Raw genomic sequence first — 71,795 nt, forward strand, 5'->3', positions numbered from 1 at the left:
GTGTTTATATTAAATTGTAAATTATGCTTCTATCAAACTGAGTAAATATGTTTATATCAAATTGATTTTATATATGTATATATATATATATATATATGTTGTGACTGATTAGCTGTTATTTAGTGACTAAAATTCAATTTTTTGGTTTAATTCCTATTGCCACTGATTGGCGATTAATTAGAGACTAAATTAAAAAAATGAATTAATTTTATCTGGGAAACCAATTAATCCCAATGGTTGAGTTAATTAAACCCAGGAAAACCAAAAACCTTTGATTTTTTTTTGGGTTTACCCGGGAACCCAAAATTAATTGTGGGAAACCAAATCATCTTTTGCCCCTTTTATCAAATTAGAGAACCCTAATTACTTATGATTGTATCTTCTTCTCCTCTTTGATTCCTCTCCTCCATCTCCGATATTTTCTTATCCATCGCTGCAGACAAATCCTTTGAATCCTCTCATCCATCTCTCATCTCTTCTTTTCTCTTTTCCGAATCCTCTCATCCATCTCTCATCTCTCTTCTTCAAATCCATTGCTCCAATATCTCATAATTGATTCTTTTTCGGTGAATCTCAGCATCTCACGATGGCTCCATCAAAGTCTGCAACTAAGGCTCCAACTAAGGTTCCAACTAAAGCTCCAAGTAAGCGAGGACGAAAGAGAAAAATGGTTTCTAAGAGCATCATTACCAATGGTTACTCATATCGTTGCTTTATTCAAAAGTTTAATGAATAAATAATAAAAAATATTAAAAAGACAAGAGAGAGGAGAGAAGCGTTCCTCAAGTTACTCCCGGAAGAAACGATTACTATACTATTCTTACACATGGCAACTTGTTATTGGTTTCTACTTGTTTCAATTAAAATATTATTAATTTTTTTTTATTTGAGTAACGTTTATGACTTTAACCAGTAATGATGGTCTAATGTATTTCAAAGAACCGAAGGGTCCACCCCCATCAAGGAAGCGAGAAGACCAAACCTTTTTCCGAGTCAATACAACTTTATGCCGGCAGCAGATTTACCTCATCCTCAATCACCGGAAAAGCAAGACCACGTTTTCTCTAGACGCTCTACGTCAGCAGCACCACACCACAGATCCGCAATGATAGAATGGTACCTCTTCAAAGCGAAAGGATGTGTTATGTCTAACACATGAACAAGTAACTAAAGAGATAAACTCTGTTTTGTCAAATTTCAAGTCTATTCCATTAACGTGACATTGAAGTCTTCAAATACACAAACAAAACAAAACAGATTGATACCCAACCCTAGAAACTATGGGAATATGGAATCGTGGATTTGATACCCTAAAACTAAGGAACCCACTTAGCATTTGTTTCTTCATTTCTCTTCTCTGGTTTGATTCAGTTATGATCTTATCACGCAACTATCCACCGCCACAGACGCTTTTCCAGACCTCGGTGAACCAACAACGTGAGCCTCGACAGCCTCTTTCGTCACAGGAGGTCCAGAAAAATCCACAACAGTTCTAGTGTATAGGTGTCCTAGTGTATTTTAATAATCTTGGTGGACGTCATGCTGAGGTATGGGTTCTAGATGACACCAACAAAGTTAAATGGTCGAAGCACATCTTGGTTTTGCCAAATATAAGTTACAGTGTAGTGAAATCAATGTGGGCAACTAATACAGGTGAAATTGTTTAGGTGTGAAGTCCTTGGACCGATCCATTATATATGTTCTACTACAATATCGAGAGAAATAATGTTAGAAGAGTTGAAATCAAAGGAATGGAAAACAAGGTATAAAAGGGACAAGATCGCAACGGATTTCAAACCTCCACGAATTATATTTTATTTTATTCTATAAAGTTGGGTTTTGAAAGTTAGCCATTAATAAAATTTTGACATGTGTCAAGTTTATATCAATCTGAGATTTTGACATGTGTAAAAGTTATTATTTAATAGGAGAGATTTGAGATTACAACAAAAAAACAAAATATTTTGTTTTAAACAATATTAATAATGTAAAAAGATAATTGTTAAAAATTACAAAAATTATTTTTAAAAAAAAATAATTATAAGAAGATTATACAGGTATATATGTAGTTCACAAAATTGAAATTATAATATTTATTATAATTTTTTAGATAAAAAATATGAGACGATTTATGTTTATATAGAAGTAAGTATTTACAAAATTTAGAATTAATAATTAAATGTATATTTTCCTTAATTCCAATTCTATTTTTTTGTAGAAATAACATATACAGATACAGCTGAAAACATTAAGATCAACTCTAGAAAAAACCCGCATAAAATAAATTCCATCCCATCGTTATCATTATTATAGACTAACAGAAGCTAAAACTCAAATACTTGGCAAAAGCTGAGAGAACAAATAAAACGAAGCTCAATGTATGTTAGTAAGTGCTGCGTCACTAATAAAGAAACAACACAGACCCTTGTGGATCGAGCTTGAACACCAATAAAGTCTATCTCAAAGCAAGGCCAAACTAATAATGTAACATCCGTGAACCAGATATGGCATTTTTGGTTGGGGTGTCGATCGACACACCCTGGTGTCGATCGACACCAACAATTCCAGTTTTGACTAGTTTGTTTTGATTGCTATTTGGTTCGGTTTGGTTCAATTAGGAATCCCTAAAAACCAACATTTATAAGGAAACATTGACTTAATGTTTTGAGGGAAAGTTTGGTCGCCGTTCCAAGAGAGAAAAAGAGAAAAAAAAGCTTGTTGAGTGTTCTTGAGCCTTGGGGAGATAATTGGTGGTTACTTGAGGAATCTGTTGTTGGGATTGCATTAGAAGCCTGCTAGGAGTGTGTGGGCGTCAGTTTTGAGTCAGAATCTCCTGCAAAAGAGGTGACTGCATGACCATGGCTTATCTAAGCTTGAGAATTCTATGTTTTGTGATTTTTGAGTTGTTTGATTGCTTGCTTGCTTGCTTGTGGTTGTTTTGGTGTGTCTACGTCCTTATGTGGCTTATGGATGAGTTTGGGATGATTGCGAAGCGTTCGGAAGCGGAGATCTGCAAGAGAGCGTTGAGGAAGGCGATGCTTGACATCAGTCTCGATCGACACCATTAGTGTGTCGGTCCACACCAGTGCAACGACGGTTTGAGAATTCTGTGGAGTGTCGATCGACACCATGTGGAGTGTCGGTCTACACAACTAGGGTTTTTGGGAGGTGTCGAGGAGGTGTCGGTCGACACCAAGGAGGTTTCGGTCGACACCAGGATGTCAGTGTCGATCGACAATGGTATGGTGTTGGTCGACACCAACCTTCGTTGGTCGATAATTGCTTGTTTCCTGGTTTGATTGTTATTGTTTGATGATTGCTTGACATTGGATTCTCAAATGCTTGTGTGTATAGCCCAGTAGATGGGATGATTGCCTCACTAAGTATTTATGATAATACTTACGCATCTCAATTGTTGTTTGTGGTGTGCAGGTAAAGGCAAAGTGTGATCGTGGAATCAAGGCAATGAGGAGGATAATGATCTAGGGTCTCGTTTGTGTGTTGTTGGTTATATTATTTATTTTGGAATCTTGGTTAGAGTTATGTTAGGTTGCTGAATAGAATGGTTAGAAATGTTATTGTATTGATGATGTTTTGGTTTTGTGTTATTGTTATGTTTCCGCTGTGCTTAATGGTTATTGCTAGTTTAATGTTGAGTTGTGGTTTGGGTTGGTTTATTTAAGTAGTATGGGATGCTTAATTATATACTGTAATTATTATTATAAAAAACGGGAAGGGTTGTTTCAAATAAACTGAAAAGCAAATAAAAGAACCAATTTAAACAACATAATATTAAGACTACAGCTACTACCGGAGAATTCAAATATTTACACATTTATAATAACATAATATTAAGACTACAGCTACTACAAGAGAATACAGTACCAAGGTTATTAGATACCTGGAACGAGATGATAGAGTCAGAATAGAGGCCAGAGTTAATTATATTAGAATGGAAAGGGGTCTATGTCAGTGTCAATATCATGAGGCACTTAAATTGGTTCTAAGGCATTCTAATATAATTAACTCTGGCCTCTATTCTGACTCTATCGTCTCGTTCCGGATATCTAATAACCTTGGTACTATGTTCTCCTGTAGTAGCTGTAGTCTTAATATTATGTTATTATAAATGTGTAAATATTTTTTAAAAATTGTAAATTTTAAAACTTGGACAATTAGAGTAAACCAAATTTATAACGAATTTAATGAATGTGCCTATTTGTTGAACTTCTCTGATATTATATATAATTTATACATGGTTATATAATTAATAAAATATAGTAGTAGAATTTGAAAGATAATAAATATGTGAATCAAATTAAATAAACAAAACTCAATATGTTTATAAGCATGATAAAAAGTAATTTGTGGAGAACATAAACAAAGTAGGGATTTAAAAATTTATTTCATAGGTGAAATTAAATAAGAAACCCTGCAAAACCAAAAAAAAATATATATGATCAAATAATTAAATCGAAGAACAAATGTATTTAACTAGATATTCACCCGCGGTACACCGCGAGACTATATTTTTTGTTTAGAAATGCAAAATAAAATTTCATTATTATATTAACTATATATGTATATAATATATTTTGTATTTTTAATCTACTATAGTTTTACATCAATACATTGTGTAGTGTATATATAATTTCTATTGTCTACATATAGTGGTTTATCTATATATACATTTTTTTTTATAACAATTTGTGTCAGCTCGAGCCCCGCAAGAGTATATTTATTAATAAAATCTCTCTTCCTAAGTTATGCTGATTTGGAGAAGGTAAACTCTCTTCCTAATTTATGCTGATTTGGAGAAGTAATTTTTTTTTAACAATTTGTGTTAGTTCGGACCCCAAATTTTTTAAAAATTAAATTTATTATCAACAGTTTACCTTCTCCAAATGTATATATAGATTATTTAGATTGTATAATTTTAGTTGGATGATAATATGTGAAATAAATAAATAGATAAATATACCAAAAGAATATATAGAGAAATATTATACAATGTATCATTTTCAAAACTTAGAGAATGACCCGTGGACAATTATTTTATATAACTAAATGGAAAAATATTCGATTGTACATGCACATATAGATAATATTGTTTATCGTGATTGATTTTGTATGATAAAAGATTTTGCCAAATATCAGTTTCAGTAAATAACTTAACTGTCTTGAAAATATTAGTGAAAAATATACAAACAATATGAATTATATGGAAAGTTTATCACCTATAAAGAGCTCTCTTCTCAAATTCACATTATTTTTCTTTAATTAATATAACTTCCCGACGGAATCAGTATATGCAAATGTTGATCACTTTTTAGGGCAGCAGAATCTGGGGGCCCATATTGCGGCTTTTTCTTGGCTCATGTGGTTTATTTGGAAAGAAAGGAATGCACGTGTCTTTGACAATATTGCCGAGCGGCCGGAGGATATTGTTAGAGTAGCAGAGGGTGAAGCTGCAGCATGGCAGCAGGCTCAGATAGAGGATGATCTAGTGACCAGTCCCACCTTTCCAGTAGTTTCGGAGTTGCCAGTTAGGGTGCCTACGGTTTCCCTTCCTTCGGTCTTTTCGGGATATTGATGCTTCATAGATGGATCTTGGAAAGCAGGAGATTTGTATGCAGGTGCTGGTTGGTGCTGTACCTCGATCTAGACAACGTTGCCCTTTTTGGGAGCCAAGAATTTCCGGTGAAGTCTATCTCCATTACATACTGAAGTTGAAGCGTTCCTGTGGGCGATGCGCTGCATGATCGGCCATGACTTCAGAGAGGTGGCTTTCTATACTGACTGTACAGACTTGGTGAAGATGGTGTCTTCTCCTTCCGACTGGCCAGCGTTCTCGGCGTACCTTGACGACATCAAGACTGATAGGGAGGAATTCTCTTCTTTTTCTTTATCTTTAATTCCTAGAAATGCTAATGTAAGGGCGGATTCTTTGGCATGCCAAGCGCGTACATCTCCGCACCAAGTATTGTTTGTAAAAGATTTTCCTACCAATTGACTCGTTTGAGCTGATCTGTTGTTGACAAAAAAAAATATATATAACTTTTCTTTTCTTTAAGTAGGACTATCTGGCTAAAAATGGCCAATCATACGTAAAAAAAAACGATTTGGTTATCCTGAGGCTACCATAATAACTAGGTTTGAACCCGCGGTACACCGCGGGACAAAAATTTTTATATTATATTATTTGTTTTTCATGTTCTTTAGTGAAGAGTTTGTTTATAAATTTTGATACTATTTATGTGATTTTAATAAGATGTTACTTTTTAATACTATTATTAGTGGATATTGTTTAAAAATTATATATGTTAGTTACTTATATTTACTCATTATTTTAGTTACATATTAATAAATTGATTATAACCCGTGGTACACCGCATGATAAATTTTAATTTATTGCGATAATAATTTTTAGTTTATTCAGTTTTTAAATTTACAATAGAATTTTGTAATTAGTTTAGCTCACATAATTATTTATATAGTTTAATATTATAGACATGTTTTTTAGTGGTTGTATTTGCTTAGTAAATGTGTTAATTTATATTAGTATAGTAAAATGATGTTAGTTTAGTAAGTTAGGGCAAAGCAATACCTGTTATCCGCATTTAACCATTTTGAAGAATAATAGTACCAATAAATAAATAGATATTATATTCAATTACTCATGGTAAAAACCTACCATCGGGTATTGATTTTTTACTATATGTCCCGTTACTCGATCCGCTACATCCAAATTATTACCTGACTCGTAACTCGTAAGTACAATTTTATTAATATAATAGAATTAATCAGTATTTTATTTTTATGTAGTGTATTCAATTTACAAACATATATCTAATATATATTATTAATTTACACATAATGTAATAAAAGAAATAATAGATAGAATTTTTATCGTATCTCAAATCTCACATAATATTTTTATTTAATTAATATTTTCTTAACTAAGAATTTTCAATGTTACGTTAGTTAGGCTCGAGAAAAACTCTCTCTCGTATCTATGGAGTTCGGATTTCAGGGTTTTTGAATTGGTTTTGATTTCGGTTTTTGATTGGGCTTTTGATGAGGGTGGATCTTGTCTCGAGATTTTATCTGGTTGATTTGGTTTTTTTGGGTTTTGATCTTGCGGATCTGCGATGGGGATCTCAGATGTTTGGATACAGTATAAGGGCTTTTCTTCGATTTTCTCTGGTTTCATGGGGAGTGATACGGGCGATTAATTCAAGCTCTCATGGGTTTCGTGTTCGCGAGGATCTCGATATCATTGGATTCATTTGGTGGGAGTGGGCGTTATTTTAGGGAATCAGGGGTTATTTTTTACGGGTTCATTTGGAGTTTTTTTCTGCTGAATGTGTCACGTCAGGGGCAATAACTCGGGGTCGTGATTTTGGGGATCTCAAAGGCGGTTCTCAAGGGATGAGGATTTTTTCCAGCTTTGCGGAACTGGATTTCTGGGTTGAGGAGATTTGGTCCTTGGACTATAAACACTACCCATGGTTTGTGTTTTTCTCTCCTCATTCATTCATTTTGCGAGCTATTTGGGTTTCTTTCAAGTATAACCATCTTTTGATTTTTCCACTCGGTTTCTCTTTTTCTGTGTGTTCTCCGAAGCTAGAGATGTCACAAAGTGGTCTGATGCTTTAGGGTTTGACAGGGAGCTCTTCGGGTTCTGGGAGCAAGCTGAAGATCAAGGTCCCACATTTTGATAACATAGCATTGATAGAGGGTTATTCCAAAACGTTGATTGGTCGGTGCATGAATCCGGTTATGCAGGACATGAAAGCTTTGCTTTTCATGCTTCCCCGGCTATGGAAGATGGAGGAGAGAGTGGTTGGGGCTGATCTCGGTTTGGGGCGCTTTCAGTTTGATTTTGATCAAGAGGAGGACATTCAGGAGGTTTTGAAGATGGAACCATACCACTTCGATCATTGGATGCTTTCATTGGTCCGATGGGAGCCGGTGGTGGATCCACGATACCCTTGTCTCATTAAATTCTGGGTTCATATAATGGGTGTCCCACTGCATTTCTGGGCTGATGAGAGTTTTCGTACTATTGGAGCTGATCTAGGAGAGGTCGAGGAAGTTGATCTGGATAATGGTCGGGTGAAGATTTTGTTGAATGGTTTCAAACCTTTGGTTTTTGAAGCCTCTGTTGAGTTTCACAGTGGTGAGGAGACAACCATCTCTATGCGATATGAGCGTCTGTATGGGTATTGCCGGCGTTGTCACAGCTTATGCCATGATTTAAGCCGTTGCCCACTATTTGGTGATAAGGGGAAGCAGCGACTTGACAATGGTTTTGATTCAACAAAAGACGATAAGCTCCAGAGTTATAAGGGTGCAACGGTGAATGGTGGGGTTCATGCTACTGGTTCGGGACTAAATGGTGCTGGTTCAGGGGCGTCTGTTCAAGGTTCTGCCCATGGGAGTGGCCGTGGTGTAGGGCAACAGGCTGGGCATCATCGGTCGAATCAGGGTTCTGGTAGTAAGTGGAGGAAGAGTAAAAAGAATTCTTCTGTGGATGGTAGGTTTGTGCAGAAGGATGCAACTGTTACTCTTGCTCCTGCTACAACCTCTCAGGTTGTTGTTTCAGAGCCAAGTATAACTCAACCTCCTTCTAGTAATGTGGGAATCAGTCTCTCTCCTTCTGAGCAGAAGCTGCTAGATGTTTTCCTGGGTCCTCAAGGTGAGGTGGCTGTAGCTGTGGGTGATCAATCGGGCGAGTCCAATATGGTTACTGTGCGGGAAACTGAAAAAAGGGTGTGCAAGAATTTGTTCCCCAGTGTTCCAGCTTCCGGTTCTATGGAATTATCACAACAGGAGATTCTCTTTTCTGAGGACCTCGGGAATCTGTTGGGACAGGGGTTTCCGACAAGGGATGCACCATACCTGGGTTTCATGGACACTATAATAGAGGAGCAAGGTGTGGTGTCTCCCCAGGAGGATATTTCATTAACGGAGGAAGGGGAGGACGATGAGGGTACTGAGGAGGTGGTCAACTCTGATCAAGTCTCTAATGAGGATGCTACTGGTAATAAGGATGATGTCTCTGAAGTTACGGCACAGAGCAAAACAGTTGAAGGTTTGGTGCCTCCTGCACAGGCCAAAGTGGGGAAACAAAAGGGTTCTCTTCCAGGTGCTAGCACAAAAAAGAGGAACATGGTTTCTTTGACTTCCCCGCGTAAGAGGATTGTCACTAAAGGGGGTGGACTGAATGGGAAAGTCGGTCCTCACCAAGGAGGAAAACCTCCACACCATCCGGGTAATTAATGTGTATCGCAAGTAGAGGGCAGCATGGTGGTGAGAGCATTGGTCTGGGCTCCTTGGTGGTTTTTGTTTTCTCTTTTTCGGTTTTGCTTGAATAAGGCACCAATGGTTGATCCATATGGTTGTAATCTCTTTATGTTTTGGTTGTTATTGCTGTTTTTGTCTTGTACTTTTCTGGGTTGTACCCGCTGTTCTTCCGGTATTCAAGTATTTAATAAAACCTGTTGGCCCTTATTTTGGTTTCATGTTTCGTTCTTATGTTTATTTTGGTATTTGGTTATGTACGTTGTTGGTCTGTGTTGTAATGTGTGTTTCAGGTGGCTATCGGTTCATGGACCCTTATTGGGCTTATGTTTTCCTTTTTCAAATATACAGATTTATTATTTTGGTGGTGTAGCCTCAAATGGTTGGGCTTTCTTAAATATATTGGGTGTTGTTCAAAGGTTGTGGCCCTTTACGTTTATATGGGGTGTATATATACCTTCCATTTTCTTTATAATTTTATGGGATTTCAGGGGTGTTTGTTTTTACCGGATAGGGTGCAATGGTTTAGTGGTGTGTCGGGTCATGGTCTCCGTTTCCTTAGGGTGGGAAGAGATCAGTGTGGGCGGCTTCCCCCCCCAAAAAGTTTAAAGTTTTTATATGAATATAGTAAGTTGGAATTGTCAAGGCCTAGGTAACAAGGCCACCATTGGTATTCCTTATGGAAACAAAACAATCGCACTTTGTTTTAGAAAAATTTGTGGGTCATTTTGGATACAAGAATCTAAAAACAATTGAACTTGTTGGTTGTAGTGGGGGTATGGCCCTCTTTTACAATCAAACTGATTTTCAGGTAACGATTTTGTTCGAGTCTAATCGGTTAATTGATATTGAAGCGGTTTTTAAAGGACGGATAATACATTTAACTTTTATATATGGTGATCCAGTTCCCAAGAATCGGGATTTGGTTTGGGAACGTCTTGTACGAATTAGTACTACTCGGTCCTCTCCTTGGTTTGTGGTTGGAGATTTTAATGAGCTGCAAGGGAACCATGAAAAGCGTGGGGGGAAGTTACGACATCCTTCCTCTTTTCTCGCTTTTAATGGAATGATTCAGGATTGTGGTTTTTTGGAGTTCCCCTCTCTTCGTGATTGTTTGTCCTGGAGAGGTTGGCGAGACAAAAAACCTATCCGTTGTCGTTTGGATAGAGCGTTAGGGAATGAAGATTGGCATGAGTTGTTCCCGGACACAGTCACTGAATATTTGCCGATGATAGCATCGGATCATAAGCCTCTCGTGGTTAATATTGGTGCCAAGCGGCCGAGGGGGAAAAGGACCTTTATTTTTGACCGTCGCTGGATTGGGAAGGCGGGATTGATGGATGCGATTAATTTGGGCTGGGACAGGGATTTGGACCCAGGTTCAGATTCCTTTGTGGATAAAATTGTGAATTGCCGCAGGGCAATCTCCCAATGGCGCAAATCACAAGTTCCTTTTGGGAGGGAAACCATTGACGATTTGAAACATCAATTAGGGCGATTTGCCTATCCCGAATGGAATCAGCTCTTCGAACCAAGTGGAGTTGGCGCTCCTGGGCCCTAATGGCCTGATCCAGGCGCGTGCTTAATTCCCCACGCCGCCCTGGATCCCCCTCGTTCTCTAGGGCCCGTTCCAGACCTTGGATTTGCTCATGACCCTCTTCCAATTGGAGCTCTGGAGGATGATTCAATATCATCTTCTGAGATCTCCGATTTACAGAATAGGTTGCGTCAAGCATACGAGGATGAAGAAACTTACTGGTATCAAAAGAGTCGGAATAAGTGGATGTGCTTGGGTGACAAAAATTCAAAATACTTTCATGCCCTAACAAAGCAGCGACGTGCACGCAATCGGATTACCGGATTGTTTTCTAAAAATAATATTTGGTCAACTGAGGACGGGGACATTTGTGACACGGCCGTAGCATATTTCGAGGAGCTATTTACTTCAACAAATCCGGCCATTTTGGAGGAAATCTTGAGGGAGGTAAACCCAGTAATTACATATGAGGAGAATGAGCGGCTTATAGGTCCAGTAACAGAGGCTGAGGTAAAGTCAGCTTTGTTTATGATGCACCCGGATAAAGCCCCAGGTCCCGACGGGATGACCGCTTTGTTTTTTCAGAAAGCCTGGGATATAGTGAAATTGGATCTGGTGGATTTGGTTAATAGGTTTTTTTTGTGGAGGGAGTTTTTGATAAAACCCTAATCGAACTCATATTTGTCTCATTCCTAAGGTGGCAAAGCCAACTAGGATGACAGAATTGCGTCCGATTAGCCTATGTAATGTGGGTTATAAAATTATTTCAAAAATATTGTGCCAGTGACTTAAGAGAGTTTTACCGGGCCTTATTTCTGAGACCCAATCGGCTTTTGTTCCTGGCCGATTGATCTCAGATAATATCCTTATTGCACAAGAGATGTTTCACGGGTTGCGTACCAACCCGTCTTGTAAAGGGAAATTTATGGCAATAAAGACAGATATGAGTAAAGCTTATGATAGGGTTGAGTGGGACTTTCTTGCGGCTTTGTTACACAAAATGGGATTTGCAGCGGTATGGGTATCGTGGATAATGTTTTGTGTCTCTTCGGTTGAGTATAGAGTTCTCCTCAATGGCCAGCCCAATGGCTTGATCATTCCTCAGAGGGGGTTGCGGCAGGAGGATCCCTTATCTCCCTATTTGTTCATTTTATGTACAGAGGTTTTAATTGCAAATATCCGGAAGGCAGAAATGAACAAGCTTATTACTGGGATAAAAGTGGCAAATAAATGCCCACCTATTACGCATTTGTTGTTTGCAGATGATAGCCTATTTTTTTGTAAGGCGGATAGGGAACAATGTCGGGTCATCTTAGATATTCTAAAACAGTATGAATCGGCTTCGGGGCAACAAATAAATTTTGTCAAATCATCGATTCAGTTTGGCCATAAGATTGATGACACAAAGAAGTCGCAATTACAAGATGTTCTTGGGATCACCACCTTGGGTGGCATGGGGTCATATCTAGGTTTACCGGAAAGCTTGGGTGGGGCAAAAACAAAAGTTTTTTCCTTTGTTTGTGAACGACTTCAGGGTCGAACAAATGACTGGACGGCAAATTTGCTTTCGAAAGGGGGAAAAGAGGTAATGATTAAATCTGTGGCTACTGCGGTCCCGACTTTTGTGATGTCTTGCTTTAGGATACCAAAGACTATCACATCTAAGCTCACAAGTGCAGTGGCGAATTTTTGGTGGAGCACTAATGGTCAATCAGGGGGTATGCATTGGCTTGCTTGGGAAAAGTTATGTGTCAGCAAACAACTCGGTGGTCTTGGTTTTCGGAATGTGGACGACTTTAATTCGGCCCTTTTGGTTAAACAGCTATGGCGTCTGATTGATGCTCCGGACTCACTGTTTGCCAGGGTTTTTAAAAGTAGGTATTACAGGAATACACATCCTTTGGATCCTATTAGGTCTTACTCCCTATCCTACGGATGGAGAAGTATATGTTCTGCTCGCTCTCTGGTTAATAAAGGACTTATTAAACGGGTTGGTTCCAAGGACACCATTTCTATATGGTCTGATCCTTGGGTGCCAGCTCAATCCCCGAGACCAGGTTTAAGTAGGGGCCCGGTAAAGGACCTCTCTCTTCAAATGAATCATTTAATTGATCATCAGACAAACACGTGGCGGCTGAACATGCTCCATGAGCATTTTGATCCACTTGATGTGGATTTGATCCAGGCTATACCATTGGGAGGAAACCAAAGGGGAGACCCTTTCGGTTGGCATTTCACAAAATCAGGGCGATATACAGTTAAATCGGGGTATCACACAGCACGACTTGATGTAAATCAGCCTTTCATGGCTCGTGGCTCTGGGCCAGACATAACACCCCTTCTCGCTAGCGTTTGGCGGGTCCGTTGTCCTCCAAAAATTCAACATTTTATGTGGCAGGTGTTATCTGGTTGTATTTCGGTCTCGGCTAATCTGGGACGTTGTGGTATTGCATGTGATTTAGGATGTGTTCGATGTGGAGCGGAGGAGGAGACAATAAATCATGCCATTTTTCTTTGTCCCCCAGCTCGTCAGGTATGGGCTTTAGCCCATGTGCCGGTAGGCCCAATATCCTTTCCGACAGAATCGGTGTATGCAAATGTGGATCACTTCTTAGGACAGCATAACCCAGGGGATCATGTTGAAGCCTTTCCTTGGCTCATGTGGTATATTTGGAAAGCCCGGAATGCACGAGTTTTTGAAGATATTGTGGAGAAACTAGAGGATATTGTTAGGGTTGCAGAAGGAGAAGCTACAGGGTGGCAGCAGGCTCAATTGGAGGATGATGCAGACATCTCTCGCCCTATCCCTGTAGTTTCATCGGGTCGAGAGAATTCAAATTCACTCCCGTCCGTATTTTCGGGCAACCGTTGTTTTATAGATGGTTCTTGGAAAGCAGGAGACCAATTTGCAGGTGATGGATGGCTTTGTACCTCGTTCCAGGCTGTGACACCGTTGATGGGCGCTAGGAGTTTCCGTCAAAGTCTATCACCACTACATGCTGAAGTTGAAGCTTTTCTCTGGGCGATGAGGTGTATGATTGGACATGATTTCCGAGACGTGGCCTTCTATACGGACTGCTCCGATTTGGTGAAGATGGTGTCTTCTCCTTCTGATTGGCCAGCCTTCGCGACTTACCTGGAGGACATCAAGATGGATAGAGAAGAATTTTTATCCTTTTCTTTATATTTAATTTCAAGAAACGCTAATGTTCGTGCGGATTCCTTGGCACGCCAAGCGCGTACCTCCCCGCATCATGTTTTGTTTGTAAACAACTTTCCTTCACATTGGCTCGTCTGAGCTGATCTTTTGTCGACAAAAAAAAAAAAAAAAGAAGATAGAATTTTTATCATTATTTATAGTTTCACTTTGTAAAAACATAATATATTGTAGGCATGTCAATTAGGGCCAAAGCCCGCGGGATGGCCCGGCCCAGCCCTGAAAAACACCGGGCTCGAGCTTAAATATATATGTCCAGAAAAAATCGGGTCTTTCGGGCTCAACCCGTTTGGGCTATAGGGTATTTCGGGCTTAGTCCGACCGGGCTCAGGCCAGCCCGAAAAGCCATTTAACAAATATATTTGTATACTTTTGTTAACATGTATGTTTGATTACAATATCTGATTAATAATTTATTGTAAATAAAGTTTTAAACACTAATCCTAGTTTTCATATTTACTCAATAACCATATTTTATACTTTAAAATTTTTATGAATGATATTTTATATGAATTATATATTGGTTTATTTGGTTAAAGTATCAAAATTTTATTTAGTTTTAAAATTTTCTATTAAATTAAGTTGGTTGTAGTGAATATAGATGAATTATTAAATTTTTGATTGATTTATTCTATAGATGAATATAGATTAAATTATTAAACTTTTCTATTAAATTGTTGATTAAATTATTAAAACGACATCTTCTTAGTTACTATCGAAGAAACAATTTCTTGTCGGCAACACACACGTTAGGGTCTTCTTCCTTGGACTCGCGCTTGATTCTGCGGGAAATAGTCGATCAAACAGAGAAAGCCATTGAATTGAACACTACATACTTCAGTTCAATTCTTAAAGACACCAGCAAAGGTAATTTAGTTTATAAAATTTATGTTTCTACGATAGAATTTTGGATAGTTTGATCGAATTTTGTGATCTTTCTTTGATATTTTAAGATAAGAAAATTGGCAAAGTACTAACTCTGCAAAAAAATGCAGTCACAATTAGTAAAAACAACCCTTCTCGAAATAAAAGAAAAACCAAATTATTCATTAGATGATCATGATCAAACATGAGTACACCAATATAACCAACATGAAACAAAAAAAAACAAATTTTATATTATAAAGTTCAGAAAGCAACAACTAAAACCAAATAAAAAAAGACTTGTATTTCTTCTCACTCATCCATCTTCTAATTCTTCATCTTGCAATTATCTAGCTTTCCCTCCATCCAATTTATCACAATTCACGCTTTCAGTCTTCAGTTTAATCGCTTCATTCATCATTTGAGCATTGCTTATCTATCAAAACTGAAAACGCAAGTAGATGTTTAGTTTAAAGCGAGTAAATCTGACCAAACAAAAAAACAACAATCTTACCAGCACCATTCTCCATTGTCCTAGAAAATAACGTTTTTCAAAATTTTTTGAGATGCTCTTTTTCACGAATGCATGGAGCTTTATATCCTGTAAACGAAAGTTAACGTGAGTATTTCTACATGATATAAAAGTTTTAAAAGGTGAGATAATATTATAAGAAGATGTATATTACCTTCACATCACTAAGCACCATGTCGAATGTTCCACCAAATCTTGTTGTGTATGTATTTCAGGTATGGAGGACCTTCATTTTCACACGCCACAACGTCTTGTACGGGTTCACGTCATTGAGGAATGCCACAGACTGAGTCGCCATTGTTAATTACTATGAAAAGAAGAATTGAAAAAGTTTTTACTCTGAGGTAAGTTGATGGCTTGATGAGTTAGGATATCTAATGATATTCTATATTTATAGAGAACTTAGATAATTAGGTTATTACTTTGAGCGTTGATTGAAAACTTGGAGAGGAAGCTCAATATCTTAGATACGATCAACTGTTTAAGGATTTTTTAAATTAAAAGTGGAATGAAGATATCATAGTTTAAGGAAGATTAGAGGATATTTGAAGACTGAAAGATCGTTATGATCTCTGGTAAGGCTTATCATCTCGGAGAAATGCAAAGGATGCAGCCATTGCCAATACTTTTTGTGTGCTTAGCGACTTTTAAAGGAGGACTGGTAAGTGTTTTGATGATTTTCAGAGTGTGTTTGATCACCATATTTATCGATGAATAGTAGTTTATGGTTTAGGTTAAAAAGTACTAATGTTTCCACAAAAAAATCTTGGATACGCTAAACAGAAAAGGATAGTTCGCTAATTTAGAATGAATGATGATTGATTTACGGGAAAGATTCAATATATGATCGTAACAATTTAGGATATTTTTGAGATTACGAAGATATTATTTAGGGCGTGATTGATTGAGTATATGATTGATTAGGAATGTTTTAAACTACTCGAATATACGATAAGAATATTCCTTTCGTGTTTTGCAGGAGGAAGATGTTTAAAATTTAATCACAAATTTTAATTGAACCAAATTGAATTTATTTTGGGTTAGATAATCTGATTTTGCTGACCCGATCCACCAACATGTCGGGCTTGGTAAAACGCGCGGACCTTTGATTAAACGGGTTTTTTTGTAGAGGACGCGGATCCTTTATTAAACGGGTGATTTTAGATTTTTGACAAAATTACCCCTTCAGATTTCAATAAACATTCTCTTTTATGCATAATTGAATGGCAATATGGGAAATTTTGAGCAATTTTTGAATTTGTACTTTTCTTTTATATATATAGAGACAAAAAAATCTGAAGTGAAAGATAGGAATAAAAAGGTTTTCCAGGGTATTGAGGGAGAATCTCTTGAGATTTTGAATCAAGCGGCTACGGATAAATTGTTGTGGGAGGAGGCCAAGTCTTACTCAGTGAATTATCTGGATCCTCCGTCTTCTTCGGAGGATAGGGGTTCCTCTCCCCGATGCCAAGTTGATGGTTCTTGGAAAGGTACAGACCCATACCAGGGTTCGGGCTGGTGGTGTTGCAGTGGAGAGCTTACAACGATCCTGTTGGGAGCACGGAGTCACCGTCGGAGTATGTCCCCTTTACATGCAGAATTACAAGCGTTGATCTGGGCTATGGAGTCTTTACTGGTGGCTGGAGTCGATTGTCAGGCTTTCAAGACGGATAGCGTAGAGCTAACGGCGATGGTGCAGACGCCGGAAGACTGGCTGGCTTTTTCTAATCTGTTGGAGGATTTCTCTCTGCTTCGAAGTTCTTATACCTCCTTCACCCTAACCAAGATCTCTCGAGATGCCAATGTCAGAGCCGATTGCCTAGCTCGATCTTCACGATCTCTACCTTCAGATTCTACCTTTGTAAACTCGTATCCTCCTGTTTGGGCAACCAATCATGGAGTTCTATCTTAATTTTTATATAGTTTGGTTGAAAAAAAAAAAATCTGAAGTGAATATTTATAGGAAGATATGACATTAAACGAAATTACATTAAATAATTTAGATTTTTGTAGAGTTTTCTTAAATTAATTAGATTCTAGTATAAAATAATTATTCATAATCACGTTTTTATTTTGCTTTAATTGCAAGATTTTAGCTATCACATTAACTATCTTTTGTTATAAATTGTCTAATTTGGAAACTAATTAATTATAACCATAAAAGATTTTAATTGTAATTACTGAATTTTTTAATTAGAGATGTTTTTTATTATCAACAAATTAAAATGTAATTTTAATATAGATAAATAACTATAGTTATTATCTAAAAAAATATAGAATAATTTGAGAATAATAAAGTAAAATAAACAATAATGACTTTAACTGTATAAGAAAACCTTATATTTGAGAACTGAAATAAACACCATGACAAAAAAAAAATAACTACATTATAAAAATTCCAAGTATATGATATTACAAAATATTGATAGTGCTTTGTAATCCAAAAAGAAAAAAAAAAGTATAATAAACACTCTATTGTTTCTCTATCATTATTTTTTTTCTTATAAAGATTTCCAAGATTTGGAGACAGATTCACGAGTCAACATATGTTGATACAGATCTAAAAATCATGAAAAAGAGGGTTTAACAATTACGTAGTTCTGGTTGTTGATATATAATCAGAGTTTAGGTGTATAGTATTTATAGGGATAACATTAGGTTGAGGAAATAAACCTTTCCAAGCAAAAAAAAATCTGATTTAATAACTAATTAGGGAGTAAATCATTGTAATTTGTTTTTGTAGGAATATGGTAGGGATATGATATCTTTTGGTATTTAAATTTATTTTTTTAATTTGATTGTTAACATATCTTATAAGGTAAAATAATCGAAATTAATGTTTGGAAATCGAAAATCTCGGCTGATTTTTTTAGCAATTAATAGATTATTTATTACAAAGATTTTTTGGAAATTTGTTTTCAAAAATCAGATTCTTAGTATTATTTAAATTAATTATCAAGTTAATATTTAATAATTAATACAATGGCAATCTTGTAAATAGGTGGCAAGTTCAGGATTTATTTGCTAAATTTACTTGCAAAATGTATATATAGATTTACAGAATGGAAACAGAGTAAAAACAGAGTCTTATGAAGTAATGCATTTTTGTGGATCAAATGTTTTGGAAAACTTCTTTGAAGACGACATTCCTTGTCTTCTTTTCAGGTTTTCCTTTTGGGTCAGTAATGAGAATTTTCAATCCTGATTTACTGCTTACACGGGACATGGCTACATATAGCTGGCCATGAGAGAAAACCGGTCTAGGAAAGTATAAACCAACATTTGACAGAGACTGACCTTGACTTTTGTTGATAGTTATTGCAAAAGCAACGTTTATCGGAAATTGTCTACGTCTCATTTTGAAAGGCAAACGGGTATTTGATGGTATTAATACCATCCTTGGTAAAAGAACAATTTTACCAACTCTCGTACCTGTGATGATTCTTGCTTGTATAACATGATCAGCCATTTGTGTAATCTGTAGTCTTGTACCATTCATTAGACCTCCATGAGCATCAATATTGCGTAACAACATTACTGGACAACCGATTTTCAAACGAAGAGCATGGTTTGGCACTCCTGAAATCCTAACTGAGTTTAGTAAATCCGAGCTATATGCAGGATTGTCTTTATTCTTTTTATCTGCAGGATCAATACTATATGAACTTAAGTAAACCCTTTCCTCACCTGTAACAAAATCAACGATTGAAACAAAACTATGAATAATTGATGATGTCAAAATCCAGAAACGCCACGTTTATAGTGTTGACATCATCATTTGTAGGACACAAAATAGCTCTGCTTTGAAAATAGCTGGAATCCTTGGGAGTATGTAACGAATTACCATACATTGCATTAACGATCGATTCAATTGGAGAGTTTACTTCTGTGATAAGCAATTCTTCTGGGATGTCAATATCAACAACTCCATCATTTGGCTCATTAAGTCTTCCTTCTGCAACATCAAGAATCCATTTTGAGAACTCTTCAATCTCCCTGGCTTCATTTGGAGTTATCTTTTGCAGCAACCTCATATTTCTTGTTAGCCTTAACACTTTACACTGATTCCAAAGGTAAGATGAGTTAAGCGATGAGTTAACAATTTGTTCTCGACCAGCACCAACAATAACAGGAAGTATCTGACGGAAATCACCACCAAAAATAATGACCTTTCCCCTAAAAGGTTTATCTTCTGGATCACGCATTATATCTTTCAAACTTCTATCTAAAGTCTCAAAACACTATTTACTCATTATTGGAGCTTCGTCCCAAATTATCAACTTGGCTTCTTGGACTAATTCACCTAAATCAGAAGACCTTGACCTTCTGCACATAGATGTATCATGAACTTCAAGAGGAATGCCAAACCTTGAATGAGCTGTTCTGCCACCTTCTAACAAAAGAGAGGCTATCCCGCTAGATGCAGTATTTAACACTATTTCGCCCCTGATCCTTACAGCTGCAGATAAAAATTTCCAAATGAATGTTTTACCAGTTCCACCAAAACCATATAAGAAATATACTCCACCTTTATCTTTGAAAACAGAGTCTATGATCTCATCATATATCTTATTCTGCTCTTCAGTAAGCATATTTAACCACTCAAGATGATTCTTTTTAAAATCAGCTTGATTGATGAATCTACGCTCATCAGCTATTAACTGGTTTAAGACAGGAATATTCTCATTCTGTAGCTGGGGCAGAGTATTAAAAGACTTAAGTGAAGAACCATTTCTTTTCAACTGTTTGTTTATCTCTTGTAGACAAAATATTTTCCTTTCTTCATCACTCAATGTAAGCTCTGTAAAATAAGATTTGTTAATTTATATACTACATCTAACATCATTTTTTTTTAAAATGTATCTTAAAAAGATAGTAAATGTAATGAACCTGGTCGTTTTAATTCTTCTCTTTTACGCCTTAATATGTCCTCAGATAACATAGTCCAAGTTTCTTCCCACACAATATGAGGAGCACTTAGCACGGCAGAGAGAAGCATCCTCACAAACATTTTACGAACGAACTTTGCAGAACACATGAAGTGTTTCGCAGAACATATGAAGTGTGCTTCTTTGATACCTTCAATATATTCTTTGTCATCATCTAACAACCCAAGAGCGTAACATGCTTCATGATACGATTTATGTATAACACCATTCACTGTTTTAATGTAATCAAAACTGGTAGGACCTCTGGCTGAATTGAGAAGGATCCTCAAATGATATGCATCGTCTATCGTCGGAGGAACATAGTTAATTCTCCCTATAGCAAATGCTCTTGTTTTTCTTCTGAAAAAAACTTTCTCCTTCCCATCCCATATAAACTTGCTTGGAATTTCTTCGTATAATAACTTTCTAGCTTCTTCATCACGCTTATTAAGTTCAAATAAAGCAAGAAACTGAGATTCATCAAGAGAATCACGATCCATGACATCCTGTGCAGACTCACCTTCCCGAAAATAAATAGGATGTTTGCCTTCCTCACGGAAAGTGAGTGGGACAACAGCGGTATGCCTATAATGTATTGGGTAAGCTAAAATCCTCCACATAGCCTCACATGCAGATACATATCTTCAAAAGAGGGAAAGAAGCTGATTTAGAATGAATTATATAAACACAAATTGAACGAAGGAATACAATTTATTTACCTGCCATCGAAGTAATCTTGTATTTCGTCTTTTGATGCTGGCGTATTCTCATTTTGAAGATTCTTCTGACCTTCTTCAATTCCTTTTTTTTTATGAGGTTCAACAATGACACCAACTCGATCATTACCTTTGTGAACATACTTAAATAAGTACTTCACTGAACCTGTTTGGTTGCACCACTCCACATTTATATGAGCATGATATTTAAGCAACAAAAACCGATTGTAAGGAACAACATATCGGTTATCACATTTGAAACCATTCTTTTCGATAAAACGACCATCATTTCTTCTTCTATAAACAGGATAACCTTCCTTGTCAATGCTGGTGGTTTTAACATTCTGTTTTGGGTAAAATTTTGAACAACTACCTTCTTCCATGCAAGGAGATGATGGGTAAGCAGCACCACATGGACCATGAATCATACATTCTGATATTATATTGTATAGTTCTGGATCTGTTTCCTTGTCTGGAATTTCAGCACAAATCAACTTGTCAATTTCGTCTGCAGTAGGGAACTTGCATTTGGGATCCATCGAAACTATAATATGAGCATGCAGAAGACCCCTTTTTGAAATTATACTGTGTACATAGCTGCACAATAATATAAATGTTATATATTAATATGTAATGTTATAAAAGAAAGTGTAATTGTTTAATTAAAAATGAAAAAAGTTAAAGAATTTAAACCTGAAACTGTTTTCCCAAAAATATGTTTTGTTGTGATTTCATCCATTAGATTCTCAAGCTTGATCTTGAATAGTTTGCAAATAGTGTCTGGCCTATCTTCAGCCTTTAGCTTTCTCTCATTCACAAATCTTACAATTTCAGGCCACTTAGGATTGCATGTGAATGTAATAAAGAGGTCTGGAAACCCAAACTTCTTACATGTAGCCATTGCATCAAGGTAGCTCTGTCTCATATAGCTTGGTCCTCCAGTAAAAGAAGCGGGTAGCATGAAAGAGTCTCCTAGATTGTTTAGATTGTCATCTCCAGCTTCTGCTACTTTCCTCAAATCTTCCTTGTATGTCCTTCTAAGTCTCTTTTTTTTTTTGAAATACCTTAGCCTATTTGTTTCGATCATCGTTTAGGCATCAACAATAAACTGTTGTAGGGATGTTGTATTCCCTACCATCAGTTTTGCGACTTGAGATAATCCTCATATGGAAGTTTGATTCTTCTTTCTCCATATCAAACCTATCTCTAGCCATTCTAAAAGCTTTTACATGAGGATTAACTTCGTCCATCAATTTAATGAAGCTTTCCACAAGGTTTGGCCTGAATTTTTTCTTCCCATCGACTTTGAGTTCACGACCTTCTTTGCTGCATTTTTATAAAAATATCTCATAAGTAACTTTTGGACCAGTCAATTATAAGATATATAATAGTCCATTTTAAAAAAACTAAATCTCTGGTTTTATTACCTCATAACATTCACTCTATTTTGGACTTCATTTTGAGTGTCAACAATAAAAAGCTGTTGAAACTTTGCATAATCACCAGCCTTTGGTTTTAAAGAACCCATAAAGTGATAGTTTTCACCTTGCAAAGCAAACATGGATAGACCGCGTCCTTTTTAACAGAATGATCTACCTTGCCACCCAAAAATGTTGTAACATCCGCGAACCAATTTTTGTAAATTTGGTGTGGGTGTCGATCGACACCCTTGGTGGCATCGATCGACACCATGTTTTTCCGGTTTGGTCGGGTTTGATTTAATTGTCGATTGGTTCGGTTTGGTTCAATTAAAATCCCTAAATCGTGTGTAAAAGGGGAAAACGACCCTAGGTCGTGTTATTTTGTTGGTAGTCGCCGCTTTTGAGAGAAAGAGAAAGAGAGAAAAGAGAGAAAACGTTTCTGTGACTTTTTGGGTTTGTTCTTGGGGTTTTTGGAGAGATCTGAGGCTGTAGGAGGGTTAGCTGTTGCTGGAAACGAAGGGGGAGCTTCTCGAGGTGTTGTTTTCCACGTTTCTCAATCCAATCTTCCTGTTCTTGAGGTGAGTGCTTGACCATGGTTAATCTAAGCATGAGATCTCTCTTGTTTGTGTGTTTTCTTTGCTGTTTGTGTTGTTTTGTTGCTTGGGTTCGTTGTTTTTGTGATTCCCAGTGATTTCTGAGGTAATTGGGTGAGTTTGAGACGGATTCGAGATGATTGGGAAGGAGAGTTCGATGTTCGGTTTCGCGCAGATCGTGTCTGCAGAGGAGGCATCGATCGACACTAGGAAGCATCGGTCGACACCATTTGGAGTGGCATCGGTCGACACTGTTTAGCATCGGTCGACACCATTGTTTGTAGCATCGATCGACACCGTGAGGCATCGGTTGACACTGGTCTCAGTCGAGACTTGATTCCCTGGTTTGATGTATTGTTGTGTGTTGTTTGTTTTGCTTAAACTTGAGGGTCTCATATGCTTGTGTGTATAACCCAGTAGATAAGAGGATGGCCTCACTAAGTATTTATGATAATACTTACGCATCTCAATTATTGTTTGTGGTGTGCAGGTATGTGACGTGGAATCATGGCGATGAGGAGGAGGATGAACTAGGGTCTCGTTTGTGTGTTGTTGGTCTTTGTTATATTGTTTAGGATGGAACCTTGGATAGAGATATGTTAGGTTGCTGGATAGAATGGATAGAAGTGTTATTGTATTGGTTTTGTATTATTGATATGTTTCCGCTGTGCATGTAATTGGATGTTGGTTTATTATTGGTTGGTTACCGTGTGTGGGTTGGTTTGTTTAATTAAGTAGTATGGGATACTTAATTATATCTTGTATTTAATTATTAAAAAGAAAAAAAAAAGGGGTCGGGTTGTTTCATTTTGATATCAGAGCCTTTACGGTTCTAGGATGGTTAAATGGATGGTTAGAGCGGTTAGGAATTTAATTGGGTGAATTATTTTCCTTTTTGCTTGATGCATGATGTTGTGTGATGGAATTGATTATGAGTAGTTAGTCAATTTGTTTGCGGTATGGAGTCCTAGTATCATCCTCTTCGAGCCTTCAATGAGATTCCACGGTAAGATGTGTACTCTATGTGCGGTTTTTGAATTGTGTGCTTAGCCTTCTGTTCTGGGTAGTGCAGATGGCTAGAGAGGGTGCTGTGGGTCGCGGTCGTGGTCGTGGGCATGGTCGTGGTCGTGGTCGGGGACGAGGTCAGGTTCCTGAGGCCAGTGTTAGTGTAGCCTAGAGCATGGCCAGTGAGGAGGTGGCGGAGTCACAGGTTCATCCTAGTGTGTCTGGAGACCAGGCTGGTTTGGGTGACGGCAGCGCGGATGGGCCCGGTGTCGGTCACGGTGTTGCCTCGGGTGTGGGGGTTGCAGCGGGAGGTGCTCCAGGCAGGGAGGATGTCTTGATGGACTTGCTAGCTCAGGTTTTGCAGCGACTTCCAGCAGTTGTGCCGCCAGTGGTTGGTGGGCAGGATCCAGTAGTGCCGCCAGTGGTTGGTGGGCAGGGTCCAGTAGTGCCGCCAGTGGGTGGTGGGCAGGGTCCAGTGGTGCAGCCTGTGGCGGGTTTGCAGGCAAGTGTGCAGCCGGGGGCCGAGGTAGTGGATGCACAGTATGTGCGGATGATGGAGCAGCTGCGGCATGTGGGAGCCGGGTATTTCTCAGGAAGTACCGATCCGAGTGTAGCGGATGAGTGGAGAGAGCGGATGGAGGATATTTTCCTTTCACTTAGGTGTCCCGACCGGTACAGGGTGGATCTGGCAGTGTTTTACTTGTCAGGAGATGCTCGTGTGTGGTGGAGGTCGGTGACAGCACGGCGGGTGCAGCAGGGTATGTCTTGGGGAGATTTTGTGGGGGAGTTTAACTCCAAGTATTTTCCTCAGGAGGCTCTTGATCGTATGGAGGCACGGTTCTTGGGTTTGACTCAGGGGGACCGTACAGTGCGGGAACTGGATGCAGAGTTCAGTCGGCTTGTGGGGTATGCAAGCCGGGCTTGGGAGCCAGAGTCGGCTCAGGTGCGGAGGTTCTTGCTGGCTTTGCGAGATGATTTGAGGACACGGTGCAGAGTGAGGAGCTATGCCACGAGGGCGGAGCTGGTTGAGGTTGCAGCTGGGATAGAGGATGACTTGAGGTCACAGTTAGTGGTGGTCAGTCCAGCGGTTCGTTGAGAGGAGACATTGGAGCAGAGCATTCCAAACAAGGATAGGCAGTTGGAGCAAAGGCATAAAAGGAAGCGGGAAGAGACGACAGTGGCGAACCAAGGTGGCCAGAGAGGTTATGGGAGCGGGAGCATGGATCACGTGTCGGCAAGCGGGGCCAGGGGAGGTGATTCGCAGGAGTACCGTCGAGTGTGTTATCATTGCGGGGAGGAAGGGCATATCAGGCCTTTCTGTCCTAAGAGGAGGCAGATGATGGAGGTTGCAGCGCAGCCGAAGGGAGGACCGGGTGTCCATTCCGGCGCTTAGTTTTAGCTTATGTATTCTTTCTTTCATTATGTATTTTCATTTGGAGTTGTAAACGATTATTGCATTTGAGGTTCTAATAAAAGTTGGAGTTCTTTGGTTTTGGGATTTGTGAAAAATCACTAGAAAGGAAATAGCACGGGAGTCTATAAATGGAAAGTTTCCATAAATAGAAGATTGCTATAAATGGAAAGTTTCTAAAAATAGAAGTTTCCAGAAATGGAAAGTGTTGAGGTAGATCTAGTCGGGAGATACTCGTTGACATCGGACTTATTTGCTCAGGATAGTGTGAGCCCAACTCATGTGATACCGATAGCTCAATGGACTTTGTGGCCAGAGAGTGGGAGTGGTATGTTTGCTTTGGATGACGATCCGTGAGCGCGCTTTAGGGTGACGACCTTAGAGCGGGATTTTGAGACTCCCTGGATACCGTAGCTGTGAGTCGTGGCTCGGCAGTGAGCCGGTATGTCTCGAGGGTTGCGACCCGAGAGCGGGGGGAGTGAGCGTGTGAGACTCCCTGGATACCGTAGCTGTGAGCCGTGGCTCGGCAGTAAGCCGGTATGTCTCGAGGGTTGCGACCCGAGAGCGGGGGGGAGTGGGCGTGTGAGACTCCCTGGATACCGTAGCTGTAGGCTGTGGCCTGGCAGTGAGCCGGTATGACTCGAAGGTTGCGACCTGAGAGCGGGGGGAGTGTGTGTGTGAGTGACTTCCTGGATGCCGTAGCTTAAGGCGGTTGGCCTGATAGCGAGCCGGCATGATTCGTTGGTTGCGACCACGGACAAGGGAAGCACTGAGTTGTGAGCAAATAGTGTCTTTGATGTGAGTATATTGACTAGAGGGAGACCTCGTGGTTCAGTCGGAGGTGTGCGGGCTGTTGCGACAGTGCACGGGAAACCTTAGCTGACGGTATTTAGTCCGGTCGGGGACGTGCGGGCCGTGTTGACGGTGGCACGGAGGTCTTTGACAGTTGGACGGTTTTGCGGGATTCGAGGACGAATCCTTATTGGTGGGGGAGAATTGTAACATCCGCGAACCAATTTTTGTAAATTTGGTGTGGGTGTCGATCGACACCATGTTTTTCCGGTTTAGTCGGGTTTGATTTAATTGTCGATTGGTTCGGTTTGGTTCAATTAAAATCCCTAAATCGTGTGTAAAAGGGGAAAACGACCCTAGGTCGTGTTATTTTGTTGGTAGTTGCCGCTTTTGAGAGAAAGAGAAAGAGAGAAAAGAGAGAAAACGTTTCTGTGACTTTCTGGGTTTGTTCTTGGGGTTTTTGGAGAGATCTGAGGCTGTAGGAGGGTTAGCTGTTGCTGGAAACGAAGGGGGAGCTTCTGGAGGTGTTGTTTTCCACGTTTCTCAATCCAATCTTCCTGTTCTTGAGGTGAGTGCTTGACCATGGTTGATCTAAGCATGAGATCTCTCTTGTTTGTGTGTTTTCTTTGCTGTTTGTGTTGTTTTGTTGCTTGGGTTCGTTGTTTTTGTGATTCCCAGTGATTTCTGAGGTAATTGGGTGAGTTTGAGACGGATTCGAGATGATTGGGAAGGAGAGTTCGATGTTCGTTTTCGCGCAGATCGTGTCTGCAGAGGAGGCATCGATCGACACTAGGAAGCATCGGTCGACACCATTTGGAGTGGCATCGGTCGACACTGTTTAGCATCGGTCGACACCATTGTTTGTAGCATCGATCGACACCGTGAGGCATCGGTCGACACTGGTCTCAGTCGAGACTTGATTCCCTGGTTTGATGTATTGTTGTGTGTTGTTTGTTTTGTTTAAACTTGATGGTCTGATATGCTTGTGTGTATAACCCAGTAGATGGGAGGACGGGCTCACTAAGTATTTATGATAATACTTACGCATCTCAATTGTTGTTTATGGTGTGCAGGTATGTGACGTGGAATCATGGCGATGAGGAGGAGGATGAACTAGGGTCTCGTTTGTGTGTTGTTGGTCTTTGTTATATTATTTAGGATAGAACCTTGGATAGAGATATGTTAGGTTGCTGGATAGAATGGATAGAAGTGTTATTGTATTGGTTTTGTATTATTGATATGTTTCCGCTGTGCATGTAATTGGATGTTGGTTTATTATTGGTTGGTTACCGTGTGTGGGTTGGTTTGTTTAATTAAGTAGTATGGGATACTTAATTATATCTTGTATTTAATTATTAAAAAGAAAAAAAAAAAGGGGTTGGGTTGTTTCAGATGTAAAAGAGAAAACCATGTTGTAAGGTCTACTATTCTCTTGGAAGTGACGTGACAAATCATTTTCATTTGTTAGTAGATTCCATAATATTTCTGGAGACTCTTTTAGCATAGGTAGAACAATTTGTCCTTGCATACAACATCCAGTATAGAATGGATTATTAGTTCTTACTGTCCTCCACAACCTCTCTCCATACCAAAAAATTGCACCACAATGAGGACAACTATATCCAGGATCATCATCATCTGCATATCCTGCAAATATTTAATGTATCATCCACAACTTTCAAATTTCTTCTTGTTTATAAATAAAATTAAAATATAATCAATAAAATTATACCTGCCCATAAATTAACTGTCTTCTTTGTAGTAATAGTTGGGGTTCCGAAAACTTTTTTAAAACTTGCCTCAAACATCGTCAGCATATCATAACGTAGTTTAGCATCATTAGCAGATGAAATTATGGTATAATTTGATCAACAACATGTTCATCATCATCAGCATATTCAGATGATGATGAATCATCTTCTCCTTGACTACTACAATAAAATACCTGATCATCATATTCTTCTTCAATATCTGCAAAACATTGATTGATTATTTTGATGAATAAATATCTAACAATAGATAATAGAATTTTATTATTGGATGAAGAAATTATACCGTTATCTGAGTCAACCTGCTCATATTCATTGTCTTCATCTTCGTCTAAATTTATCATTTTTGAACGCTTGAAACATTTCTTCTAAAAATGTTGTTTTTTGATGCTTGAGTGGACACTCGATCTGTGTATAAATGTCGAGTTAATAAAAATTGCAAATACTTTCAGATAGTTAAAATAATGGGTTACACATATTACGAATAACCTCTAGTTATAGTTCTATCTGGACTGATCTCTTCCTGAGCTGAGTGTCTGTTAATCCTTTCTGGTATATTAGTAACATCTGAAAGTGTTGGATTGTACCGGTAATTCTTTGCCTGATTACTCTGATGGTTATTTGGCACCAGGTTGTCTATAAGTTGTAAGGTTTGAAATAATTAGTTTACTATATAATATCCAAATAAAAATAAATATAGAAATATGTTAGATTAATAGACCTAATGGAGTTGATGTTCTTCGTCCCATTTTTGCTATAGAGTCAACTATGGGAGTGGTAGATTAGTGAGTCCTTGTGTTGCAATTTTGTTTCCACGTCCATTTTTCGTTATTGGGCTTACTTCCTGAAAAAAAAAAAAATTGGTACGTGTATTTTAAAGTAATGATCTTAGTAATAAGAAGATGAGTTATAATTTTAATTTGAAAAATGACTTTAAGATTTTTAAAAATTACCATTAAAATTATTAGAGCAATTCTCTTTGTTACATATGCCTTCATTTGCAAAGGTAGAAGATGGTGTTCTATAATCTACACCTAAATCACAAAATAAAAAATATGCTGGGATTTAGTTTGTAAAGTTAATATAGTTTATATATTGAATAAATAAAAATGTAAATAAGAAATTGAGATGAACAATACCAGAAGGTGTGTTACTTGTACTTGGAGAAGAAAATCCGTGAGAAGATGGCGGATTTGTAATATTATTTAGAACTCTACCAAAAACAGAATTAATATTGACTACAGTTTGAGGCATCTTTGAAACTGTATCTGGACTTTGGACTTGATTTTCCGAAGATACTTTACGATTCAATTCATCATTTTTCCTCTTCTTCATTGTCAACAACTAAGCAAAAGGAAAAAACACTGATTGTTTGTTTTTTCAGAAGTATCTTCGTAGCACTAATGATAGAACGCTTAATGAGGGATACTAAAAATATGTCAAAGGTTAATCACAAAATTATGTGTGGACGATTGATTAAATTATCGGAGCATTCAAAATAACAATTTTATCAAAGCTGATATTTTACCTCTTCCATTTCTACAATCCCAATTCGCCTTGACAAAAAATCACCAGGATCTAATCTTCTTCGGCAGTAGAGAAAATACAAAGAACCAAGATCGATGTCTTTTTCAATTCGGTTTGTGAAATTGCTTGGGACTGAATTGGAAGCTGATGAGTTTGGTTTTTTTTTTCTTTTTTTTTTTCTATGTTGGTGGCATCTGGAAGAACAACAAAACCAGAATACACGTTTTTTTTTTCTTTTCTCATAAACGATTTTATTAAGGTAATATTAAACATTACAAAACAGAAGCAAAGGCATGAGCCCAACAAAATACGAAAACAATAAAAGCCCAAATGAACAGAATACACGTTCAAGTCTGTATCTTTTTCTCAAAATCATTTGTTTTTTGTTTTTTCTTAAAATTTTGCTAGCCCAATAAAGTCCAGCAAGTAAAATAAGATCAAGTAAAAAAAACAATAGCCCAATAAAGTCCAACAAGTAAAATAAGATCAAGTCAATAAGATCAAGTAAAAATATAATTACTAGATTAACAGAAACTAGGCAAAAATTGTCTATATTATTAGATTAGAATATACATAAACTTAAATAATATCATTCAGTTATATACATGAACTCATATTATTAAGTCACACAATGATGCAAGATAAATAGATTTTTGAAAGTAATTATACACTAAACTTAGAAACAAATTATATTTTAATAATATTTAGATTATATTTATAAAAAATAAAATAAAAATTTGTCCCGCGGTGTACCGCGGATCCTGATGTAGTTGGAAAGTTAAAATTGTAGCAGATTCCCTAAGATATAGCTGTACGTCAATTACAGATTCTTTAGTTAATATTATTTGATTATATAAATAATTATATTATTAGAAGTGTTAGATTTGTTTTTAAAATAATAGTCTAGTTACAGATAAAGACAAATCAACAACTGAAAAAGAACTGAATTGATTCTGTTTGGTTTTATATTTATAAACAATGAGATATATTAGGATATTAGTTGAAAATTGATTGACTTGTCAAATCAATTATATTAAAGTTATAAAGCAAAAAAAAAAAACTGAATTAATAGATTTTTGATGTGTGAAAATGTGTTGAATAGTTGATCTGATACAGTTCTAATTGTATGGTGCTAAAAATTATAACTATTTTTTATGTGATACAATTTTTGGTGCTAAACATTTTGCATGTGACTCAATTTTTAAAAATATTGTGATATGTGAAACTGTTTGTGAAGTTTTTAAAAGCAACGACATGACAATTGAGAACGAACCCATATGTAGATTTATTTGTATATGTGTTATTCATATAGAGTTCTCATCTTACAATTGTATCACATGCAAAAATCTGTATTCATGGTTTGAATAAAAGATATAGTATAATACCGTTCTTGCAACTTTAGTCAATAATCAAATCCAAAAAAATTAAGAGACGTTAAGGTTTTAACACAATCATTTTACAGAAACACGACTGTTTTAGTTTTTAAAGTATCAATTTTATTAGTTTTTATTAGAAATTGGATAGAAGATAGAAAAGATGTAAACAGTTATGAAAAACATTTCGAGTCAATAATACTATATAATTATAGTATTAATTTTATTGAATAATAAACTCATAAAAATAAAAACCATAAGCCAAAACCAATGTTGAAATTTGAAAGTGTCAAAGTGGATAGATGGCAAAAATCAAAAGAAAATTAACTCATCAATTTGTTAAGTTCTTTAGAAACACCAGCAGCAGTAGCATCTTCCAATTGAGCCAATTTAGAGCAATGTTTTTTTGAGGTAGATGATTGGTCATCTCCTTCGACTATGTTTGATGAACCTCTTTTTTATGATGGAGTGGAAGAGGTTGAAGCATCCACATCTGATGGCTCACTTCCATCAGTAATCATTAAAGAACCCTACAATGTAGTAAACATTAACGTCTAATATGAAACCTAATATGAATCTTCTCCAGACAAATTATATAAACAATAAAAATATTAATACCTGACTACCATACAACATGGAAGAGGGATCTATATAAGTATCTGAAGGGACAATCTCAAAATCAGAATTCAACCCTTTATCGCACAATGCAGCGACGTTGTAAATGATGGAGCTCCCCCTAATATTTTTCAACTCGATAGAAAGGAGAAAATCGAATGTTTTCCCTTCTAAAGCTTTAACGTCGAAAGGGGTAGCTTCAGGATCCTCAAGCTATTATAGATATAAGTAAAGTGATTGTTTATAATGCAATGGTTTAAGCAAGTGAAATTTACCGTATAGAAAATTATAAAGAAATATACTACGAGAAAGATGCGTAACTACCAAATCGTATCTATTGTTAAGGAGTTCTGAAGAATGCATTCCAACCATATCCCCAGCGAAGCTGTCAAACACCATACATTTTGCTTCTCCAGTTTTGTCTTTGATTTTAAGATAAATCCAGAACCTAAAAATAGTTTTTTAAAAAATTTTAAGATTTTTATTATCATAAAATTATATAACCAACAAAACCATTATCGTAATAGGAAATATGTATAAGTAACTTACTTAGGAGAGACGTTTTTTACATACTGACAGCAAACCTCACAATAGAACTTTGGTGCTGGTTTATGCTTTTCATCTTCTAACTTAATGCCTTGCTCGAGATGGTCTTTTTGTTGCATTTCTTACACGCAATGTAGACCCAAGAGTTGTCTCTATCGACTTCCGCTACTGTACAGGTAGTGCGACACATCCCTACCTATAAAGTCCAACTTCTATTTAAATTTTATAAATTTATAACAATACAATGGATAATAGACTGTTTGGCGAAAATATACCTCAAATGCATGGAGGACTTCTTCGATAGTTTTAACAGGGTATTCTTCTAATTCTTCCTTTTTAGGTTTTCCCCAAAACACTTTCTTTTGCAATGAATCCATGATTGTCAATTGCAGGCCATCATTGGTAAGCCTAAGATTCATGTAGCACGTTATTATTGTATTTGTTGATAAAAAATAACAATATATATGATCAATTTGAAGAAAAAAAATTCACAGTTTTCTTAGATCTTCAGCTTCAGTAATTTCTGGATTGATTATAACTTGAGAACAGTCCCAGTGATTTTGAACACTACAAGCATCTATATTAATTGTCATTCAAACTAATTAAAAAAAAAACATTTTAGAACGTGAATATGTAGTATAATGGATAAATACTTACCGTTGTACTGATTTACTTTAGCAAACCTTATTAAGCAGAAAACAATACCATCGGTAGACTCGTGGCAAGCTTTACTAATTATTTGGGAGCAGGTACCCCAAAGAGTACACAAAACACGTGTATCCCTGTGAGATTGGGAATATTTAAAAATAAGTATATGGTGGTTTGCTATATTTGTCAGGTAGCCAAAAAAATGAAAAAATATATATTTAAAAACGTACTCAGAATTTCTCATGTGGAAGTCGATTTTTGTAGTTGGTTTGTTTGTTGTTGAAAGGACCGACTTTTTAAAAAAAATAATAAATAAACTACAACTAGTGGTCCCATACCCACTAGCCAGCTAACCACAATCACAACCAACAGCGGAATAACAACACCAATATCCAATAAATAATATCCAATAAATATAATAACCAATATTTGTAACATCAGCAATATCTAATAACCAAATAACAGAAATCATAGAACCAGCAACCTAGCAATGTTCTAATGGCCCAACTCTAGAAACTTAGCAATGCCAGACAACATAAAACCGAGTCCCTAGAACATCCTCCTCTTCATTGCCTTGATTCCACGATCACACTTTGCCTTTACCTACACCACAAATACATATTGCAATGCATGAGTATTTTATAAACACTCAGTAAGGCAATCCTCCCATCTACTGGGCTATACACACAAGCAATAGAGTCATCTCTAACCAACAAACAACAATCAACAATCAACAATAACAAACCAGGACTCTGCATCGACCGACACCAACATGCATCGACCGACGCAAGATCTGCGTCGACCGATGCAAGGTTAACTTGCATTGACCGATGCTCCCAATGCATCGACCGACGCATACTCGACATAACACAAAAACCCTAGAGTTTACGTGCCGTCCTTGCATTTGCATCGACCGACGCACAAAGTGCATCGACCGATGCAATGCCGAGCATCGTTTTCCTCCGAATCTTCTCGCCGGATCTTCGTTCCTACAACCACAAAACTCGATCCCAAGCCACAAGAAAGCTTCCTAACGTCCATAGCAACAATCTAACAAGTCTAACATTGCACAACAAGCAGATTAAAGAGTTCTCTAGCTTAGATAAGCCATGGTCCTGCACTTACCTTTGCCAAGATGAATCTGAACCCAAACCCAAGAAGAAAACGCTTCTAGGAAGCTCCTACCACGATCCCAGCTACAAATTTCTACAGGAACAGCCTCAAATATCCATGAATCACCAAGAACACTTCTCTTTCTCTTTTGTTTCTCTCTAAAGCGGCTAAAAACGCCTAATGAGACAAAACCCGAGCTTAAGGGTTTTCCTTTACCCAAAATGCAGCGTTTGACTTAAGTCAAAACGCAGGAACTCGACCTTGCATCGATCGATGCATCATCTGCATCGACCGATGATGCATCGATCGATGCAACTCCCAAAATGGGATTTTGGTTCACGGATGTTACAATTCTCCCCCACCAATCTAGATTCGTCCTCGAATCTCGAACAACCATCAGCCAAGGACTCCTGTGCAACCGTATCCACAGCCCGCACTCCTCCGACCGATCTACAGAAGGTCACCTCTAGGCGATAGACTCACGCTCCAGTCGTTATTTTCTCTTGACTTTTTGGACTTTCCTTTACTCATAGGCCTAAACCTTGAGTTTTCATTGGCTCCTCATCAGACCTAAGTCTGCATGCCAATGTTGGTTCCTCATCGGGCCTAAACCCGCATGCCATAATATATATAAGGAAAAATCCAAAACTCGTCTCTCGGGTTGCCACCCTACAGCTTGCCCACGGATTGTCATCCGAAGTTGATATACCAACCATATTCCCAAGCCACAAAGTCTCTTAATATGGCAGTACTAGGAGAACCTAAGTCCTCCAAGAGCCGCGAGCAAACAATTCTGAACACGTCTGAGTCCTCTCCCTATCCAGGTTTCCTTCATGTGGCTCGCGTAAAACATCTCAATGTCCTACCAACCACATATCCCCTCACTGGAATACCTCATGACCACACAAGGATCATATACATGCCCCAAGGGCCGCCACTAAGGCCAAACAAAATGTCCTAAAGAGGACCGCCACCAAGGCCAAACAAAATGTCCTAAAGAGGACCGCCACCAAGGCCAAACAAATGTCCTAAACAGGACCGCCACCAAGGCCAAACAAATGTCCTAAACAGGACCGCCACCAAGGCCAAACAAATGTCCTAAAAAGGACCGTCACCAAGGCCAGAAAATGTGCTGACTTAGTCAACCGGTCCACAATGACCCCAATAGCATCAAAAGTCCGTGACACTGGCAATCCTACCACAAAATCCATAGTGATCATATCCCACTTCCACTCAGGAAAAGGTAGACTCTTCAGTAAACTGCCAGGAACCTGATGCTCAGCCTTCACTAGCTGACACACATCGCACCTCGAAACCCAACTAGCCACATCCTTCTTCATCCCAACCCAATGATAGTACCTCTTGAGATCACGATACATCTTAGTCGCTCCTAGATGAATAGAAAACCTGCTCGCATGAGCCTCACTCATGATCTCCTGTCTCAACTCCTCATCTTTGGGCACACAAACCCGACCGTGCACCAAGATAGTACCATTATCTGAGACCTGATACTCTGAATCCACATCCTTAGAGGGATTCACTAGCCCCAAATCCTTCTCTTGAGCCAACCGCACTCTACTCAGAAGATCTGCTCTATCAACTGCTTCCAAACCCAACGATTCCTGTGAAACAGCACACAAGATAAAAGCACTGATCTCTCCCACCTGAGACTCCATCTCCTGCTCCTGAGCCGAAGCTACCCTCTTCCGACTCATAGCATATGCAACCGTGTTAGCCTTACTAGGGTGATAGGCTATCTCCAAATCGTAATCTGCCACAAGCTCCATCCACCGCCTCTGTCTCAAATTCAGCTCAGGCTGAGTGAACATATACTTCAGGCTCTTATGATCTGTAAACACATGTACCTTTGCACCATAAAGATAAGACCTCCAAATCTTCAGGGCAAAAACTACAGCAGCCATCTCCAAATCATGAGTATGATAGTTGCCCTCATGCTTCCGCAACTGCCGCGAAACATAGGCAATCACCTTCCCATGCTTCATCAGCACACACCCCAAACCAACTCTGGATGCATCAGTATAAACCACATAGGATTCTCCCTACTCAGGCAAAGCCAACACTGGCGTAGTAGTCAACATCTCCTTAAGGCTTTCAAAGCCCTCCTCACACTCCTGTGACCACACAAAAGGAACATCCTTCCCTGTCAACTTAGTCATAGGGCGTGCTCTACTTGCAAAACCCTGCACAAACCTCCTGTAGTAACCTGCCAACCCAAGGAAACTCCTGATGTCTGTGGCATTCTGCGGTCTAGGCCAATCCCTGATAGCCTGAATCTTCTCCGGATCTACAGAAACCCCCTCTACAGAAACAATGTGACCCAAAAAGCCCATCTCACGCTGCCAAAAACTACAGTTGCTCAACTTAGCAAACAACTTCTGCTCCCGCAGCTTCACCAGAAATGCCCTCAAATGCAGTGCATGCTCTTCAGGACTCTTACAAAATACCAGAATATCGTCGATGAGAATGAGGACAGACACGTCCAGAAACTCCTGAAACACGCTGTTCATCAACCTCATAAACGCTGCTGTTGCATTAGTTAACCCGAAAGGCATCACCACATACTCATAATGCCAATACCTCATCCTGAAAGCCGTCTTCCTCTCATCTGCTTCATCTATTGGTATCTGATGATAACCCGACGCCAGATCTACCTTGGAGAACCAAGTAGCACCTCTCAGCTGATCCAACAACTCATCAATCCTGGGAAGAGGGTGCTTGTTCTTGACAGTGACCTGGTTCACACCCCGTTAGTCAATACACAAGCGGTAACTCCCATCCTCCTTCTTAACAAATAACACCGGTGCTCTCCACAGTGATACACTAGAACGTATGAATCCCTTGCTCCATAAATCCTCTAGCTGCTTTCTCAGTTCAACTAAACAAATACTCAAGTATGCCGACATCAACTCGCCGCCACCTGAATATAAACCCCCTTGTTCGTCCAAGAAACTCTAGTAACTTGCCACTTAGGGAAACTTCCACAAGATAACTTATTCCAGAAATAGCTTTTCCACTTGGCAATTCTCTGCAGTAAAACATCAATACAAGCGTAATAAAACAAACAAGTACCATACGTTCGCATATTCTGATTCACCGCGTCAACTGCTTTGCAGGCCGCTAACTCAAACCACTTGACTTATTCCCTCCAACAAGCTTACCAAAACCTTGAATCTAGCAACCCTGTCCATCTCCAATGAACTTCATCCAGCATCGTCGCAACGATTAGTTTATCCTGCCATGAAAGCTTCTCATGAACTTATGTATCTGGCAAACATGCCTTTCCCGGCCCAAACCTGCTGTAACTCCCCTTCCCGGGACTCCAGCACCACCGGCCTCACAATCCTGGCGCACAGCCAAACATTCATAACCGCTCTGGTCATTAAACCCTGTCCCAATGGTCAACACATCCAAAATCCAAGATTAAACCACCTTCAATCTCTCAAGGTCTACATTCAATCGTTATGTTTATACTCACGATCCTAGGCATTGCTTGCTCCCAAAATCACCACCCTTAGGTCGCAACCTTCGAGCCATACCGATCTCACTCTCAGACCAGCGTCTTCGAGTTATACCGTCTCACTCTTGGAACATAATCCTCAAGATCTTGGTATCAGGGGAACTACTCATCCCCTCAGGGGAACATAATCCCCTCTGCCACTCTCGAAACCCTCAGCCCCTCGAACTATCGGTATTCAGCAGAATCACCATCCCCTCAGGAGCAACAATCCTTAACCACTATAAACATCTCCTGACCAAAAGTACCTCCTGTGGTCCAAGTATAACATTGCAATGTTACACCTGCCCACTCAACTTCTAATATCCAACTGGATTAACCACCAAGCTACAAAAATATCTGCTCCAACTGCATATATCCACCTACCCGCCTCTCTAGGCTCGGTACCTCTTGAGAATAATCTCATACCGGTCATCTACAACTGCTCCATCCTCTTAACATAAGATGGAAACTCCTCAACATCTGCAGCCCTCGGCTGCACCCCGCCACATGCGGTATAACTGGGGCCTGCACTGGTACCCCTCTCGGTAACCGCTCCAACAGCACGCCAACAGATCCGCCAAGCGATCATCTCGACCCTGGGCTCCACCTGCTGCAACCCCACATCTGGGTTCCCAGCACCCCCGGCATTCTCACCGGCTAACCCTCTCTGGTCCCTCCTGATACGCTTGTGACCCTCTGACATACCTCCTCGTGGAACTCTGGACCACACACTCGCTGGCCTCGGGACCCGCCCGACCATGACCACGATCACGTCCCCGTCCACGACCAACAACTCAAACACCTTTAACCACTACACTTCCAAGAACAGAGGCTAACAAGCAAGCTTAACATAACACAAAAACACAAAAACAGAAACTCACCGTGGAATCACACTGTAGGCTCGAAGAGGATGTTCTAGGACTCCATGCCACACAAAATTGGCTAGCTCACATAATCAATCAAAGCATGCAAATCCCAAACATCTACAGCACAAAGCCTAGTGAACCCTAACCTAGAACCGTAAGGGCTTTGATACCAAACTGAAAGGACCGACTTTTAAAAAAAAAATAATAAATAAACTACAACTAGTGGTCCCATACCCACTAGCCACCTAACCACAATCACAACCAACAGCGGAATAACAACACCAATATCCAATAAATAATATCTAATAAATATAATAACCAATATTCATAACATCAACAATATCTAATAACCAAATAACAGAAATCATAGAACCAGCAACCTAGCAATGTTCTAATGACCTAAATCTAGAAACTTAGCAATGCCAGACAACATAAAACCGAGTCCCTAGAACATCCTCCTCTTCATTGCCTTGATTCCACGATCACACTTTGCCTTTACCTGCACCACAAACACATATTGCAATGCATGAGTATTTTATAAACACTCAGTAAGGCAATCCTCCCATCTACTGGGCTATACACACAAGCAATAGAGTCATCTCTAACCAACAAACAACAATCAACAATCAACAATAACAAACCAGGACTCTGCATCGACCGACACCAACATGCATCGACCGACACCAAATGGAGGTTGCGTCGACCGACGCAAGATCTGCGTCGACCGATGCAAGGTTAACTTGCATCGACCGATGCTCCCAATGCATCGACATAACACGAAAACCCTAGAGTTTACGCGCCGTCCTCGCATCTGCATCGACCGACGCACAAAGTGCATCGACCGATGCAATGCCGAGCATCGTTTTCCTCCGAATCTTCTTGCCGGTTCTTCGTTCCTACAACCACAAAACTCGATCCCAAGCCACAAGAAAACTTCCTAACGTCCATAGCAACAATCTAACAAGTTTAACATCGCACAACAAGCAGATTAAAGAGTTTTCTAGCTTAGATAAGCCATGGTCCTGCACTTACCTTTGCCAAGACGAATCTGAACCCAAACACAAGAAGAAAACGCTTCTAGGAAGCTCCTACAACGATCCTAGCTACAAATTTCTACAGGAACAGCCTCAAATCTCCAGGAATCACCAAGAACACCAAAAACACTTCTCTTTCTCTTTCGTTTCTCTCAAAAGCGGCTAAAAACGCCTATTGAGACAAAACCCAAGCTTAAGGGTTTTCCTTTACCCAAAACGCAGTATTTGACTTAAGTCAAAACGCAGGAACTCGACCTTGCATCGACCGATGCATCATCTGCATTGACCGATGCAACTCCCAAACCGAGATTTTGGTTCACGGATGTTACAGTTGTAGTTATTTCTTTGATTTCACCACAATCGACAACTTGACCAAAGAAATCTGAGATAAAACATATTGGATAGATTAGAACAACAAAATAGGATATATCATTCTTAAATGTAATATAATAAACGTACCAAATAACAAATTTTCATTTTGTTTCCCAGCGAGGACAACATCATAAGATGCAAATGAAAGAAACATATCATCAGATATGTTATCAGAAGGGTTAACACTTGTCCTGGATGTGAAGACAATCTTCCATTTCAATTCAGATAGCTTGACTGACCCATAAGTAGGAGATAAATTAAAAGTTGAAATTAGGTTCTAATTTCCTTGTTGAAGTTTATGCTGGAAGTTCATTATCTGATCCTTCTTCACCGTAGTTGCTATCTTATCACCCTACAAAATATTTATATAAAAAAAAAAATTAGAAGTAGTATAATTATATGAATAATATAAGAATATAAAGAATGATTACTAACCGCAGAATCTACTAAAAATATTTCAATGGTTTCTCCAAGTTTAATGTTGTATTGCCTCCACAGATGCAAAATTCTGACATCTATAAGCCAGATGACTCGATAGGGCCTGAGAGACTTTAGAGGAGAAATGGGGAGAGGAGAGGCTAACATTTTGGCTTGTTGTGTGTTTGTTGTTTATGTATTAACATTTTGACCCGACTATTTATAATAATGTTCAGAATAATGCAACGAATATTTAAAACTGAAACGACCGACCTTTTTTTTTTTTTTAATAATAAATAATAAATATAATATAATAAAATAATCTACAGCTAGTGGTCCCATACCCACTAGCCACCTAACCACAAACACATTCAATAGCGGAATACTCAATACCAATAACCAATAATAAACCAATAATATAACCAATACCATAGCATAAGCAATATCCAATAATCAATCATCAGAAAACATGAAACCAGCAACCTAACAATGTTTCTAATGACTCAACTCTAGCAACCTAACAATGCCAGACAACATCCAATCAAGTCTCTAGAACATCCTCCTCTTCATTGCCTGGATTCCACGATCACACTTTGCCTTTACCTGCACACCACAAACAACAATTGAGATGCGTAAGTATTATCACAAATACTTAGTGAGGCAATCCTCCCATCTACTAGGCTATACACACAAGCAATAAGATCTCTACATGCCACAAACAACAATCAATAAAACAAACCAGGCAATATACAAGCATGCAACATCCATCGTAACTGGAAGAGGGGTGTCGACCGACACCAGATGGTGTCGATCGACACTGACTATCTGGTGTCGACCGACACCAAACTGGTGTCGACCGACACCCTGCCCGACACTCCCGAAAACCCTAGTTTGTGTCGACCGACACCTCCACATGGCATCGATCGACACTCGCCAAAGTCCCAAGCCGTCCTCGCGTTGGTGTCGACCGACACCCCAACTGGTGTCGACCGACACCGATGCTGAGCAGCGATTTTTCCTCGATCAGAAACTCCGAATCTCGCCTCTAATCTTCTCCAATCCGCTCCATGCACTCCCAGAAGCCAAACCCAGTCCAGACAGTGACGAAATACCATAGAGAACTCAAAGAAACAACCACATAAGCACCAAATCACATAGAATCTAGAGATCTTAGCTTAGATAAGCCATGGTCATGCACTCACCTCTTTCAAGAAGATTCTGACCAACAAGAACGAATTCCCTCACTCCTAGCAAGCTTCTAACACCTTCCCAGCCTTAGATCTCCCAAGAACAGCAAGAAATCTCTCAATCTCTTCCCAAAAGCTCAAGAACACTCTCTCTTTTGATTTTCTCTCAAAAACGGCGAATAACACAAAATAACACGACTCTAGGTCGTTTTCTACCTCTAAAACTTGATTTTAGGGATTCCCTAAACCAACCACGCAAACCGGACAATTAAAATTGAACCGACCAAACCGGCCACAGCTGGTGTCGATCGATGCCTCACTAGAAGGTGTCGATCGACACCCTTACCAAATTACCAAAAATTGGTTTGCGGGTGTTACAAAAACGATAATTATGGTGATTTTAAAAAGATTTTCATAAATCTCTCGACTAACAGAGTCTAAGGTATATTCGATAACCAGATTCGTTTACCATAATTTGTTATATTTATTCCGATAATTTTACAGAAGAGGGATATATATGGATACTAAAATATTTTTTGTCTTTATTGGTTTTGATACGTAACAAATATGGTTAGTGAGATATTTAACTTCCATATTTTTACAGCTTAATTACTGGATGAGTAGTTAACATTTACGGTATATTTTAATTTGGGAAGTAATTTAGCGTATCTTTGTTATTTCAACTCGATAGTTCCATTTAAATTAGGCCGCATGATCCATTTAAATTTTAAGTATCATAATTTGGGTATTAAATTGTTCTCTATACATTTTAGAATTGGGTCTGTATCTAATTTTGAAGGTATTTTATGATTTGGGCTTCTTTTGCCTTTTTGATTTTTTTTTTTAATTTTTAATATCCAATCTCGTTAACAGGTAAATTAATTTTAATATAATCCTTCGATCAAACAAACAAAAACACGACTTGAACTTCAATCTCTCAAATCCTTTATATTTCCAGTATATCGTTTATGATTAATTTGTTGTCCTTTACATTTTATACAGTACATGTGCCAAAAATTAGAATGAGACCGAAGCATATATATCAAGACATCATAGTTTCAGTGAGATAAGTTGTGGTTTATTAAAAATATGTTAGTTTCTTTTGTTTTGAAGGATCCCAACGTTAGTATTTCATATGGTTTCAAATGAACTGAAGGATATCTAATGAGATGTAGTGCGAGAAATTAGAATGCGACCGAAGCATATATAAACTGGTAATCATATTATCAGTCAGATAAGTTGTGGTTTAAATAAAACATATTAGATTTCTTTTATTTTTTAAAATATAAACGTTGATTTTACCATAATTACGGTGATTTTAAAGAGATTTTCATAAATCTCTCGACTAACAGAGTCTAAGGTATATTCCATAACTATATTCGGTTACCATAATTTGATATATTTATTCCGATAATTTTAGTGGTTTAAATACGTAACAAATATGGCTAGTGAGATATTTAACTTCCATATATTTACAGCTTAATTAGTGGATCAGTAGTTAATATTTACGGTATATTCTAAATAGCGTATCTAGGATTTTTAATATGGGCCGCATGATCCATTTGTTGGCTTCGTACTAAAAAAAAAATGGCTAGGATGTTTATTTATTGAACGGTGAGGATGAAAGTATAAGATCCAGAATAATGTAAATGGGTCTAAAAGATCCGCGTCTTTATCCGTTTACATGGGTATGGAAATTTTCTTTGTATCCTTTTTTAAAATCGAAAATTTGAACATAATTACAATGGCATTGTATTGTAAATTTTTACAAAACTAAGGTTTCTTTCAGACAATATTTTACGATTAATAGTAGGGATAGTTGATGCAAAATATCTAATTTACATCAATTACAACAATTAATGTTGCTATTGATTATTTGATATCGCTTCATTAACTTTTGACGTATATATATATATATATATATATATATATATATATATTAATTTACGTCATTGTTATACAAATATGATTTTACATTAATTAGATAATTGATGCAATATTTAAAGTCATATTAATAAACTGGTGCCAACTTTACATCATTGTTTTTATTACAAATGATATAAAATTATCATTTTTGTAACCAATCCCCTATATATTAATAGAGAAGCACACTCTTGAAAAAGCTGATGTGTCGCCGCTAGAGAGCTCGATGCACCTTTTAGCAAAATAGCCTTAAATTTTCTACTTAATTACATTAATATGCTATTATATACATATATATTAAAAAAATAACTGAATAATAGTTAGATATGCTATCATTTCTCACACAAATTTAAATATCACATATAAAAACTAATTAAATAGTTACATACTATTTGAAAGTAAAATTTCACTAAAATTTACTTACAAATATAAAAGTCAAAGTTATATTGATTTCTTAAAATCAATATAAGTACAATATTCTAAAAAGGCTATAAAAACATATCAATTAATATAAAGTTAATAAAAATAAAGAACATATAACTTATTAATATAATCATATAAAAACGAAATGTTATTTTTTATGTTAGTATTATTACCATAATAATTTGAATAACAAGTTTCAATAGTTATTATAATTGATTATAAAAATAAGTATATTACCACTGAATTATCTCCAACTAGAGGATGACCCGCACGTATGTGCGGAAATTTTTTTTTTTTTTGTTCATATAAATTTCTGTTTGATTTTGCAATATTTGTTGAAATTAAAATATTAGCATTCAATAAAAGACTCTCTGTTCTCAAATATTAATGGACCAGAAAAGGTGAATAGAAAATGTTATAGTTGTTGGGTTTTATGGTGTCCAGGCCAATATTAGCATTCAATAAAAGACTCTCTGTTCTCAAATGTTTGCCAACCCAAAATAATAGACGCTGGAATAAAAAACGAAAAGAGTAAAACATCTGAAAATTGTGAAACACAAAAAAGGGTTTTCTCGAAAGCAAAAGTGGATTCGACAAAATAGATCAGATTCAATCGATAATCGATCAGACAATTCCTTTTCTCGAATTGGAAAATCCAGCTGAAGATCCATAATCTATCTGTGTTTTTGGAGTTTCCGATGTCATCTTCAATGGGTAAGTGAGGTAACATTGAAAACTGTTTAGATTTGATTTTTGCGTTCTATTTCTGATTATAGCTCACAAACTGTTAAGATTCTTACTTGTTCTTTTCTGTCTGATTCCAGCGTTTTAGTAAAGCTTGAAAATCTATAAACGAATATGGGTCTTCTTTCAAAGGTTAGAATATTAATCAAAATTGGTGTTGAATTTTTGGTTATTGTTTACATCTTCTTTTGGTTGTTGTTTACATCTTTTAATGTTTAGATTTATATTCAAGATTCTGTTTGTCCTAATTATCTGATTTTGTGGAAAGTCAGGAAATTGGATCCAGAACAATTAACCAAAGATAAGTAACGATACCCATTTCTTCATTTCTAAATACCTATGATCCAAGTTTTAAAAACTCTAATTTTTAAACTTTCCTCGTCAGGCTTAAATTACTTTCAAGAAGACGATGATTAGAGACAACAATTGGATTGTAATTTAACTTATAAGTAGCCGGAGTTTTGGATTTCTTTTACCTGGCAAGTAGGGAAAAAATTCGTCTACAATGGATCACTAAGGTAATATCTATATTTGTTCTTTCTAATTCTGCATGATAGTTATCAAATGATTTATATTTATCATTTATTTGATCTTTGATGTATTATTATAGGTTTTGAGTGGAGCTTGAAGATATACAATCGAATTGAGTCTTTCTTTGAAAGGTTTGAATCTTTTTCAAAATTGATTTTGAATTTTGTTGTTGTTTACATGGATACATGTTTATATGTTTATTCAAGTTTAAGTTTGTCCTAATTGTTTTCATTTGGTAAATGTCAGGAAAACTAATGAAGATCACTAAATCAAAGATAAGTAACGAAACCCTCTTCTTGATTTGTAGATGCCTCTACTACAATTTTTTAGAACTCTAATGTTTAATTTTACTTGGTCAGGCTAAAATTACTTTCAGTAAGACGATTATTCGGGAACAAATGTGTTGAAGGTTGACTTATAAGAAACCGGAGTTTTGGATTTGTTTTCCCTTGCAAGTAGTTTACGAATTAAAGATAAGAATTTGAATCTTTGTTTAGTTTATAAAGACTGTATTTTTCATTTAAATCAAGTCTAATGTGAAATTGGATTTTGTTTTTGCCAAGGTAATTACTGTTAGAGGGAGACATAAGCTAAACTTTCAAAATAGGAGTGGAATTTACGAAGAAATCTATACTATATATACTGGTAAGTTATTCAAATTCAGTAGTTTTTTTTTTATGCTTTTACTTTTCTCTGTTTTTTGATTGCATATAGTTTAGTAAAGTTATTTAGGAAAATAGTATGGTAATATTACCAATTTCTCAAATATTAGCAAAGTCTACATATTAAATTTAAACAAAGAAAATGATCCTTAGTACGGAAAAAAGTTTGAAACTAAACCGTAAGTTGGTACCGTCTGTTTAGTTCAAACTTTAAAAAACCATACTAAATTATTACAACATAATCCTTATTATCAATCGACAATACTCCTTCCAAACAAAGTTTATGTTCCGTAACTTAGCCTATCTTCAGCATCGTCGACAGTGTTTTCATCCTTTCTGAAAATCCTATAATTAGACCACAAATTGAATTATGTATTTGAAAATAATGAGAAATTTGTACCATTGCTTTACTCAATAAGCTTAAAAGAAAGAAGATAATAGTTACCTTGCCAAACCTTTTCTCTTATCTTAAGAGGCTCATTTCAAATTCTGAAATACTTCTTTGAATACCACATTCATGGTTTCCTTTTGAGGTTTTCCCTCTTTATCCAAAATCAAAATCTTTAAACCTTTTTTAGAAGTCACTCTTGAAACTGCAACATAAAGCTGACCATGTGAAAAACATGGCCTAGGCAAATACAATCCAACATAATCCAATGACTTTCCCTGATTTTTGTTAATAGTCATTGTTAATAGTCAACACAAATCTTCCATGTTGTTTTGAAGGCTTTGAGTTTGGAGACATGAGTCAAACCATAAGTAGCTGTCCCATCTCTTCTACGAAGGTGATTCTCTGAACTATTAATTTAGAATTTTGATTTGTTTGTTTGTAACGCTCTATCATATGGTTTTTATAGTAGTTTAAGATACGTGTGTTTAGGGATATCAATATTTTTGTTTCCAATTTTATTTGATTTGATTGATATATTTTACATTAACGTAATTGCATTAACGTAGTTGCCAAATTAACGTAGTTGCCAATTTTGTTGTTCGATTTGATATGATATGGAAGAGATTGATAAGGGAACGTATTTAAGTAGTTGCCGTTTTTGATATATTATACATGTATTCTATTTAATTAGTATTAGAGAGTATGATTAGGGATATCAATATTTTTGTTTCCAATTTTATTTGATTTGATTGATATATTTTACATGTACAACTGTAAAGTTTCGATCACAATATTTTCAGTTAATATTTTGAACTTATGTTCTATTTGATATGATATGGAAGAGATTGATAATGGAACGTATTTAAGTAGTTGCCGTTTTTGATATATTTTACATGTACAACTGTAATATTCTATTCAATTAGTATTAGAGAGTATGATTAGGGATATCAATATTTTTGTTTCCAATTTTATTTGATTTGATTGATATATTTTACATTTACGTAATTGCATTAACGTAGAGTTGATATCATTTAATGTCGTAGTTGCCGTTTTTTGTTCTAGATTGATATGATCGAGATTGTCTTGTAATTGAATTAACGTAGTTGCCAATTTTGTTTAATATTTGCTATCATCTAATGTCGTTTGGATCTTATATATCTTATAGGTTTAGGAAGAAGAGAGTGTTTGGATACAACACCAACATATCAAGATCCAAATAATATAATCCCTAACAATAAGGATCCGCGTGTTTGGCCCCAGTTTGATTACATATATGCCCTTAAATTTTTTTTTTCTGTTCTTCCTTTATTTTCTGCGTGAGGGCAAGATACGGAATACTCGTTTTTATGTATTTTTTTAACCCTAAGTGTACTCCCCAATTAATAGTATAGATTCAGTAAAGAAACTTAATTCCAAATAAATATAGATTATATATATTCATAAATAAATATAAAATGACAACAAATTAGGGGATATATATCATGATGTATGATTATTTATATATATCAAAATATGTAAACTAATTAATCTCAACATTTAGTGTGATTATTCATTGAAAAATGGAAATATTGATAACTGAATAGGAATATACGTTCTAACTGTATATTCATCTATGTGCTATTATAAAGGAATGAGACAATAACCCTTATCATTATAAATAAACTTAGTACCCAAAAAATTATAATATATTTGAAATGAGTGATTATTAGATTATGCAAAATTGTTATAGTAATTCGATAAACCATAAATATAAATTTAATTTTTAAAACACACAAAAATATATATATATTACCATAAATTGTAACAGTTTATAAATATTTTCTTTACCACGTTTACATATTTCACTGGTGAAATGTAATTTTATACATATATGTTGATTTTGGAATTTCATTAATTTTTTCGTAATGGTTTTTTGGTAATAATCCGTCATTTATAGAAAATATTAACAAACCGACTAACTCAAAAGATTTAAATATCCTAATCAAAAATATTAAATCAATAAATTAGATTATCTTCAAAAAATTTAGTTTAGAATCTGATTGTTACTAACATATAATAAAAAATAAATAATTAAACTACCAAGTAATTTTAATATATGTTGTTATGATTACATAAGAAACATACAAAATTGTTATGATTACAAAATAAAACATAAGAAGATATGAATTTGATTTTTAAACCACATAAAAGACATATTGCAATAAATAGTAACATTTTATCAATATTTTCTCCACTATAAAACCTCTTACAAAATCAAAGATTTTATAGGTAAAACGTATTTTTACACGAAAAACGTAATTCTGAATAAATAAATAAAAAACTTTAGTTACATATTATGTTTGACACAAACAGATCTTGGTTCTAAAAATAATTTTACTTATAATTATGTTCTTTAAATTGATTTTTCCTGCATATAGTGCGGATTGTTACCTAGTACATATTAATATTGATTGTGGATACCACTGCAAATATTTTATTTCAGCCGATCACCACTTGAGTCGCTTACATAAATGATGCAAAACTATGGTAATTTGAACCAAAGTACAAAGATTTGAAGCTAATATCATGATATTCTTGGAGCAGCTTTATGATACTCTTCATACATATGCCACAATCAACCACCAAGCATCACCAATCTATTATATCTGATAACCGCCGTCGTTAGCTTGTCCTTTTAATTAACTGTCTTTGGCTTGTCCTTGTAATGTTGCAGTAAGTCATTAACGAGAAAATCAAGAAATATATCTCATTTAATTATTTTTTTTTTTTAATCTTTTGAATTGTTGGTGAATTCAAACCCCCAACTTATCGGTCATTAATAGGTGTTATGCAATTAGTAAAAGATGCTATATTTTAACAAGAAATATTTTTTATTGACGTTTTATACCTTAACTTTTTTTGTTAGAAGAAAAATACCTCATTTAAATATACTTATCTATAAAAATACTTCATATTTGAATTGTTGGTGGGTTTGATTTGAACTTAAACATGCAGTTTGACAACCATTAACGGATGTTATATATGGAATCACTAAACAACATTAAATTTAACCTCACGTGTTTAAATAAATAAATATATATATAAATATATATATATAGTATTGTGTTAAAATATGGTTTACGACAGCGTTGTTAGGAGTTTACGATATTATGATAGAATGTAACTTTCCAGCAATTAACACAGGTGAAATAAGAGCATACACCTGTGTTGATATCAATCATTATTGTTATTTTTTAATTAAACAAAATAATTTCTGATTTTAATCAGTTAAAAATATCCCTACTATAGTATTTTAGAAGTACATGACTTTTTTTTAGACTATATAATAGATATATATATATATATATATATATATATATATATGATTTTTTGGTTATATACTTATGACATTCATGATTTAGGTGTGTCATAATATACGTGTTAGTTTGATTTTTTGTAATTAAGGATAATATGAATTTAGTCAATTGTAGTAACATATAAAATTAATTCTAGGTAACATTTAAAAGGTAAAGAAATCATTCAACCTAATTAAAACAAACATATGTGATTCTTCTTTCACTTTTATTTGATTTTATTTTTAAATTATTTTAAATTATTATAAAATATATTTAGCTAATAAAATTCATGATTTTTCTGCATATGATGTAATTTAATTTTTTAAAACGGACATATATTGCTCAACTGATGAATAAAAAATATATAAAATGTCTCAACCACATTGTCTAAGAAAACTAGGCAAAGATTCAAAGTCATACTATAAATAAAAAAGACCAAAATGATTCCGAATATGAATGAGCATGAACCTTAATTTATCAGGCATTAAAATCATCCTATTAAGTCATACTTCAAAGTCATACTATAAAGTCATACTTCAAAGTCATACTATTAAAACGAATATAAATGGTTCAATCTATAAAATATTCAAGCTTTAATAATTTTATTCTTTAAAAAAATATCTTTTCAACTAAAATTTTGACTGAATAACGGGTCAAAATTTGAATATTTAAATGCAATTTTATATATTTCTTTTGTTGAATTGTATAATTTTATATAATATAATAAAGTTATTAAAAATTTAATTTGAAGTATTTAAAATAGTTTAATTTGATACTTTTAAGAATATCATAAATATATGATAGATCAAAAATTTAAAATTATAGATACTCTAATTTGATTTGTTATAGCACGAGTTAATGATATGAAAAATTTCAAGAAATATGATTTCTTGCTATAGCACGGGTTGAAATTTCAAGAAATATGAATTCTCAGATTAAATTAAAGTTTGGAATAATGTTGTTTGGTATTTCTCGGTTAAGATGATTTTGACAAACATATGTTACATATTTGGTCCTAAAATTAATATGTGGTATACTGTGGGTTTAAGTCATAGAATTAACAATCAAAATACAATATATAATTTTAATCACTAAACAAATCAAATAAACTTAACAAACAAAAATTAATTTCTTTTAACAAATAACTTAACCCGCAGTGTACCACAGGTCAAAATCTAAATCCACTAGAGTAGATCTTTCAAAATAGATGTTATTTCCATAAATCATATTCAAAATATGATTTCATACCATAGTGTTTCATCGTAAAAGAAAAAAACTTTTAAAACAAATAAAACAATCACATATATAATGATTTAAATAAAAATTACAAAATAAGCAAAAGAAATTTTAACCCGTGCTCTAGCATAGTCCAATTCTAGTTTATAATTTATAGTATTAAACTGGACTTTTTTTTTTACGGCAATATTAAACTCGACTTATTATTTAATAACGATTAATATTAACACAGGTTTAGTTTTAAATAGTTTTCTTTACTACAGATTATTTTTTAACTCTTACTATTTGCATTTCATTTGATCGTTGTTAGTTTATAATTGAGTTTGGTCTTATTATGTTATAGAATTAGATAAATTAATGTGTCTGTAATTAAGTGAAGAGGTGTGTATTTACGGGTGTGCAATTAGATGTGTTGTTTCAAGTTGTCAGTTGCGACAAGTACCAACGGTTACGTACGACTTATATATAACTGTGATGCACAAAAGACAAAGCAGAGAACTCCAGGACTAGGGATCATAAATCATGGAGGAGACCCACTAGCTAATTTACAGTTGCTTTGAGTTGACGTGGTCCACCAGGACTTTTAAGTCCGACTTGATTACAACCGAGGAGTAGCCCCGTGAGATGGCCAAAGGCCGATAATAGAGTAAACTTCATTCGTACGTAAAGCTTCTCCTGTGAGTGCTGATGATCCTTACAAACAAGTACCTTGATGATGATCATTAGAAACAAGTACCTTGATGATGATCCGTTTCTATCCAGCCTATACCACAGAGCCGGCTGGATTCAATCCACGCAGCATCAATCTTCACTTCAATCGCCACTAGAACTGCAAGGAGGGGAGGTGTCTCAGTTATGGTACTGGGAGGAGATGGGTTGACTGAGGCAGGATCATTGTTTTCCCGTGCCTCTGCTATAGCTTTCATATACGTCCTTCTCAGGATAGCGTTTTTCTTCAAAAGGGAATACTCAGTTTTGAGGGAACTAGGTCTTAGGTCTAATTATAATTTTTTTTTACAGATTGATATCAGTGTATAAATTCTTAAGTCATTTTTCTTGCAAATATTCCTTTTCTTTCTCAATTTTAGTTTTGTTATATTTTTTCTAAACAGTTGGATCTACTCGAACTTCTATATACAGTAGTAAAATTAATTAACATGTGTTGTAAAACACTTAGTGGACTCCATCGACCGGCCCATTATCCAGTCCGTCCATACTCGGCCTATCGGCCATACTTAGTCCGCGCGCATTAGGCCCATTAGCTGAAGCCCGTCAGCGATCCTTAGTCTTATGTCGGTTTATGTTTAAGGCCTTGTAATGTACTATATATATATGTTGTAACCTCGAGTTTGATCATTAATAAGACAAGAGATTTCGTCCCTAAATCCTCTAGTTTATAACACGTTATCAGCACGACGCTCTAACCAACTGAGAAAACCCTAACCACAAAACCCTAAAGCCGCCGCCCACAAAAACCCTAAAACCGCCTTTGATCTTCTTCCTTCTTCGAGACTCATCTTCTTTGTCTCGGAGATCTCTTGTTGATTCACGAGCATACTTAGCTCGTGATCAAGTTCTATTCAAAACCCGATCGAGGTTCGTTGGTGCGCGGTTCGGGGGTGAGTTCGCGAGAAGCTGATCGAGAGAATCTGTCCGAGAGCAGTCCGGAAGCAGTTCAAGAGCGGTACGTAGGCGATGCGAGGATCTGTCCGAGAGCAGTCCGAGAGCAGTTCAAGAATGGTACGAGGATTGGGTCGATAGCAGTTCTGATCGAGGTTCGTGAGTGAAATCTGAGGTTTTTAGCTCCCAGATCAAAACCAGTCAGACCCTAATTGGTGAAAGGTAAATAAGATCTAAAACTCCCTTAGAACCTATGAATTCAACTCAATACATAAAGCCTATGGAACCCTAAAATATCCAAGTAAACAACAAACAAATTTAAGATCTATAATCCTGTAAAACTTAAAAACTGATTCGCATAGGATTGATAGATTACTTGTTAAATTGCACCAAAAGATATCAAGTTTAATTTGGTTTGATTGCTTGATTGATTGTTGCATAAGAACCTAGAACTAATTTAGATTCATAAGGGTCAAATTAAAACAGATTGTTCTAGGAAATTAAAACTTGGATCATTCATGCATCATATAGAAATCCGATCATGTAGAATCGATTAAGAATTGTAGAACTCGGCTGCATGAATTAATCTTAGGATTCCTTAAGCTAAAACTTTAGCATAGATTTCCTGTATTTTTCGGCCAGGAAAGCCATAGAACTCGAGCATGAACTTGTCTAGGATCAATTAGGATAACTCCCATAAACCTTAATCATTATCCTAAAATTTATGTAAAATTAACTTTAATGTTCTAAGAGTATATCCGATTAAGATTAAAACTTTTGTTAAGTTTCTATATAATTAAAACATGAAATCGGAAATAAAAATATTGGTTAGGATAAGTTCCTAATTAATTATGGTAATTATCTAAAACTCTTAAGAAAATAATTACTAAATCCTAGACGGAATAGGAAAACATAGAAAAGGAAATCATATCTAGAAATAAGGAAATTGTAGCATGCATCATCTATTTGTTTTTGTTGTCCTTGCATGCATAAATATAAGCCACGAAAATATGAGTAAGGCAAGGCATGTTTCGGTCTCAAATACCGCATGGCCTAAGTTTAAATTATAGGCATGGTGCGGTCTCAAATACCGCATGGCTTAGAAGAAATTGATGGCATGGTTCGGTCTTAAATACCGCATGGCCTAAACTAAAAACAGTTCCATGGTTTGGTCTTAAATACCACATGGCATGATCCAAATTAATTACATGGTTCGGTCTTAAAAACCGCATGATATAATCGGGTGCATGTTCTGTATTAACCTAAAAATCAAAGGACCTATGTGAGTGCATTAAGGATGATAATGATTGCACTAAGAAAATATATATAAGGTGATTATGCATATGCACACCTTGTTGAGAGTCTCAAGAATCAGTACCTCACCATAGAAAATCCTATTGACCTTTGGAAAAAGTTGAAAAACAAATATGGACACCAATTGATGGTGCTCCTACCAAAGGCTCAATTTGATTAGAAAAACCTAAGGATCCAGGACTTCAAATCCTTGGATGAGTATAACTCAGAGCTTTTAAGATTGTCTCTATCCTAAGGTGGTGTGGTACTGAGATTACTAAGGATTTGCTAGAGAAGACATTCTCGGCTTATCACACTAAGGGGTTTAAGACCTATGCAGACCTCATCTCTTGTTTGCTACTTGCTGAGCAAAACAATGAGCAATTATCAATGAAAAAGTGCAATGAAGCTCACAAGGTTGACATTACAAAGAAAAATCCTGAAGAGCCTAAAGAGCCTAATGAGACCAACTACGTCCACAGAGAAAGACACTACGGCTGCGGCCGTGGTGGCAGAGGACGTGGGGGTCGAGTAGGCCAGGCTAGCCGAGGAGGCCGCGGACATGTTGGTACAGGTCGTGTGGACTTACCAAGGAAATAATTATGGTGGTCAAGGCCATAGAAACCGATTAGGCTTCGGCCTTGGTTGGTGTAGAGGCCGCGGGTTATCTAAACCCGCAACATAAGACCAAGTCCACTTGTAATAATAACTATGGTATAGAAAACCATTAGATAAAAACATGCAGAACTCCTAAAGCACCTTGTTGATCTCTACTAAGAGAATTTGAAATAAAGAAAATAAATCCAGAAATCTAACCTGGTTCATCTCGATGGTGAAGGAAATTTCAACCATGAGAATGATGACTAAATTGGATTATGAGATTTGTAATTGCCTAAAGAAAAATAATTAAACTCATGTGGTGTATTAATTTAATTTCTATGCTTTGAATTTGATTGAATTACTATTTCCTTCATTATATATTTGCAAGTTTAAAACATAAAATTATTGTCCCATTTATAGAAATGGCCAAGGACATATAATAAAAGTGCCAATGTTAGTACAATTGCGGGTATAGCAATTTTATGTGAAGGCTACGGCCAGGCTCACATTTTGTTGCCTAATGGCACACATATTGAACTAAGTGATGCCTTATACTCACCCAGCTCTAAGAGAAGCTTATTGAGCTTTAAAGATATAAGGTCAAATGGTTATCATATTGAAACCAAGGGTGAAGGATCTAAAGAGTTCCTCTACATTACAGAAAATGTGAAAGGACAAAACAAGATCCTAGAGACTATACCTGCACTAGCCTCTGGTTTATACCATGCTAAAATTAACATGATAGAAGCTAACTGGCAAAGCAAAGAAAGAAAATGTTCAACGAGTAATTCACTTTATGGCATGACCGGCTTGGCCAGCCGGGTTCGAACATGATGCGTAAACTAATTAAGAGTTCGAAAGGGCACATCCTCAAAGAAAGAAAAGTTTTCCCTAAAATCTCACTTGTGTAGCATGTGCACAAGGGAAACTTATTATAAGACCATCACAAGTAAAAGTCAGCAAAGAAATTTTTCTGGAAAGGATACAAGGTGACATATGTGGGCCAATACACCCACCTAGTGGGACATTCCGATATTTCATGGTGATGATAGATGCATCAACCAGATGGTCCCACGTATGCTTGTTATCCACGAGAAACTTAGCATTTGCTAGGCTCTTAGCTCAAATCATTTGATTATGAGCACATTTTCCGAACTTTCCACTTAAGACTTTACATCCCAAGCGTTTAATGATTTCTGTATGTCCATGGGGGTGAGTGTGGAACATCCCGTGGTACATGTTCATACACAAAACGGATTAGCTGAATCCTTCATTAAACAAATACAATTGATAGCTCGACCATTGTAAATGAGATCGAAGCTCCTTGTGTCGGCTTGGGGACACGCAGTCTTACATGCAACAGAACTTATACGCATCAGGCCATCTAGTGAGAATAGATATTTCCAACGGGTCATTAGCCAGACATATCCCATCTAAATCAATATTCGGGTGTGCCGTTTATATTGCATCCACATAGAGAACTAAGATGGGATTTCAAAGGAGAATGGGAATATATGTTGATATGAGTCTCCCACTATTATAAAGTATCTTGAGCCAACCATATGTGATTTACTTGTGGCCAGATACGTGGACTGTAAGTTTACAGAATCTGAATTCCCTATGTAGGGTGGAGAGACTAACAAGCTGGTCAAAGAATTAATATGGAATCGAACATCCTTAAATTGGCAAGATCCTCGGACTCTAGCATGAGATGCAGAGGTCCAAAGAATTATATATATGCGAAAGCTAGCTAATAAATTGCCAGATTCCATTTGACCCAAAGAGAGTAATAAAATCGTACATACCAGCTTGTAATGCACCAGTACGTATTGATGTTCACAAGGAACACAATAAACAAGTTGCTACAGAAAGGTTCCAAATATAGAATCCTCGGAAAAGTAAAAGAGGTGCATATCAGACCGAGGCTAAGGGAATTATAGAGAAGCCAGACATTGTCACAGAAACTCCTAAGGTACCAAAAATGAGGTTTGGGACGCTAAACCTCAAGGACCTAAAGGTATTGACAACAATGAGATCTCAATAAACTATATCATGTCTGGAATATAATGGAACTGCAAAGATGTCGACATTAAATGAAATATTATGCATACAAGGTAGCACTTGAGACAAATGAGGATCTAAAGTCCACGTCTATATTAGAGTGCACTCAAAGCAAAGAAGCTATTGACGTGGAGCTTAACTCTTACAAGAAGAGTAGTGTGTTTGGTCCGACCTTAAGGATAACACCTGAATTTAAAGCCAGTTGGACATAAAGAGGTCTTTGTAAGAAAGAGAAATGAGAGTAATGAAATCGTGAGATATAAACACGGCTTGTAGCACAAGGATTCTCTCAAAGACCTGGCAAAGATTATGAGGAGACATACTCCCTTGTGATGGATGCAACGACTTTTAGATATATAATAAGTCTGGCTGTAATTTGTGGTTAATGGATGTTGTAACCACATACTTATATGGTCCACTGGAAAATAAAAGATTATCAGAGGATATAGAGTTCAATTATAAGAGTGGTTCTCGAGAAAATACTGCATAAGGCTAGACAAATCCCTTACTGGAATGAAACAAAATGGGTGTATATGGTACAATAGATTCAGTAAGTACCAAGTCAAAGAGGGCTATAAAATGATCCCATCAGTCCATGTATTTATAAAGAAGTTTGCAAACAAAGGATTTGTAATCATAGCAGTATATGAGGATAATTTGAATATCCTAAGAACCTCTGGGAAATCACCCAAACAGTAGAATATCTCAAGAGATAATTCAAAATGAAAGACCTAGGCAAGAAGAAGAAAAAATTCTGTTTGGGATTACAACTTGAGTATATTGATGATGAAAACCTTGTGCATCAAAGGGCATATACAGAAAAAGGTACTCAAGAGATTTAATATGGAGCAAGCTCACTCATTGACTAGCCCAATGGTTGTGAGAAGTACACAAGTGGATAAAAGATCCATTTGCTCCTAAGAAGGACAATGAAGAAATTCTTGATCCTAAAATGCCACACCTCAGTGCTATAGGAGTATTAACATTCTTGGCTAGCCACACTAGACCAGAGATAAGTTTGCCGTGAACCTCCAAGCAAGAATTAGTTCTTGATAGACTCAAAGGCACTGAAGTGAAATTAAGTATTAATTACGTTACCAACAAGGAACATTTAAATTTGGGTTTATATTATACTAACTATAACAAAGAAGGTTTTAGTTGGTTTTTGCTGATGCAGGTTATAGCAAAGAAAGATTAAGTATGGTTGAGGTTGGATACTCAACATATCAGGATGGATTGCGGTATGATCGAAGACAACAAGGAAGCAACCGTAATCTATGAAGACAATACAGCCTGCATCGCACAGCTCAAGGAAGGTTACATCAAGGGAGATCGGACGAAGCACATTCTACCAAAGTTCGGAGAAGTTCAAGTGGTGCAAGTTCAGTCATGCGACAACTCAGCCGATCTCTTCACCAAGGCATTACCGACAACAACATTCAGGAAGCTCACGCACCAGATTGGAATGCGGAGGCTTAAGGACTTGGAGTGATGTTTGGAACAGGGGGAGCAATGTGTGTTGTACTCTTTTTCCTTCACCAAGGTTTTGTCCCAATGGGTTTTCCTGGTAAGGTTTTAATGAGGCAGCATCCCTTAAGCACATTGCAGCGATCCCGTCCAAGCATAGGCACGGTCATATCGTCCAAGGGGGAGTGTTGTAAAACACTTAGTGGACTCCATCGACCGGCCCATTATCCAGTCCGTCCATACTCGGCCTATCGGCCATACTTAGTCCGCGCGCATTAGGCCCATTAGCTGAAGCCCGTCAGCGATCCTTAGTCTTATGTCGGTTTATGTTTAAGGCCTTGTAATGTACTATATATATGTTGTAACCTCGAGTTTGATCATTAATAAGACAAGAGATTTCGTCCCTAAATCCTCTAGTTTATAACAACATGAAAATTATGGAGTCTTCAAGAATATCTTATGTGGTTGGTTGCGACTCAGGCGGTTGTAGCTGAGGACTCCTTCTTCCACTGGTAAAAAGATTTACGTAATTAAATATACTATTATAGCATTTAATTAACTATAATAACCCCTATGAAGAAAGTACATCATCTCTATGACCATTTTTCCGTAGGAAAAATCTCCTAATCTCAATCAGGATATGTGTTTTTTATATCCAATTGTCTTCGAAATATTGTGACTCGCAAGCAGTGATTCAGTTGATGATAAGAAAGAGAATTCTTGGTTCAGTTCTCAGATCAAACTTTCTACCTAAATTTCTTCACTTTTGTTGCAGCAAAATATCAAGATATATCCATTCGACAACTTCATCATATATGTACAGGGAAGAATTGCAACAAGCGCTTCATATTGGGAAGAATTGCAACAAGCCTAACTGGTTTGTATGCGTTATGGCAAACACATGGTATATACAGGGAAGAATTGCAACAAGCGCTTCATATTCATAGATAATGTACATACGATAACATATTGTGGTGATGTGACATGGACATCGAACCATGGGCTTTGTTAATTTATAATGCAAGTTTTAATTTTCTACATACATGACTTGAGCATTTGGCCTACTGACGTTTCTCGCCTGCTTCTAGTTTGCGTTTTTATTTTGTACTAGATGAATACCCACGCTATGCGCGGGCTTACAACTTACCGTTTTTTAAAATTTTTTGCTACTATTTAGTTTTTTAATGTAGAGTTTATCTATTTTTTAATTGTGGAAATCTTGAAAAATATAATTTTGATTTTCATATTTTTTAATACTTCAAATAGTTTTTTTTCATTTTGCAATTGAATTATTAGATATATGAACAATTTTGTTTTGAGAGCTTAAACATTTTACAATTCTTGTCTAAAACTTATAAAAATATATTCCAAATGAAGGCTTGATCTAAGGATGCATATTTTGTAACAAAGAATTTTTTAGCTTCTTAGTTATATACTATGAAATACTAACATTTTAATTTATCAAGATTACAGCTTGGTTAACTCTTTAATATATATAATTAAGATAGTCATCTTCCTTTCATGTTAGCTCTTCAATTTCTTGAATATAACTCTAGAATTTTTGTTTTTTGTTTTTTTTTCCAATCAAACATTAAATTAAATTAAAAGGTGACTCCAAGATTGGTTGCCCAAACTGGAGGAAAAGAGTTTACAAAAGAAAATTCAGAAACTGAAGATCTAGAAGAGCGAGCCAGACAGTCTGCTCGCACGTTTGACGTCCTCGGAATCAGGGTCAGGGTGAAGGAGGAGAAGGAAGATCTGAGGGAATGGAAATCTTCCAGTAAATTCGAGAAGGCTGGCCAATCGTCGGGTGTCTGCACCATCGTCACCAGCTCAGAGCTATCTGACTCAAAATTCTGACAATCTATCCCCACCGCCCGAAGAGACTCCATAGCCCATATCAATGCTTGAAACTCCGAATGAAGAGGTGAAGGACTACGTCGAAGACTGCGTGCTCCCATAAGTAGTGTCCTATCTTCACAATTACCATACCACCATCCCAAACCCACCAATGGATCCGAACCTTTCCAGGACCAATCAACCTGGCATCGAGTAGAAAATTCCCGAACCTCCAGGGATGACTGAGGAGCCAAGTAATTCGCAGAGAAGGACTTGGCCTCCTCCCAAAGAAGTTTATCGTTTGATGCTTGATTTATAATATCAATTGGCTCTGCCTCGATTCCTTGAAAAACCTTCTTATTCCTATATTTCTAGAATTTTTGTTTTAATAAGAATTTCATTTAATTTTCTTTTTGACAACTTCTAAATATTAGAATATGAAAACCCCTTCTTCTTTGTCTCTGTATTTTGCTAAACCAACATTCTACAATTTTATTCAATTATCTTCCATTTGATAGTGAACAAAACTCCAATCTTCTTTATAAAAATGTTTTTTTGGGAACAAACTATCATGAATTTCTCTACAATACTAACAAATATCTCTACCACTGCTGTAACTCTTCAAACTATTGACAAAATTGTAACTCCTAAACCATATATCCATAGATTCATGGTTTACGCCGAGAGGAAGAAGTGGCTCTTTGATTCAATCCCGATGTCTTTTTTGTCTTTCAATGATGCATCTACTTTCTTGGGACATATTATAAACCTCTCTAATTTTTTTATGTAAATATTGAAACGTTTTTTTGATATAGAAAAGAATAAAATACATAAATATGTCTCTTTGCTTTTAATGAGGATAGACAGATGGCACTCTCTCCACTGCTGATGTGTCACTCAGATGGAGAGAGTTGGCCATCTTTCATAATATAGATTTAAAATTTAACTGCAATGTTGGATATACTGTATTTTGTAATCATAATGACGCTGTTATCTATGGGCCCATGTACACTACTCTTTTTTATTATTCAAAGATAATAATAAATTTCTCATATATTATATTTCTAAATGACAATATCTTCTAAAGTCATATTCAAATTTAAATGACCAAACATTCAATATATATGGTTCAATATTTTTGAGTGCATGTATTCAAACTATTTAACTTTTTTTTTTTTGTTAAAAGGTTTTCTTAAATAGAAGGCAAAGAGTACAACGAACAAGATGTAACCATTACAAACAGAAAGAAGAAAGAAAACTACTAGCTACTAAGTACTAAGGGAAGAAGGATCCAAGCAAAGGAAGCCTGAATAAGAAAGGAGAAACAAGCCTAAACTTAAAACTTTCAAACAGCCTTATGTAACCCAGCATTGAAGAATTGATGTCCCACGCTTTAATCCAAGCTGAATCATTGCATTACACTTATTTTCCATGGAGGAAAAAATGTGCCTTGCTACTTGAACTGGGAAGAGGGAGAGACCGTCATGGAAACGTCGATTTCGCTCACGCCACAATTCATAAATCGCAGCTTGCCAGCCTTGAAGGAGAGCAAGTTTTTTTTGCTTTGATACTAATATCGATGGCAGCCAAAGGAGGATCTGATCCCAGAGAAATGGAGGAGAAGAGATTTGAAGCCTTTGCATTATCAAACTCCAGACCTCTGCAGAAAAAGCACACTGAAAGAACATATGGTCTCTAGATTCGCAGGCTAGCCCACAAAGAAGACAATCTAACTCAACATCATATCCCCAAGCAGACAAACGATCAAGAGTAGGGTTACGATTAAGTATAAACAGCCAAGACGTAATAGCATGTTTTGGAATGACTGCTTTGTGCCACACAAGCGGAGCCCAAAATTTTCTTGTATTTGAAATCCTAACAGCATTCCACACAGCTTTTGAAGAGAAAAACTTGTAAGGAATACCATCAATTGCCCAAACCGGAGTATCATTTGATGATGACATGGTAATGGTAGAGATGAAAGAGTAGAGAAGAACTTGTCTCTCAGATCTGGCATTAGGGAGAGACCACCCATCTGCATTTCTCAACTCAGCGACAGTTGAAAACAGAGGGATCCCTATGTGAGAAGGGCCATCTGAACCAAGAAATTGGTAAAGAGGACCAAAGGGAGTCCAAGGATCCCACCAGAAGAAGGTAGAATCACCGTCTCCAATATTGATGCTGAGAAACTTAAGAGCTTTGGGACGTAACTTAAGTAATTTTCTAAAATTCCAAGCGTAAGCAGCATTGTTTTCATTGAGCGCCCACAAAGGAAATGTAGAAAGATACTTACTTCTTATCCATGCTACCCATAAAGAACCAGCTCTGAAAAACAGCAACCAAAAGATTTTTAAGGCACAAGTCTCATTCCAAGTACCAATGTGCCTTAATCCAAGTCCACCCTCCAATTTTGGAAAACATATGTCATACCATGACACTTTAGCCCCTGAGGGTATATCTACCTTTCCATGCCAAAGAAAAGAGCTACAAAGGCCATTGATCCTCCGAATAACCTGCTTAGGAAGGAAGAAAGCACTAGTCCAAAAACCTACAATGCCCGAAATAACTGTAGATATAAGTGTTAACCTTCCCGCCAAGCTCAGAAACTTGTGAGTCCAACAATTGAGTTTCTTTCTTATTTGAGACAACAAAGGATCACAATCTGTCACTGAAAACTTCTTGGAGCATAAAGGGAGACCTAAGTATCTAACTGGAAGCGAGACCAGGTTTAGATTGAATAGGCTTTGTAGCCTCAACACACAACTCTCATTCAGACCAGAACAAAACATGGATGTCTTCTCCATATTCATTGTTAGCCCAGAAATTTCTGCAAAATCTGCAAGAACTGACATAACTCCCCTTAAAGAAAGCTCAGAACCCTCGAGGAAGATCAATAAATCATCAGCAAAGCAAAGATGAGTAAGTTTAAGAGCCTCACAACCAGGATGATAATTGAACGATCCTTCTTCTGCTGCTTTATTCAACATTAGAGACAAAACATTCATGACCATAACAAACAGAATTGGGGATAATGGGTCTCCTTGGCGCAAACCTGTCTTTCCTTTGAAGAAACCTGATGTAACCCCATTTATACTAACACTGAAAGATGGGGAACAAACACAAGCTCTAATCCAATTAATGAAAACCTGGGGAACTTGATAAGCCCGAAGAGAGTTGAGGAGAAAGTCCCATCTAACTGAATCAAATGCTTTTGAAATGTCCACCTTAAGAGTAATTCTCGGTTTTCCTGAACTAAGATGATAGCCTTGCACCACTTCTGAGGCCAATAATACATTCTCCATTAGCAATCTGTCTTTGACAAAGGCGGTTTGATTTGGAAGTATAAGCTCCGGTAGCAGAATCTTTAACCTGTTTTTCAAGAGGCGAGATATGATCTTGTAAACTGTGTTAAGACAAGATATAGGTCGAAAATCCTTCAAATCAACAACCCCAGGTCTTTTCGGAATAAGAACAAGAGAAGTAGCGTTTAGGGCTGATGGGATAAAGGAATCCAGGAAAAATTGTCTCACTCCCATTGTTAAATCCTTCCCAATAATAGACCAACTAGCCTTAAAAAACTCTGCAGAAAAACCATCTGGACCTGGAGTTTTATTTAGAGGCACTTTGAAAAGACAAGATTTAATTGCTTCATCAGAGAAAGGTGAGGACAGAGAAGACTGCTGCTCCACTGTACAAGTTGCTAAGATTACAGACTTTAGAAAATCAGGCAACTGAGGAATGAACCTCCCCTTGATAGTGCACATAACCCCAGTAAAATGTTCCACAGCTAGATCATGGACTTCCTTGAGAGATGAAGTGGTGGAACCATCCTCTTTAAACAAGAGCTTTATGGCATTCCCTGCATTTCTAGCTGCAGACACTTTATGGAAGAAAGAAGTATTAAAATCACCCTCACCCAACCACTTTAGACGAGACTTTTGTTTAAACAAACTTTCTTCAGCTAGCCTAAGACTCAACCATAGCTCTTTTGCTTCAGTTTCATTCTGAATATTGAAAGGAGATGGGTCATTCAAAGCTAACAACTGAAGGGCATTAAGCTTAGCATGAGCCTGAATAACCCTCTTCTCTAGATCGCTAAAATTTTCTTTCATCAAAGACTTCATAGGGCCTTTCATTTTCTTGAGCTTGTAACAAAAATCTTTAAGAGAAGATACTGAGATTCCAACCTGAACCCAAGCTTCCATCACTGAATCCATAAACTTCGGATGTTTTGTTAACAATGAGAAAAACTTAAATGGTCTGGTACCATAAGAAGGAGGCGGCGTGTGGAGCTTGATCGAGCAAGGTGTATGATCTGAAAACTCTGGGGCCTCAAAAGTACAATGACTAGTAGGGAAATTAAGCAGCCAACACCCATTCACTAAGCAACGATCCAATTTCTTTCCAATAGGATCTACAGATCTTTTATTTGTCCAAGTGAATTTAGGACCACTAAAAGGAAGATCAAACAAGCCTAAATCTGCTAAACAGTCTCCAAACATCCTCATACCACGTGTAGAACTCAGAAAATTAACATTTGAGGTTTCAGTTACACTAAGGATCTCATTAAAATCCCCAATGATCATCCACGGCCTGTTTGATAAACCAAAATTCACCTCTGTATCTCGAAGAGAACTCCAAAGCTTTTTCCTTTCCTCCTCTTCGTTCGAAGCGTAAACTGCCGAATATATAATTTCAGAACCATCCTCTAATGAAATTTCACAAGTAACTGACTGAAGGTCCATTGAAAGTACTCTTGCTGTAATAGGGGCTTTGTAAATGATCCAAATCTTTCCCAAATCTGAAAACTGGTAATTAGATAAAACAGTCCACTCTGGACCAAAAGATGACAAAATATGGTTCTTATTTGCTTCTTTAACATGCAACTCCAAAAGGGCTCCAAAAGAAACTTGATGAGAACGAAGCCAGTTGCAAAGAGGCTGATGCTTTGACCATTCGTTAAGACCTCGCACATTCCAAAAAAAGTTATTCGACATAAACAGATTATAGGATGTGACGCTTCCCTCCTTGTATGGAGAGAACGCCACCTTGAACAGGTGATAGATGATCAAACCTCTTCCTCTTCGATTTCTTCCCTTTAGAGGGAACTGAAGAAGAGGAAGAAGGATCAAAGAGAACCATCGAAGAAGACTCCCCTCCGGAAACTGTCGCAGTTACCTCCATTGATAGCATATCAAAACGGTTTGAGGTTGTTGTAAGTGGAGGAACATCCACGAGTAAAGCAGAAGAGTGGGTGGTATGAGTGGCCGATTCAAAAGACTGATCAGCAGAGTTAGTGTTTGGTAAGTTTGATGTTGATTCTGGAACAGAGGTGAAGACATGGGTTTTGTCACTAACCGTAGTAGCTAAAACTGATGAAGACTTCCGTTCTAAAGAAGGAGTTTGGGTTTCCATAGGTGTTGTAGATGTAAGTTCTTTTAAATTATCCAAGGGAGGAGGAGTTTCAACAGAAACACCATTATCACCTGTAGCAAAACGACTAGGAACTGGTTTCCATACCTGTTTTTTTCCAACAGGAGATGTCGAAGAAAGCTTAACTGTTGGTCCAGTAGGCGAGTTATTCTCAGAACCTACCACAGAAGCATTTGATTGAGGAGCAATAGGACAAAGAGAAGCTTTGTGTCCAATTTCGTTACAAAAAGAACAAAGAGGAGGCAACCACGGATACGAGACTGTGAGAAGCAAAACATGACCATCCTCTCGCTCAATCTCCAACACAGAAGGAAGAGGTTTCATAAGATCTACAATAACTTTAACTTCTGCAGAATTAATACTAGTGAGAGGCTTGTGGTCTACTGCTCGACCCAACGGCTTACAAATGAAACTTAGTCCCTCACGAGTGATTAGATCAAAGGGAATATCCTTTATAGTAGCCCAGACTGGAGCTTTCTCCAACGAAGGAGGGTTGTAACTAAACTCAGATTTCCAAGCCGTGACAAAAAACGGAGAATCACCTACATGCCACAATTCGTGTTGCAACACCCGATTCCTTAATGAAGGAGAAGGAATATGGAAGAGAAAAGCATTTGATGTCAATTTATGAATCGTAACTCTTTTATCTTTCCCCCAGAGGAAGTTCAAGACACCCCAAATTTTTCCATAAGATGGAGCCTTTCCATAGAAAATTCCCACAATGAAGTCTTCATGAATCTTCGCTCCTCTTTCAAAAACTGAATTAGGAACCTTGACACGAGGACGACCTTCTGAAGATATAGAAACATCAGCCGAAGAAACCGGAATTTTCTCCGAAGAGATAAGATTTTTTGCCCAATTGAAACCTGACTCAGCAACACTAGGCAAAGAAACTGGAGGAGACGAGGCCTTAGTAGAGACAAAAGAGAGAGAAGAAGATTTGTCCTTACCCAAAGAAGAAGGGGCCACTCCAAGAAGACCTTTCTTAGAGGGAATAGCTTGATTTTGCAGATTTGAGGGAGGAGAGAAGGAAGAAGACGACAAATCCGACATCACCACATCAATTGGAAAAGAAGATTGAACCGGATTTGGAGATTCAGAGTGAAGTAAAGATGGATCCGGTGGAACCGGAGGAGGAAGGGGAGGCAGAGCCTCAGTCATCGATGAGAAGAAGCTTGCAACTGCTATTTTTAAAACAACGGAGTAATCGCTGTTCAGAAGAAAGAGAAATCCTTTTTTTTTTTTTCCCCAGAAAAGGAGCTGCTTCGAGAGAGAAAAGAGCTTTCTTCCTGTTGGTTCTAGATAACTATTTAACTTTTTTCTTAAAATAGTTGAATAAACTACACATACGAAGAAAAATATATTTCAAATAGGAAATAAAGATATTTCACATTGATGTTAATTTTTTTTGTCAAAAAAGTGTCAAAAGATTAATGGGTAGTCTTAGATACACTGAATAATAAAAAAAATCTAGGATTTTTAATGACTAAAACTTTATTTCTACTATGGAGATTTGGTTATTAATCCATTTCATATAATGATTATAAATAGAGGATTATTTTTCTATCTACCACACACTAACATATCCAAAAACCATTTTCATGTACGCTACTTCAAGCATTTTTCATTCTTAATTTTCCTCTTTTCTGTATCTCTCCTGCTTCTTACTTCTATTCCGCTACTCGTTTTTGTAAACCCTCAATCTCATTTCTCAGGTTGTTAAGGTACCTTTGCTGTGTCCCTATTACTAATTTATATATAATTGTTGCTGAGGATTATATATATATATATAGACACACTTTAATTTATCATCAAGCTATGATTTTTTTTTGTATTAATTGTTTGATTAATGTGTCGTGATGAAAGGTCATATATAATAGATAATTTTTTGTGTTTTTGTTTTTGTTCTTGTTGATGTCAAAATTGAATTATATATGTATGATATATATATACATATATACACAAGATATGTTCTCTGTCTCGTTGTTTGTGAAGACTCCAATTTGATTAAGAGTTCTTCTTAATCCAGGGGATGCCATCACTACAGAATTCAGATCTGAACACATTGTTATGCAACTGAATACTAATATGTGGTTTGAATATTGTCAAACAATAGTTTTTAAAACTCCTTTCAAACACCTAATTTTTTATATACATCATTTCAAGTCGTTTTTTTGTGTCTTGATAAGAATAATTTCAACTTTCTGAATCGAGTCTCAAATGCATTTTACCTTTGTTGCCTTTGAGAGGTTAAAGATTATTTGCGAAATGTTGATTGTTGTGTCCTTGTTTCAATAGCATCATCGAGTGTCTGTCTACATACTTGATTATTATTATTATAGGGTTCCCATAATTCTCAGCTTTGCGTTTATAGAGCTGTAGTAAATGAATGCATGGACTCTTTCATTTATTAGTTTGCATAAAAACAACTGTTTTTTTATTCTTTTATCATTATAAAAAAAAAGGCAACGACGGTTTTTTTTTGTTTCTTAGTTAACTTTTGGAATGTTCAAAACCTTTTTATAATGTTATCCACAACCATATTTTGTAAACCTCTCGCTATATCTTGTCTACTTATTTAATTTTGACTAATCTATGACTTCTTATTTTTGTATGTTGATAGGATTTGCAATGGATAACCTCATCAACATCCCAAAAAACACATCATCAACATCCCCTCCTCTGGTGGTCTCACGGCTTCCAAACATTAGTCCATTTGATGATTCGAACATGCGTTCTTCCGAGGCAGATGTTGGTCCAAGTAACGATGAAACCCACATCATAACAGCCGGCTATCTTCCTGTGATGGTAGCCCCAGTGCAAACCATTCGAAACTCTAATGATTTGAACAACTACTCATATGCTGCGGGGGATGGTCTAAGTACTGCTTCAACAGCTGGCCTTTCTCCTCCTCTAGATGTCACACCACTACAAACTGTTAGACCATCTGATGACGTCAACAACTACTTATATGGTGTCGGTTCAAGTACTGCTCCAGAAAAAAAAGGACGTGGTCGACCAAAGGGTTCTAAAAACGTGAAGACCCCGGCGAAGAAGCCAAACACAGAAGATCCCAACAGCAAAAAGGTTCTCTCTCCCAGAAACTTTGATTCAGGGATAACCGAAACAGAGAGAGAAACCGGGAATCACGAGATAGTTGAGGTTGTTTTGATGCGGTTTGATGCGGTTAGGCGGAGATTTTGCCAACTAAACCTCCAGAAAGGCATCCTTACAACTGCAGACGCTAATTGCAGGACTATGGGGGTCCAAACTAATAGGAGAAGGAGGACGGGTCCTGTTCCTGGAGTAGAAGTAGGGGATATATTCTATTACTGGGGTGAAATGTGCTTAGTCGGGCTACACAAACAAACTGTCAGCGGCATTGATTATATGACGACTAATGATGGTGAAGTAGAACCTCTTGCAGTGAGCGTGGTTACATCAGGACAGTACAATGATGAAACTGAGAACCTTGAATGGTTGATCTATTCTGGATATGGGGGAACGGATAAGAACGGTGCACCTCAAGATCAGACTATGGAAAGAGGGAACCTTGCACTAGATACAAGTAGAAGAATAGGAAACGAAGTTAGAGTCATCCGAGGCAGAGGCGACCCCAACGATGATACTAGAAAGGTATACATCTACGATGGACTTTATCTTGTTTATGAGACGTATTCTGTGATAGGAAAAAGCGGCTGTAAAGAGTTTAAGTTTAAAATGGTGAGGAAACCAGGCCAACCTAATTCTGGTTATGCAAACTGGAAATTAGCTGATGATTTGAGGATGCACGACCCGATTGATTCAAGGCAGGGTTTTATACTTCCAGATCTTTCTTTTGGAAAAGAGGTTTTACGAGTCCCGCTGGTTAACGAAGTAGATGAAAATGACAAAACTATTCCTGAAGATTTTGAATACATCACATCTCAGCATTACTCAAGAGTGACGCTTGATTTAAACATCGATCTCCAAGCACTTGGATTCCAGAATTTTCAAGGTCAACCATCCTTTCATCAAAGCTGCATGTGCATGGAAAGAAACGGTGGCGAGTTACCGTACCATAACTCCATTTTGGTTTGTCGTAAACCATTGATTTACGAATGCGGTGAATCTTGTTCATGCCCAAACGACTGTAGAAACCGATTAGTTCAAAACGGTTTGAAGCTTCACATGGAAGTGTTCAAGACAAGAAAGTGTGGTTGGGGTGTACGTTCTTGGGATCCAATCCGAGCTGGGACCTTTATCTGTGAGTTTGCTGGTGTGAGGAAGACAAAAGAAGAAGTAGAAGAAAAGGATAACTTCGTGTTCGACTCATCTCGGTTTTATATGAGGTTTAAGTGGAACTACGAACCTGAGCTTGTGTGTGAAGATGTATGGGAAAGTGTCCCTGAAGTTTTCAATTTGACGACGCAAGTCTTGATAAGCGCCAAAGAAAAAGGGAACGTTGCTCGATTCATGAATCACAGCTGTAAGCCTAATGTTTTCTGGCAGCCTATTGAATCTGATACATATGTTCGCATTGGGCTTTTTGCGATGAAGCATATTCCTCCGATGACAGAGTTAACATATGACTATGGAGTTTCTTCTGTAGAGCGTATTGGAGAAGATGAGAGGCTTTACAAAGGCAACAAGATTTGTCTCTGTGGTTCAGTCAACTGTCGTGGCTCTTTCGGCTGATTTGCACTCTATATATCACTATTTGGTTCTTTTGTAATTTGTTTCTCTAATTTCCGTTTTTTTCCATTTAATTTCTTTGTTTTTTCTTTTTAATTAATTTTGTCTAATAAAAAATGTTCTTGGTTTTCTTTGATTTTTTTTTCTGTTCTTTAATTTCTTTGTTTTTTCAACTTAACTTTATCTAATAAAAATGTTATTTTTTCCATTTAATTTCTTTGTTTTCTCCATTTAATTTTGTCTTTTATTTTTTCCATTTAATTTCTTTGTTTTCTCCATTTAATTTTGTCTAATTTCTCATTCATTAAATTACTGTATTTTAAATAATATTTTTTAGTTTATTTAGTTTTCAAATTATCAATTAATTAAATTTTTGTTTAATTAATTTAGAATTTTGTTTAGAGTTTTTTTCTTCTTCTTACGTTTTATAAAGTTTATAACCTAATTACATAAAATTTGTTATTAGATAGAATATAAAATTCTAGATTTGTTTTGTTTTCGAGAATTAAACAAAGCTATATGCCTAATAGTATGCTAGTGTATATTTTTATGTGTATTTAATTTTTTTTTGGAATATTAAGAATGTGTTATAGTATGTGTAATATTTTGTAGTTCATATACTAAATAATTTATAAGTTAATTTTCAAAACTATGATTACAAATCTATAGTATATATGAGATAAACTAATAGTTTTAGTATTGGTTCTATATTCCAAACCCACCATGCTAGGCGAGAAACCCGTGAAAACTCATCATATGAAACCTGTGAAAATAAAAAAATATTTTTAAATATGTAATACAAAATAAAAATAAATCTGTGAGCAAGCAATATCTTTTATATTTTATTATTATTCTTTGAATAAGATATCAAATTGAATGGTAAATATGTTTGTTACCTTTTAAAATCATATTGTTAGTTTTTTTGAATGATATATTTTATATTTGATTTTGAACATATATTTTAGGGGGAAATCAATGCGTTGAGATCAAAAATCTCGGCCACAGATCCTCCTCCAAGATCGAAAATCAATTGGTTTCTTGGTTAGGCCGATTGTTTAGGAAATTTATGTATGGAGAAAATATTGTTTTGTAAAATTGGAAACTTAATATTAATTAAATCAATTATAAACTTAATATTTAATGTTAAATGGAGTTGTTTCAATTGTTTTGAAAATTTATTTAGGATGGGAAATCTTGTTTTCAAAAATAGAAACTTAATATTAATTAATAAAATGAAAAACAAATTAATAATTAATATCAATGGCAGTCTTGTAAATAGGTGGCAACTTCAGGATTTATTTGCTAAATGTACTTGGAAAATGTATATATAGATATAGATTCGATATTTAAAACAGATTACGGTAAAAGCCCTAAAAAAATCATTTGGTGAAATGCGAAAATAAAAAATGATTTAAATAGGAAACATTCTAAAAAGGTATAGATCATAATATTTCTTCTATAACCACTAAACCTAGTTTCCTCGCGTAAAGTCGTATCACACGATTGACTTTATCCCCAAGTAAAACTGTCTTCATCGAGCAGCGCAAAATTTGTCGAGTAAACGACGCCATGAACATTGAACAGGCAGAAGAACGATTCAGTGCTTCACCATAAACGCATCCGACGCTACATAAAATCATCGGACTCAACTTATGTAATAGAGAAGCTTCCCACCGATGTCATCATCGAGATACTCTCAAGATTATCTACAAATTCCATCGCAATATGTCGTTTAGTGTCAAAGCAATGGTTGTCCATACTTCGAAGTCCGGATTTCGCGGAACCTTTCCTCACCAGGTCATTACCTCGGCCACGTCTTTTGTTCACCTTCAGATCTGGCAGCAAGTGTCACCTCTTGCTATCCCCTCAGCCACGAAATTTTGATGAGAACGTAAGTAGTGTTCTAGCAACTGACTATCATATCGAGTTTTCTGGAAATTGGTGCATGCGAAGTTTTCAATCTGTTCATGGATTTATCTATCGGAACCATAGGAAGAGGAGGTTAAATGGAAAGATAGATAGGGTTTCTGTGATATGTATACAAATTTATTTGGCTGAGCGAAGCCATTTATCCTTATTTTTCTTAATTTCATCAAATAAAATCGTGCCAAGTTTTGTGATGTTGGTAAAAATATCATCAAACTTAAATCACTTTGAACATCTCTCACATATATAATTCATGTCATTGCCATTATTCTAAGAATGATCTTTTTTATTTTTTGGGTCAATTCTAAGCATGATCTTAATAATTTTAAAA

General features: G+C 36.6%; 5 protein-coding genes, 2 long non-coding RNA genes and 2 pseudogenes across 15 annotated transcripts; 5 read left to right on the forward strand and 4 right to left on the reverse strand.

Annotated features, from left to right (window-relative positions):
• Window positions 1–6,895: 6,895 nt before the first annotated feature.
• Window positions 6,896–9,516, forward strand: LOC104758009 (uncharacterized). 4 transcript variants are annotated; one of them, XM_010480808.3, is made up of 2 exons: window positions 6,896–7,511; window positions 7,631–9,516. In XM_010480808.3, exon 2 carries the CDS (start codon window positions 7,771–7,773, stop codon window positions 9,283–9,285), a length of 1,515 nt encoding a protein of 504 aa, XP_010479110.2. In that variant the 5' UTR covers window positions 6,896–7,511; window positions 7,631–7,770; the 3' UTR covers window positions 9,286–9,516. The 4 variants fall into 4 exon arrangements, with proteins under 4 accessions (XP_010479110.2, XP_010479111.2, XP_010479109.2 ...); XM_010480809.3 differs by having other exon boundaries at window positions 7,670–9,516; XM_010480807.3 differs by having other exon boundaries at window positions 6,914–7,511; window positions 7,627–9,516.
• Window positions 9,517–10,084: 568 nt separating this feature from the next.
• Window positions 10,085–14,305, forward strand: LOC147924566 (uncharacterized; annotated as a pseudogene).
• Window positions 14,306–17,957: 3,652 nt separating this feature from the next.
• On the reverse strand, window positions 17,958–19,661 carry LOC104759800 (uncharacterized). Its single transcript, XM_010482683.2, has 3 exons — window positions 19,301–19,661; window positions 18,889–19,143; window positions 17,958–18,016 (listed from the first exon to the last, which is right to left on the reverse strand). The coding sequence occupies exons 1-3, from the start codon at window positions 19,659–19,661 to the stop codon at window positions 17,958–17,960; spliced, it is 675 nt and encodes a 224-aa protein (XP_010480985.2).
• Window positions 19,662–19,697: 36 nt separating this feature from the next.
• LOC147924567 (uncharacterized) lies at window positions 19,698–21,639 on the reverse strand. Its single transcript, XM_087496836.1, has 3 exons — window positions 21,104–21,639; window positions 20,347–21,026; window positions 19,698–20,257 (listed from the first exon to the last, which is right to left on the reverse strand). Exons 1-3 carry the CDS (start codon window positions 21,637–21,639, stop codon window positions 19,698–19,700), a joined length of 1,776 nt encoding a protein of 591 aa, XP_087352962.1.
• A 6,122-nt stretch (window positions 21,640–27,761) lies between these two features.
• Window positions 27,762–29,834, reverse strand: LOC147924568 (uncharacterized). Its single transcript, XM_087494405.1, has 8 exons — window positions 29,620–29,834; window positions 29,231–29,435; window positions 29,045–29,125; window positions 28,813–28,935; window positions 28,581–28,727; window positions 28,378–28,499; window positions 28,055–28,293; window positions 27,762–27,969 (listed from the first exon to the last, which is right to left on the reverse strand). The coding sequence occupies exons 1-4, from the start codon at window positions 29,626–29,628 to the stop codon at window positions 28,874–28,876; spliced, it is 357 nt and encodes a 118-aa protein (XP_087350531.1). The 5' UTR covers window positions 29,629–29,834; the 3' UTR covers window positions 27,762–27,969; window positions 28,055–28,293; window positions 28,378–28,499; window positions 28,581–28,727; window positions 28,813–28,873.
• Window positions 29,835–31,449: 1,615 nt separating this feature from the next.
• On the reverse strand, window positions 31,450–32,271 carry LOC147924569 (uncharacterized). The gene is made up of 4 exons (XM_087496837.1): window positions 32,156–32,271; window positions 31,931–32,054; window positions 31,610–31,819; window positions 31,450–31,521 (listed from the first exon to the last, which is right to left on the reverse strand). Exons 1-4 carry the CDS (start codon window positions 32,269–32,271, stop codon window positions 31,450–31,452), a joined length of 522 nt encoding a protein of 173 aa, XP_087352963.1.
• An 11,798-nt stretch (window positions 32,272–44,069) lies between these two features.
• Window positions 44,070–45,400, forward strand: LOC104758011 (uncharacterized). Of its 5 annotated transcripts, none has more exons than XR_002036186.2 (5): window positions 44,070–44,366; window positions 44,477–44,528; window positions 44,669–44,914; window positions 45,007–45,058; window positions 45,174–45,400. It is a non-coding gene; the product is annotated as an uncharacterized LOC104758011 (long non-coding RNA). The 5 variants fall into 5 exon arrangements; XR_002036190.2 differs by having other exon boundaries at window positions 44,096–44,375; window positions 44,665–44,914; window positions 45,174–45,313; XR_002036187.2 differs by having other exon boundaries at window positions 44,145–44,375; window positions 45,174–45,313.
• A 31-nt stretch (window positions 45,401–45,431) lies between these two features.
• Window positions 45,432–47,401, forward strand: LOC109130020 (uncharacterized). The gene is made up of 3 exons (XR_002036185.2): window positions 45,432–45,572; window positions 46,316–46,374; window positions 47,146–47,401. It is a non-coding gene; the product is annotated as an uncharacterized LOC109130020 (long non-coding RNA).
• Window positions 47,402–66,436: 19,035 nt separating this feature from the next.
• On the forward strand, window positions 66,437–69,674 carry LOC104758012 (histone-lysine N-methyltransferase, H3 lysine-9 specific SUVH7 pseudogene; annotated as a pseudogene). The gene is made up of 2 exons (XR_015585911.1): window positions 66,437–66,588; window positions 67,488–69,674. The product of XR_015585911.1 is annotated as a histone-lysine N-methyltransferase, H3 lysine-9 specific SUVH7 pseudogene (transcript).
• Window positions 69,675–71,795: the final 2,121 nt, after the last annotated feature.

Source organism: Camelina sativa, chromosome 17 (genome assembly GCF_030686135.1).
Source record: "Camelina sativa cultivar CO46 ecotype springtype chromosome 17, ASM3068613v1".
NCBI classification, from domain to species: domain Eukaryota; kingdom Viridiplantae; phylum Streptophyta; class Magnoliopsida; order Brassicales; family Brassicaceae; genus Camelina; species Camelina sativa.

Coding starts and splice junctions, on each gene's coding strand:
- LOC104759800 (XM_010482683.2), bottom strand. CDS start 19,661: ATGCGTGATCCAGAAGATAAACCTTTTAGGGGAAAGGTCATTATTTTT. Junction 19,144..19,300: donor GATCGTTAATGCAATGTATG/GTAATTCGTTAC, acceptor ATTTTGTTACAG/GTGAGGAAAGGGTTTACTTA. Junction 18,017..18,888: donor ACAAGCAAGAATCATCACAG/GTACGAGAGTTG, acceptor CATGATTTTTAG/ATCTGTATCAACATATGTTG.
- LOC147924567 (XM_087496836.1), bottom strand. CDS start 21,639: ATGGATCCCAAATGCAAGTTCCCTACTGCAGACGAAATTGACAAGTTG. Junction 21,027..21,103: donor CAAGATTACTTCGATGGCAG/GTAAATAAATTG, acceptor CCTCTTTTGAAG/ATATGTATCTGCATGTGAGG. Junction 20,258..20,346: donor AGAAGAATTAAAACGACCAG/GTTCATTACATT, acceptor CTTATTTTACAG/AGCTTACATTGAGTGATGAA.
- LOC147924568 (XM_087494405.1), bottom strand. Junction 29,126..29,230: donor TACAAGTAACACACCTTCTG/GTATTGTTCATC, acceptor TTTGTGATTTAG/GTGTAGATTATAGAACACCA. Junction 28,936..29,044: donor TTGCTCTAATAATTTTAATG/GTAATTTTTAAA, acceptor TTTTTTTTTCAG/GAAGTAAGCCCAATAACGAA.
- LOC147924569 (XM_087496837.1), bottom strand. CDS start 32,271: ATGCAACAAAAAGACCATCTCGAGCAAGGCATTAAGTTAGAAGATGAA. Junction 32,055..32,155: donor GTAAAAAACGTCTCTCCTAA/GTAAGTTACTTA, acceptor AACTATTTTTAG/GTTCTGGATTTATCTTAAAA. Junction 31,522..31,609: donor CCATGTTGTATGGTAGTCAG/GTATTAATATTT, acceptor ACTACATTGTAG/GGTTCTTTAATGATTACTGA.